The following is a 72,089-nucleotide window of genomic DNA, read 5'->3' on the forward strand; positions in this document are numbered from 1 at the left end:
TACGTTGAAGTTTGATCGCCAGTGTTGGAGGTGGGAACTAATGGGAGTTGTTTGAGTCAGGCAGTGTGGGGCGGGGGTTTGCAAATCCCTCATAAACAGATTCATGGCTTCCCTGAGGGGAAAAGGCATGAATGAGTTCTCACTCTACTATAGAGCTGATTGTTAAAAAGGGCCTGGGACCTCCCCCACCCCTGCTTCTTCTCTTGCCATGTGATTTCTGCACAAGCTGGCTCTCACTTCACTTTCCACCATGAGGGGAAGCAATCTGAGGACCTCACCAGAAGCAGATGTTGGCACTGTATTTTTTGTACAGCCTGAAGACCCATGAGCCAAATAAACCTCTTTACTTTGTAAATTCCCCAGCCTCAGGTATTCCTTTATAGCAACACAAAATGGACTTAGACAATTACAAGCTTGTTCTGGCATCAGATTTTCATCAGTGATGACCTTGACAAATTCATCAATGAATTTCTCTACTGCTTTGTGATCAGCAGATGCTTTACCACAAAAAATCTTCAAAAATTTAATACCATATCTTTTTAAAAATTTCTGCAACCAGCCTATTGAATATTCACAGCTCCCTCCAATTTTCAGTTCATTGTTGATAGATCTTTGCTTGTTTCATGATCAGCATACCATTAAGTAGCATGTGTTCACTGCAATGCTGACAGATCCACTCTTTCAATACATAATCGAGATCTTCATTTTTAGCTTTATGCTTTTCTATTTTTCATAACTTCTATTTACTACTTTAAGCATAGAACTTCAATAATTTATCCTTCTGTTTCTTCAGGTCATATATGGTGGCCATTCCAACACAATACTCTTCTATAAGACGTTTCACACTTACACTGCTGTCCAGTTTCTCCAATAGCTTGACTTACTTTCTTTCTTTCTTTTTTTTTTTTTTTGAAGCAGAGTCTCCCTCTGTCGCTCAGACTGGAGTGTGCAGTGGTGCGATCTCTGTTCACTGCAACCTTCACCTCCCAGGTTCAAGCAATCCTCCCCTCTCAGCCTCCCAAGTAGCTAGGATTACATGTGTGCACCACCATGCCTGGACACTTTTTTTTTTTTTTTTTTGGATTTTTAGTAGAAACATCATTTCACCATGTTGGCCAGGCTGGTCTTGAACTCCTAACTTCAAGTGATCTGCCCACCTCAGCCTCCCAAAGTGCTAGGATTATAAGTGTGAGCTACTGTGCCTGGCCTGCAACCTCCTTCCCCCAGGCTCAAGCCATCCTCCCACCTCAGCTTCCTACCACCATGTCTTATTAATTTTTGTAATTTTTTTTTTTTTTATGGAGTCTTGCTCTGTCATCCAGGCTGGAGTACAGTGGTGTGATCTTGGCTCACTGCAACCTCCACCTCCCAGGTTCAAGTGATTCTCCTACCTCAGCCTCCCGAGTAGCTGGGACTACATCACATACACAGTTAATTTGATGGACTAACTAGGGGAAAAGTTAGTCCATTTCAAGTTAACTTTGTGTGTGATGTAAGATAAGGGTCCAATTTCATTATTTTGCATTAGAAAATTCAGTTTTCCCATGGCCATTTATTGAAGAGATAATCCATTCCCTATTATGTATTCTTAGTGCCCTTATCAAAGATTCGTTGACTATATATGCATGGAGTTTTTCCTGGGCTCTCTATTGGTCTATGTGTCTGTTTTTATGCCATTGCCATACTGTTTTGATTACTATAGCTTCGTAATATTATTTAAAATCAAGAAATGTGTGCCTCTACCTTTGTTCTTCTTATTCAAAATTGCTTTGGCCATTCAGGGTCTTTTGTGGTTCCACATAAATACTCAGACAGTTTTTTTCTATTTCTGTGAAAAACATCATTGGAATTTTCATTGGGATTGCATTGAATCTATAGAGTACTTTGGGTAGTATGGCTATCTTAACAATATGAATTCTTCCAGTTCATGAACACAGAATATCTTTCCGTTTTATTTGTGTCTTCTTTCATTTCTGTCATCAGTGTTATAATTTTCTGTGTACAAATCTTACACCTCCTTGGTTTAAGTATTTTATTCTTTCTCATGCTATTGTAAATGGGATTGTTTTCTTCTTTTTCAGATAGTTTGTTATTAGTGTATAGAAATGCAACTGATTTTTGTATGATGATTTTGTATCCTGGAACTTTACTGAATTTTAAAATTATTTCCAACAGTTTTTTTTGGAGGAGTTTTATGGTATCCTACATATAAGATCAGGTCATCCACAAACGGAGACAATTTCACTTCTTCCTTTCCTATTTGGATGGCTGTTACTCCTTTTTCTTGCTTAATTGCTCTGGCTAGGACTTCCAGTACTATGTTAGATAGAAGTAATGACAGTGGGCATGCTTGTCTTGTTCTTGATATTAGAAAGGAAGCTATCAGTTTTCCAACAGTGAATATGATGTTACCTGTGTGTTTGTAATATATGACCTTTATTACATTGACATACATTCCTTCTATACCTAATTTGTAGAGAACTTTTATCATAAAAGGATGTTAAATGCTTTTTCTGCATCGATTGAAATGATCAATGATTTTTACCTTAACCCTGTTAATGTGGTTTATTACATTTATTGATTTGTGTATGTTGAACCATCCATGCATAACAAGGATAAATTCCACTTGATCATAGTGTATGCTCCTTTTAATGTGCTGTTGAATTCAGCCAGTTAATATATTTTTTTTAATTTAAATTTTTTTGAGACAGAGTTTCACTCCGTCACCCAGGCTGGAGTGCCACTGTGCAATCTCAGCTCACTGCAACCTCCACCTCCCAGGTTTAAGCGATTCTTGTGTCTCAGCCTCCTAAGTAGCTGGGACTACAGGCATGTATCACCACGCCCAGCCAATTTTTGTTTTGTTTTGTTTTGTTTTGCTTCTTGAAACAGAGTCTTGCTCTGCCATCCAGGCTGAAATGTAGTGATGCAATCTCGGCTCACTGCAGCCTCTGCCTCCTGGGCTCAAGCTATTCTCATGCCTCAGCCTCCCAAGTAGCTGGGATTACAGGTGTGCACAATCACACCCAGCTAACTTTTGTATTTTTAGTAGAGACATAGTTTTATCATATTGGCCAGGCTAGTCTCGAACTCCTGACTTCAGGTGATCCACCCGCCTCGGCCTCCCAAAGTGCTGGGATTACAGGTGGGAGTCACCGTGCCTGGCCCAATGTTTGTATTTTCAGTAAAGACAGGGTTTCACCATGTTGGCCAGGCTGGTCTAAACTCCTGGCCTCAAGTGATCTGCCCACCTTGGCATCCCCAAGTGAGCCACTGTGCCTGGCCTCAGCCTGCAAAAATTTGATTGAGAATTTTTCCATCTATGTTCAGTATTAGCCTGTAAGTTTCTTTTCTTTTAGTGTTCTTATCTAACTTTGATGCAAAGTTAATACCAGCCTTGTAAAATGAGTTTGTAAATGTTCCTCCCTCTTAATTTTTTTTTTAGAAAAGTTTTAGAAGAATTGGTGTTTATTCTTTTCTGTTTGGTAGAATCCACCTAATCTTTTGTATTTTTGTGGTATCAGTTGTAACTATTCCTTTGTCATTTCTGATTGTAATTTTTTGGGTCATCTTTCTTTTTTCTTGGTTAGTTTACTAAAGCTTTGTCAATTTTGTTTATCTTTTTAAAAAACCAACTCTTAGTTTCTTTGATCTTTTAAATTGTCTTTCTGTTCTCTATTTCATTTACTTCCGCTCTAATTTTTGTTATTTTTCTCCCTTCTGCTAACTTTGGGCTTAGTTTGTCCTTTTTTTCTTTGAGACAGAGTCTCACTCTATTGCCCAGTCTAGAGTGAAGTGGCACAATCTCAGCTCACTGCAGCCTCTGCCTTCTGGCTTCAAGGAATTCTCCTGCCTCAGCCTCCTGAGCGTGCCTGTCACCAGGCCTGGCTGATTTTTGTATTTTTAGTAGGGATGGGGTTTCACCATGTTGGCCAGGCTGGTCTCGAACTCCTGACCTCAAGTGATCTGCCTGCCTCGACCTCCCAAACTGCTGAGGTTATAGGCATGAGCCACTGCACCTGGCTCTGATATCTTTCTTTTTAAAATTTAGGTATTTATCTCTATAAATTCCTCTGTTAGAACTGCTTTTGTTGCATCCCGTATGTTTGGTATGTTATGTTTCTATTTCTGTTTGTTTGAAGATAGTTTTTTATTTCTTCTTTGACCCACTGGTTGTTCAAGAGCATGTTGTTTAATTTTTATTAATACTATTTGTGAATTTTCCAATTTTCCCTTTGTTATTAATTTATAGTTTTATATTATTGATTTCAGGAAAGATACTTGATATGATTTCAGTCTTCTTTAATTTGTTAAGACTTGTGCTATGGCTTAATATATGATCTATCCTAGAGAATGTTCCATTGCTCTTGAGAAGAATGTGAATTCTGCTGCTGTTGAGTGAAATGTTCCATATGTGTATGTTAGGCCCATTTGGTTTATAGTATTATTCAAGTCTACTGTTTCCTTATTGATTTTTTGTCTGAATGATCTATCCATTGTTGAAAGTGGCATATGGCCAGGCATGGTGGCTCATGCCTATAATCCCAGCACTTTGGGAGGCCGAGGCAAGCAGATGACCTGAGGTCAGGAATTTGAGACCAGCCTGGCCAACATGGTAAAACCCTGTCTCTACTAAAAATACCAAAATTAGCTGGGCATGGTGGCACAATTCTGTAATCCCAGCTACTCAGGAGGCTGAGGCATGAGAATCACTTGAATTCAGGAGGCCGAGTTTGTAGTGAGCTGAGATCGCGCCACTGCACTCCAGCCTGGGTGACAGAGCAAGACTCTGTCTCGAAATTTAAAAAAAAAAAAAAAAAGCGGCATATTGAATTCTCCTATTATTGTATTGCTATTTTTCTCTTTAGTCTTGTTAATATTTCCTCTATATGTTTAGTTTCTCTGACATTGGGTGCATATATATTTATAACTTTTATATTCTCTTGATGAATTGACTCCTTTATCATAGTATAATGACCTTCTTGGTTTCTTGTGACAGATTTTGACTGAAAGTCTACTTTGGCTGATATAAATATAGCCACTTCTGCTCTCCTGTGGTTACTATTTGCAAAGAATATATGTTCCCATCCATTCACTTTTAGCCTATGTAGGCTAAAGTGAGTCTACTGTAGTCAGTATATTATTCGATCTTGTTTTATTTTTTAATTTTCTTAATTTTTTATTTTTTGAGATGGAGTTTGCTCTTGTTGCTCAGGCTGGAGTACAATGGCGCGATCTCAGCTCACTGCAACCTCCGCCTCCCAGGTTCAATCCATTCTCCTGCCTCAGTCTCCTGAGTAGCTGGGATTACAGGCATGTGCCACCACACCCAACTAACTTTGTACTTTTAGTAGAGATGGGGTTTCTCCATGTTGGTCAGGCTGGTCTCGAACTCCTGACTTCAGGTTATCCGCCCGCCTTGGCCTACCAAAGTGCTAGGATTATAGCCGTGAGCCATTGCGCCTGGCCTTGTTTTATTTTTAAAATCTATTCAACCACTCTGTGTCTTTTGATTGCAGAATTTAAACCATTTATATTAAAAGTAATTCTTGATAGGTAAAGACTTACTATTGCCATTTGTTAATTGTTTTCTGACAGCTTTGTAATTCCTTTGTTTCTTTCTTTCTCTCTTATTGTCTTTCTTTGTGATTTAATTTTTGGTAGTGCTATGTTTTGATTTTGTACCCTTTTATCCATTATGTATCTGCTAGATTTTTTTCTTTTTGGTTGCCATGAGGATTACATAAAATATTTTATAGTTATAATGGTCTATTTTAACCTGATAACAAATTAACTTCAATTGCATACAAATACTTTACATTTTTACTTCTCTTCCACCTTGCATTTTATGCTGCTGATGTCACATTTAACATCATTTTATTGTGTCTATTAACAAATTATTGTAACTATAGTTATTTTAAATATTTTTGTCTTTTTTTTTTTTTCTTCTGAGTCAGATTTTCACTCTTGTTGCCCAGGCTGGAGTGCAGTGGTGCGATCTTGGCTCACTACAACCTCTGCCTCCCGAGTTCAAGTGATTCTTGGGCCTCAGCTTCCTGAGTAGCTGGGATTACAGGCATGTGCTGCCATGCCTGACTAATTTTTTGTATTTTTAGTAGAGATGGGGTTTCACCATGTTGGCCAGGCTAGTCTTGAACTCCTGACCTCAGGTGATCTGCCTGCCTTGGCCTCCCAAAGTGCTGAGATTACAGGCATGAGCCACTGTGCCTGGCTATATTTTTGTCTTTTAACGTTTATACTAGAAGTGAAAATGATTTACCTACTGCTATTATAGTATTAGAGTATTCTGAACTTGACTATGTATTTACCTTTACCAGTGACTTTTGTGCTTTCATATATCTTTATGTTGCTACTTAGCATCCTTTTGTTTCAACTTGCAGAACTCCCTTTAGCATTTTTTGTTAAAGGATGGCTTTTCTGGGATTAGTATTTTGGTTGGCAGGGTCTTTTTTTCATTTTATTTCGTTTTTGTTTTTTTAAGCACTTTGAATATATCTGCTGAGAAATCTAGGATAGCCTAATTGAGGTCCCTTGTATGTGAAGAGTTTCTCTTGCTGCTTTCAAAATTTTCTCTGTGTTTGATTTTTGATGATTTGACCATGTGTCTTGGACTAGTCTTCTTTGGATTGATCTTGCTTGGGAATTTTGAGCTTTCACAAGTCTTGATATCCACTTCCCTCCCAAGATTTGGGAACTTTTCAGCCACTATTGTCTTAAATAAGATTTCTACTCCTTTATCTTTTTCTCTTCTTCTGGGACTTGCATAATGCACACATTTATTCAATGGTGTCCCATGTGTCTTATATTCTTTTGTCACTTTTTAAATTCTTTTTTCCTTTTTATTCCTCTAATTGGCTCTGGTCCGAAGTGTCTCTTCAAGGGTCTACAGTTGGATCCTCAGACAGAGAGCCTGTTACCAGGTGAATGGATACGTGTGGCTCCCTTCAGCTCTCTGGTAGGACTCCTACTAGGTCACTGGGATGGGTCCCTGGACAGGCGGTGATGGCTCCAAATGTTAGCTGAGAGGGGCTGGAACTCAGTCACATGGCTGTTTCAGGATCCACAGCTATGACTGAGGTCTAATCTATCTAGGGACTTGACAAGAGAAAGTCTTTATCTGCTTTTACTGGCAGAAGTGACTGTACCTTCAAATGCGCAGATACAAATGCAAGGCTACATGAATCATGAAGAAACAGGCAAAATGACACCATCAAAGGAAACTAATAAAGATCCAATAACTAATCCCCAAAGCAGGCTGGAGCTGGGTCACAGGGCTGCTTCAGGACCTGCAGTTGAATTGAAGTCAGTGGGACTGCCTCCAGGGGGACTGCCCTGGAAAGACAGCTCCTGAACCATGGCTGAGAGGGACTGAAGCTGGGTCATGGACTGCTTTAGGGTTCATAGTCAGGACCCAGGTCAGCCAGCCTGTTATCTGAAGCATGGGCAGGGGTGTCTCCTCCTAAGTCCCTTGATGGATGGTGCTCGTGGGGAGGACCTAGGCCAAATAGGGCTGTATCTCAGTCCATTGGCAGATGGGGCTATTTCTGGGTTTATAACCAGGATCATGGTCAGTGAATCTTCCACCTGGACATGGGCCTGCCTTCTTAAAATGGCTTACCAAGGTCTTGGGCTCCACCTGAGCAACCTCCTACGTAGATCCCAAAGCTCTCACAAAGACACTTTTGTCTGTGGACGGCTGCCAAATTATTGTTGCTATGGGGGGATATGAGCAGGGACCTCCTATTCAACCATTTTGCTGGCATCATTCTACAAATTGATTATTTTTTTGAGACTGAGTCTCCCACTGTCGCCCAGGCTGGAGTGCAACGGCACGATCTCGGCTCACTGCAACATCTGCCTCCCAGGTCCAAGTGATTTTGCTGACTGAGCCTCCCGAGTAGCTGGGACTACAGGCATGCACCACCACGCCTGGCAAATTTTTTGTATTTTTAGTAAGACAGGGTTTCACTATGTTGGCCAGGCTGGTCTCAAACTCCTGACCTTGTGATCCACCTGCCTTGGCCTCCCAAAGTGCTGAGATTACAGGCATGAGCCACTTCACCTGGCCAAACTGATTTTTAGATTTAAAAAATATAAATGAGGCTGGGCACGGTGGCTCATGTTTGTAATCCCAGCACTTTGGGAGGCCGAGGTGGGCAGATCACCTGAGGTCAGGAGTTCAAGACCAGCCTGGCCAACATGGTGAAACCCCATCTCTACTAAACATACAAAAATTAGCCTGGTGTGGTGGCAAACGCCTGTAATCCCAGGTACTCAGGAGGCTGAGGCAAGAGAATCGCTTGAACCCAGGAGGCAGAGGTTGCAGTGAGCTGAGATTGTGCCATTGCATTCCAACCTGGGGGACAAGGGCAAGACTTCATCTCAAAAAAACAAAAAACAAAAAAATATATACGTATATGAAAACCAAAACAATTGTATTAAAAGCATTTATTATTATAACTAATTTACTAATGATTCCTAGCTCTAAAAAATGTTTTTCTTTACACTATTCTGAAAACATCATAATATTCCTAGAAGGCAAGTAATATTTTATGCCTGTTTTACAAATTTAAAATGAATTTCCTCAAGGTCATACAATTAGTAAATGTTAGAATGGATTCTAGAGTTCAGACTTTCATGCCGCAGATCCCATGTTCTCGGGTAAATTCATACTTCTTACGGCCCCTATACACAGAATCATCTATCTTCTCCCAAAATTTACCTATTCAGCTATACCTTCAGAGGCACTACTCAATTTTAACAATGTAACAGTTATTTATTACAACCACTGGAGTGAGAACTACAACAATATAACAGTCCCTACACATATGGGAATCTACGTAAATTTTTTTGAGTGAGGTTGTATTACTTAAAAGGCCATATAGAAATGACCTTAACGTGCTATTTAGTATGATGCTTTTTAAATGGTACCCTATTCCAAATGTTTTCTGCTAAAATGTTTTCCCTAGAATGAAAACTGAAAACAAGAGGGCACTAACATCTATCAGTGTTATGTTCTGGGATAATGTCAAAATAGCCATTGTGCTCGTTGGCACTTTTTACAAAAGTGAGAGTTAGAAAATGTACCTTGAGCTTGTTAGATGTGAGGGAGTAAATGAGATATTCCATTTTTCTAAGAGCCTAATCCCCACTAGGTATTTCTCACCCTGACTTCCTTTATAATTTTTCTGCTCACTTCTGTGACCATTTTAACTCAAACCCAGAATTTATGTTTCAATACAGAATCAAAACATACAAATAAACTAAATACAACGGTGCACTACAACTAAAATATACAGTTATAATAAAATATCCTCATAAAAATATTGGCTTCGAGTTGTTAGAATTAACTTTGTGGTTTTCAACAAAAACACACTTTTTCTATTTGTTAGACAAATCCTGAAAGTATCTGAGTCTTTGAAATAGCAGTACTAAAACAAAGTAAGAATGACCTCTTGTTCCTGTTATTCAACACCACCAACACTACAACCAAAAAAAAAAAGAAAGAAAAAAAGAAAAAGAAAAGAAAGAGAGAGAGAATAAGAAAAAAGAAAATTTCTTAGCTGAGAACCAAAATATTTGCCTCAAGAAGACTGCAGTATTTTCACAGAACACAACACAAAGCAGATGTTCAATACCTGTTAGTTGAATCTTCATTTGAATCCAAATCTGAATGGATGGTAGAAAATTTGTGAACTGTAGCACTCATCAATTCTGCCATTTACACAACCTCTTTTGTGACTATTTCCTCAACTGATAAGACTTCATTGATTTAGGTATTAAACTCAATAGAACATTGTTTTTTAATTAAGCACTCAATATATTCGTAGCCTCATATATGTTTTAGAAGATTTGTCTTAATTAGCTTCCCTTTAAATCTCTCTTTTCCTCTCAAACCTCAGACAAGAGTCAGAGGCAGGGTGGAAGCTTTTTCAGGTCAGGATCTATTTATAAAGGGCATGGTGTGTTTAAACTTGTGTCATTGTCACAACTTGTAGGAAAATGTTCAAATATTTAAAAAGCAAACTAGATCATTTGAAGGGCAAAGAGAAATAGCTTTGATCCATAGATTTTACCAAGAACTATTTGCATGTTGTATTTTGCAGAGCCTGCACATTTATCTGCAGATTATGAAATGTTTTGTGAACACTAAAGCAGAAAACTCCCCAGAGTAGACAATCTTCTGTCTTCCCTTGTTACAACTTCTCTAAGCTGTGATTCTTGTTTCTGTGCTCTTTAGATGTCAGCAGTGGTAAGAATAGACTCTTTACATGGAGGGAGGAGGATCTGACTGAGAACAGGAGAAGTGGCACATGCCATGCTACCCAAAGGGCAGTTTCTGTCTGTCTCCCTCCCTCCCTCCCTCCCTCCCTTCCTTCCTTCCTTCCTTCCTTCCTTCCTTCCTTCCTCCCTTCCTCCCTCCCTCCCTCCCTCTTTCTCATTCTCTCTTTCTCTCTTTCTTCTTCTTCTTCTTTTTTTTTTTTTTTTGAGATGGAGTCTCACTCTGTTGCCCAGGCTGGAGCTCAGTGGCATGATCTCGGCTCACTGCAACCTGCGCCTCCTGGGTTCAAGCACTTCTCCCACATCAGCCTCCCGAGTAGCTGGAATTACAGGCCTGCACCACCATGCCCGGCTAATTTTTCTATTTTTAGTGGAGATGGGGTTTTGCCATGTTGGCCAGGCTGGTCTTTAACTTCTGACTTTAAGTGATCTGCCCACCTTGGCCTCGCAAAGTGCTGGAATTCCTGGGATTACAGGCATGAGCCACTGCACTTGGCTGATGACTCCACTTTTTAAACCCCTTTTTTAAAAGAAAAAAAAATTGAGCTCAACTGCATGAAATCCACTTTTTAAATCTCTGTGGAAGTAAGAGTAAGAATACCTATGGGGAAAATCATGGCAGGAAAGGTTAAAACCAAAGGGGCTACTTCCCTTCATCTCTCCACCAAAAACTAAAAACTTCAACAACACTTGAATCAACGGGCTTTGAAATTGACTGATCCTCCATCAGTTCTTTGGGTGAGAAATTGGTCTGGGCCATTTCCTTAGTAGAGTAGACCTACTAAGTTATTTCAAATACAGCAACAATCCAGGACTAGCCCATGTTAGATGACTGTGGCTTTTATAAACTTATTTTGTGTGTGGTAAAATATGCATATCATAGCATTTCCTATTTTAATAATTTTTAAGCATACAAGTCAGTGGCATTAATTACATTCATAACAAGTTTATTTAACATATCTTAGTTGAGTGTATGATATAGGGCATGCATACTGTCTGATCTTAAAAACAAAGGTCCCTGGTTTCTTGAAACTTTCTTCATTCTAGCAGAGAGAGGCAGAAAACGAATAGTAAACCTAATAAATAAATAGATTAGGTGGCATGTTAGTAGGTGCCAAAGGCTATGGTTAGGTCCTGGGGCACAGCGTGCCCATTGTCTGAAGGCTTCTGCATCTTTCAAACAGGCCAGAGACCATTGCTTATCTTCTACCTCCAAAGTCCCACTTTCAAAGACTATTAGTGAACTTGGAGAGTTCACTGGTGTATTAGTAGTTCGTTTTCACGCTGCTAATAAAGACATACCCAAAACTAGGAACAAAAAGAGGTTTAACTGGACTTACAGTTCCACATGGCTGGGGAGGCCTCAGAATCAGGGCGCGGGGTGAAACGCACTTCTTCCGCCGCCGCAGCAAGTCAGAAATGAGCAAGAAGCAAAAGCGGAAGCCTCTGATAAACCCATCAGATCTCGTGAGACTTATTCACTATCAAGAGAATAGCACGGGAAAGACCAGCCCCCATGATTCAATTACCTCCCCTGGAGTCCCTCCCACAACACTGGGGGATTCTGGGAGATGCAATCGAAGTTGAGATTTGAATGGGGACACAGCCAAACCGTATCTACTGGTTACCTGACTAATTAATAAAGAAAATGTGTTCCTTTGAACTGATCTATACGATAACTAAATATACAACAAACGCTGATGGCAGTTGCGGCTGTCAGTTAAAAAGTGTAAAGGTTCTTGCTACACATAGTTTGTTTTCCCCAGACAATAGTCTTCACTTAGAGAATAAATGTCAAGACACATAATTTAAACAGAAAGCCATGCTTTTCTCCACCAATAATGTGATTTTTTAATAAAAGAAAGAATTATATAGAAATATATAGGTTTTGGCCGGGCGCGGTGGCTCAAGCCTGTAATCCCAGCACTTTGGGAGGCCGAGACGGGCGGATCACGAGGTCAGGAGATCGAGACCATCCTGGCTAACACGGTGAAACCCCGTCTCTACTAAAAAATACAAAAAACTAGCTGGGCGAGGTGGCAGGCGCCTGTAGTCCCAGCTACTCGGGAGGCTGAGGCAGGAGAATGGCGTAAACTTGGGCGGCGGAGCTTGCAGTGAGCTGAGATCGGGCCACTGCACTCCAGCTTGGGCGACAGAGCGAGACTCCGCCTCAAAAAAAAAAAAAAAAAGAAATATATACGTTTTGAAAATTCTGTCACCTCAAAACCTAAAGTAGCCAAGGACAGAAGAGATGAGGAATGCAGTGATTTATTATACTCTGCAATGACAATGGAAAAGGGATTTTGAAATGCTTTCTTTTGTCAAGTGCAATGATTCCTATAATATATTGAGCTTCTGCTTAGGCTCTTTCAGGTAGCAAGGAACACATATACTGTAACAGAAGTTTATTATAAGCACATATGTGGAAAGGAAATAATAAGCACATGATTATGAAACTAGACCACATCTTGATCATGATCAAAATTAACATTACCAATGCAGGACAGATGGACATCTGTGCCTCCAGTTGTGATACTTCAAAAAGGACACAACATCACTAATGTAGTATTCCAACCAGAAATGCATAACCTGTGAGAATATCAGGTAATATCAAGTTGAGGGATGGTCAGTAAAGTATCTGACTTGATTTCTTTAAAAATGGCAATGTTATGAAAGACATAACATTGAAAGGCTGAGCAACAGTTCCAGATTAAAGGAGACTGAAGAGTAGCATGACCAACTCTTCACCCGTTCACCTAGGACTGAGTAGTTTCCCAGGATGCAGGACTTTCAGTGCTAAAATGGAGAAGGTCTGGGCAAACAGGGTTATTCTGAATTGATGACTTGATCACCCTGCTGAGGAGACATAATCATTACATGCAATATGTAAAACATGTGATCCTGGACTGGATCATGGATTGGAGTCAAAAAAAAACCACGCTACAAGTACATTATTGGGATAATTCACAGAATTAGAATATCAACTTAATATATGGTGAAGTATACAAAAGATAAAACTTACCATTTTAACTATTTGTAGATGTACAGCTCAGTGGCATTAAATGCATTCACAATATTGTACAACCATCATCACCATCCTTCTCCAGAACGTTTTCATCTTTCCATACGTGAACTCTATACCTGTCAAATAATAACTCCCCATTTTCTCCTCCTCCCAGCTCCTGGTCACCACCATTCTACTTTCTGTCTCTAGGAGTTTGCCTATTCTAGGTATCTCATGTAGGTGAAATCATATAGTATTTGTCCTTTTATATCCAGTTTATTTCACTTAGCGTAATATTTTCAAGGTCTCTTTATGTTATAGCTTGTGCCAGAATTCCATTCCTTTTTAAGGCTGAATCATTTTCCATTGTATGTACGTATCACTTTTTTTTTTTTTGAGATGAAATCTCACTCTGTTGTCCAGGCTGGAGTGCAGTGGCATGATCATGGCTCACTGCAACCTCCACCTCCCAGGTTCAAGTGATTCTCCTGCCTCAGCCTCCCGAGTAGCTGGGATTACAGGTGCTCGCCATCACACCTGGCTCATTTTTGTATTTTTAGTAGAGATGGGGTTTCACCATGTTGGCCAGGCTGGTTTTGAACTCCTGACCTCAGGTGATCTGCCTGCCTTGGCCTCCCAAAGTGCTGGGATTACAGGCGTGAGCCACTGCGCCTGGCCACATTTTGTTCATTCAGTCATCTGTTGATGAACATTTGGGTTGTTTCTACCTTTTGGCTGTTGTGAATAGTGCTGCTATGAACATTGGTGTAGAAATGTGGGGTTTAACTTTGAAGTATTATATCAATGTAAAATTTCCTGAATTGGAGCTGTGTACCATGACTGTGTAAGAAAATATCTAAGGAAATACACACTGAAATATTAAGAGAAAAAGTGACACATGCATCCTAGTCTCAAATGCTTCAGCAAAAAAACGAGAAAGAGAAAGGAAATGTGGCAAAATGTTAAAAATTGGTGAATCTGGGTAAAGGGTATGAGTACTTTGCAATATTCTTGCAACTTTGCAACTTTTCTGTAAGTTAATTTTTGTTTAAGTACAAGAGAAAGGAAGGAAGCAAGGGAGAAATTCAATTTATGATATACGGGCCTTGTGGAGAAAGAAGAATCTATGAAAAGCTGGTCCTCACAGAGGATGCAATGTCATCAGGGGAATGATGCAATGTCATCGGGAAAGATAACGTAGTATTCATCACAGCTTACTTGGGCATCTTGTCCCTATGAACAGAAGTTGGCGACTATACCTATTTCTAGTGCTCTGCTCTTTCAGTTTCCCAACTACTCTCTGCTTCTGCCGCTACCAACTATTCTCCATCCTGTCCTCTCTTCCTCTTGTCTTCAGCTTGCTCATAGCTTCTATTTTCTTACGGCTTCTACTGCCTCTTCTCTGTGCATGTGTTGACTGCTGCTGCCATCTTCCTCCAATCCGGGCAGTTGTTGTGGTATACAGCGTGACAACCTTTGCATAGGAGGGCTGTAACCATGTAACATAAGTGTCTTGCTTGGCCAGTCTAGTCCAACTAAAAGACCATGGTTGGAGCACTAGGTGTGGTTTAGTGAGTTGGTGGTGAGAAAAAGCAAAACTCCAAATCTCCCCTGAGGCATTGTGACCCATGTTTGATTAACCTTGGAAATGTAAGGAGAAAAATAGAAACTGTGTATATGAAAGTTCAGTAGAATTGGAGGAGATAAGATTTCACTGTAGTTTTGGAGAACATTTTAAGGTTGAGTATTGGAAAAATTTGTCTCTCTCTCCCTCCCTCACTTCATTCCTTCCTTTTTCCCCTTATTTCCTTCCACAAAAGTTCATTATGTGCAAGGCATTATCATAGAGGCCATGGGGAATCTAAATTGTGTAAGATGTGGTCCCAGCTACAAGAAGCTTATAATCTAGGGTAGTGTATTTTAAACTACAGGCTGCAACCCATTAGTGATTAGTAGATTGTGAAATCAAATCGGTGCGTCTGACCAGCGTTTAAAAACACTGAAATTCATTAGAAAGCTCTTACAGTCCATCACACTTCGTCATGGTAAATATTGTTGAATGAATGTTTTTATAGGTGTGTATATGTGTACACAGGATTGTGATATAAAATGTATTTCTGCTGTGGGTTATAGAAAAAATAGTCTGAAAGCCATTGATCCAGTAGAACTTAAGCCTATAGCTTCAGTTATCATCCCAGTGCTGATTTCTATCTCCAGCCTAGAACTTCTTCCTGCTCCACACACGGCTTTTCAACTCCCAGCTGGACATCTCAAACTAAACATATCCCAAATTGCCCATATCATCTTCCTCCCTAAAATGTTTCCGTTCCCTACATTGAATGTTGGTTAACAACATCCACATCCATCTGGTCATTCAGGACAGAAGCCTGAGAGGTATCTAAAGTGTCTTCTTGTGCGCCTTCTCCACTCATTCTTCACATTCAATTGGCCAATCTGCCTCTCCTCTCTATCCTTATTAGCACGCTTTGGTTTAGGACCTGTATAATTTATCTCCTAGTTTCCAGCCATAGCTTATTTACTGGTCTCCTTTTCTTCAGTCTTGTTTCCTAACTCCTGTCCAACAAGTCTGTGTCCTACACTTATTCCCAAGTAATCTTTTAAAAATGCTGAGGTGAGTCCGGTGCACTGGCTCACACCTATAATCCCAGCACTTTGGGAGGTTGAGGCAGGAGGATCACTTGAGCCCAGGAGTTTGAGGCCAGCCTGGGCAACATAGTGAGACCCTGTCTCTACAAATAATATTATTTTAAAATACTAGCCAGGCATGGTGGTGGTTATGTGCCTGTGGTACCAGCTATGCATAAGGCTAAGGCAAAAGGATCACCTAAGCCCAGGAGGGCTGTGTTTGTGGCACAGTACTCCAGCCTAGGCAACAGAGTGAGGCCCTGTCTCAATCTAAAAAAAAAAAAAAAAAAAAAATGCTAACATGACATTTTTTTCTGGTTGAAAAGTCTTTGATGGTTCCCCACTGCTTTGAGAAAAAATGTCCAAACATGAGAGCCAACATCTTTCTTGATCTACTTTTGCTGCCTTCATCAGCCTCAGTGCCTCATCCTCTCTTAGCCTTACCCCTGATTCTAGTGGTACCAACTAGCTCAGGTGCTCTCATATTTCAGGGACTTTGACTCCTGCCTTGAATGTGCTTGCTTTGTTTCTTCACCTGTGTCTAAATCTTACCCCTCTTTCCCAGCACAGCTCTAATGTCACCTGGTCTTGGGACCCTTTCTGACTGCCCTCCAAGGTTCTCCTTGCATCCTAAGCACTCTGCTGTTCTAGCTAACGGCGTGGTCACTGTTGTTTGGGTTGTCTTGATTATGACCTAGTTGCTAGCAAGGGCTCTGTTTTGGTCATCTTTATAAAACAAGCAACTAGCCCAGTCCTTGACACACTAGGCACTGACCAAACATCTGTTGAAAAAATGAATGAAGATGAAATCTCTCAACAGTTCACTCCTTGATTATAATGATAGTACCAAAAAAATGTTAAATAATTCTTGACAATACTGTTGTTTTCAAAAGTCTTTAGAACTAGAGAGTGACTGCTTGGCTAGATGTGCTTTGTCTCTTTCTGTTTCTATCAGTCCTTTTTCCACCATCCCCTTCTCTGTCTAGTTCCTATGAGACTAAGAGAACATTGCCATCTGCTTATAGGAAACATCCAGGAATTCTCCCACCAACAGATTCCTGTTAAAAAACACACACACAACCAGAAAAGACAAGAAAAGAAGACAAGAATGCAATGTGCATTGTGTTTATTTTATCTTAAACCCACTTTGTTGTTCTTATTGTCTATCTGTATTGTGTTCTAGGCCTTAGGGAGGGATGTCAGGTCCTTTCGTTGCTTGCTTTGGATGTAAACATGTCCGGAAGCAGCGGGCCTGGTCCAGAGTGACTTTGAAGGAATCTTTCAGTCCTGACCCCATAATGCAGGGTCCCAAAGTCACCATATGAATTCATTTGCCCCCACAGAACTATCTCAGTTTCCTCTTTATTCTAGGCACTGGGGATATAGTGACAAAGAAAATGTGGCCCCTGTCTGGAGAAGAAAGGGATCATTTGTTTTTTTCCTTTGTATATTCTTCGTTGTCCTGGACTTTTGTTTTCTCAGTGTTTTTTTCTTGACATAAGTGAGAGGTAGCCATTTCTAAGTAATACAGCATTTTTTTTTCTTTTTCTTTTTTTTTTTTTTTACAAAGGGTTCCACCTCTATGTGACCAGGCAGAGCTAGTGTGTGTGTGTGTGTGAGAGAGAGAGAGAGAGACCCAGTCTCACTCTGTCACCCAGGCTGAAGTGCAGTGGCATAATCTTGGTTCACTGCAACCTCCATCTCCCGGGCTCAAGCGATTCTTGTGCCTCAGCCTCCCTAGTAGCTGGGACTACAGGCGTGCGCCACCATGCCTGGCTAATTTTTTGAATTTTTAGTAGAGATGGGTTTTCACTATGTTGGCCAGGCTGGTCTCGAACTCCTGACTTCAAGTGATCTGCCTGGCTTAGCCTCCCAAAGTGTTGGGATTACAGGCATGAGCCACTGCGCCCGCCCAACAGAGCTATTCTTATTGCAAAAGTTTGGAGTCCAGAAATGAGAGCCCCAAGGCTCACTATATTACTTATCCAAAATAAACAGATGTGGAGGGAAAATGTTCTCTGGAGTTTTTTCATATGTAACATGGGTGTGATGTTATCTCCTTCACATATGAAGACTCACTGAGCACCCAGCAGAGAGGTGGGTGGGTACCCAGGGATGTAACATCCGCTAGATGTAAGCCTTCTTCCTAGTGCATCAGAAAATAGGGGGGACTGAGGCCAGCGTAGAGGAAGGTAGCACAAGCTCAGTGTTCCCATCACCCATGGTGATGCTGTGGTGTATGACACAGTAGGAGGCACAATGGAGGCATTTTCTTTTTTCAAATGCAATAACTGGCCTAGTTACAAGCTTGGGAATAAAGTCAATGCTGAAGCACTCTTTAAAATGTTGCTTTGGTGATACATAATGAGGTGCCTTTCTCTTCTTTGAGGAGAGGTGGAAGCCAGGGTTTAACCATCCAATTAGTCACTTGATCTTAATAGAAAAAAAATGAGTGGGTCCTTTGGGATTTGCTGTGCTTATCTAGGTCATTTCCAGCTTCTAGTCACAGTAAATCAATTCTACATAGCTGGAACATTAGCAACATCTGGATTTCTCAAAAGGTCATGTGTGTGCATCATTAGAGCAAGACTGCAAAGTATCACTTTGAATCATAATGAATATTCCACTTCCAAAAGCAAGGATGATTTTAAGGCAGCTGCAGTAGAACTAAGGAGGCGATTTACTTGAAATTCAATTGTGATCACTTTTTGGTGATTAAAAACCTAACATTTTCCCAACAATATCTCCAATGTGCTTTCAGAAAGCCCCCCAGTGCCATGCCTTCATACAAGAACCAATACTTAACTGGATTCTATAGCAGCAAACAATTATTTCTAACCAGTGCGTATGTGAGGTCCTCCTGACTGGGCCCATTCTCAGATTCAGCTGTGAACTCTAAGCTTATGAGACATATTCCAAGAGCAAAGGGGCTTCTCCTTGGGATTTCTACTTACACTGTGGGGAAATCTAATTGTAGCACCCTTTATCTGTTCCCAAGATACTTTCCCTGAGTATTGTGCCGGCAGCAGAACACTCCTTTATTCCCAGCTTCAGTCACGACATGACACCACACTCATCCCTGACACCTTGACACCCCACTGGAAAATGTCACGTCCCCATCAAATAACTCCTCTATGTGACACATTCAACATTTGCTCGGATCTGACCCTTTTTAACCTATTCAACCTCAGTTCCTTTATGCATCTGTCATTCCTCTGCCTCTATTAGATCAGTTTATTTTTATTGCCACACGAATCTTGGGGTTTCCCCCACCTGCCTTATGCTAGGCCCTTTCTTCCTTTTTTTTTTTGCCTGCGCAAATATTTCCAGCCCTTCCAAAGCCCCAAATAGAATCTTTGTTTTGTTTTTGCTTTTTGTTGTTGTTGTTTTGTTTTGTTTTTAGTGTACCAATACTCATTATTCTTCTGATTCCCAAAACCCCTTTGTTATTAATAGTTGATACCCATTCCTCATTTGTTGTTTCATTCTTGCAACAAATATTTGCTAAGAACCCACTATTAGTGATATAGTTTGGATATTTGTCCCTGACTCACTCTCATGTTGGATTGTAATCCCCAGTGCTGGAGGTGGGACCTGGTGGGACGTGTTTGGGTCATGTGGGCAGATCCCTTATGGACTGGTGCTGTCCTCATGATAGTGAGTGAGTTCTTATGAGATCTGGTAATTTAAAAGTGTGTGGCAACTGCCCTACTCTCTCTCTTGCACCTGGTCCCACCATGTGAGACACCTGCTTACCCTTCACCTTCTGCCACGATTGTGAGCTTCCTGAGGCCTCCCTGGAAATCAAGCAGATGCCAGCACCATACTTCCTGTAAAGGCTGCAGAACCACAAGCCAATTAAACCTTTTTTCTTCTAAATTACCTAGTCTCATGTATTTCTTTATAGCAACACAAAAACAACCTAATACAGTTAGTGACCATTCTAGAACTCAGGATGCTATGGTGAGTAAGACAGTCTTTGCCCTCTTAGAGATTTTATTCTAGTATGACAGACAGATAATCAGGCAGTAAATAAATAAGTAGTATAACAGACTGAGACAAATGTCGTGAGAAAAAACTAAAAGGCAGGGTAAGGGCTAGTGTGTGACCACAGGAATAAGGCCATTTTCCATATGGTGATAGGGAAAGGCCTCTTTGAGGAGGAGACACTTGTGTTTGAGAAGACACTTGTGTTTGAGAAGAGACTTAAATTGTGAGAAGAAATCAACCATAAGCTGGCCGAGTGCAGCAGCTCACACCTGTAATCCCTGCACTTTGGGAGGCCAAGGTGGGCAGATAACCTGAGGTCAGGAGTTCAAGACCAGCCTGGCCAACATGGTAAAACCCCATCTCTCCTAAAAATACAAAAATTAACTAGGCATGGTGGCAGGCGCCTGTAATCCCAGCTACTCGGGAGTCTGAGGCAGGAGAATGGCTTGAACCTGGGAGGCGGAGGTTGCAGTAAGCTGAGATTGTGCCATTGCAGTCCAACCTGGGCAACAGAGCAAGACTCTGTCTCAAAAAGAAAAAAAAAAAAAAAAAAAAAAAGACAAGACAAGAAATCAACCATAAGCTAACCCAAGAGAAGAAAGGGAAAGGGAACAGGAAGTGAAGTCCCTGAGGCAGGAGTGTTCTAGAAAGATGAGGGGTGTTCTAGGAGAACAACAAGAAGGCTAACATGGGCAGAGTATAGTACGAGATGAAGATGCACGGGAGGCAGAGGTGAGAACCTGCAGGGCTTTGAGGGAGAGAAGAATCAAGTGCAACTCCTTAGGGTGGGTGCGGTGGCTCATGCCTGTAATCCCAGAACTTTGGGAGGCCAAGACAGGTGGATCACTTGAGGCCAGGAGTTCAAGACCAGCCTGGCCATCATGGCAAAACCCTGTCTCTGCTAAAAATACAAAAATTAGCTGGGCAAGGTGGCACATGCCTGTAATCCAGCTACTTGGGAGATGGAGGCAGGCGAATTGCTTGAACCCAGGAGGCAGAGGTTGCAGTGAGCCAAGATTGTGCCACTACACTCCTGCCTGGGCAACAAAATGAGACACTGTCTCAAAAACAAAACAAAGAGCAACTTCTTAATGTTAAGTCTAAGTGCCTGGATAGATGATGTTACCACATCTTGGTAGGGAAAGCTTGGGGAAGGAAGTGAATGCAAATTTGCATGGGGTTATTGAATCTGGAAACAAGAATTCCTTTTTGGACATGTGAAGTATGAGAGCCCTTGAGACATCCAAGTGCAGCTGTTGGGTAGACAGTGGGATATGTAAGACTCTGAAGCCCAAGGAGCCATCAGGCTAGAGATACAAGCTGGGCATTCACTTAAACTTAGGGATGGGAATGTAAATTGAGAAGAGGCCAGAACACCAGAGCCCACCAACATTTAAAGGTTAGGAAGGAGGAGCTAGAAGGAAACTCCAAACATGTGGCCCTCGAGGTATCCCACATATTCAGACACATCCATGGTGGTGTGTGGCGTGCTAATAGTTTCACGTGCGCTGGACTTACCATGAAAACCAAGGCTGCAAACTTCCTGAGACCGCTCATATTTCTCCATGAGAGCAGGGCTAAAGGTCCAAAGTGTTTTATTGGTGTATAGTCTTGGCACAGTCCCTGTTGACCATGTATTTCTTAGAGCAAGAAGTGTACACTGCCAGGCTATTGAGGGAAATGTGGCTACTTCCTTTCTCAAGGACTATATCTTTGAGTTAGTTAAGAATTCTCAGACTTACTTTACTGGCAGTGAACTGGTGCACAGAGAGATTAACTGATTTATGCCCGGCCCAAACTGAGTCAACAGCCATCCCAAGGCCACACTGCAGTGTTGATTAAATTATGGACTGAGGATTGCCAGCATCTCAGCCACCTGGTGTGCTGCTTTAAAAAAAAAAAAAAAAAAAAAAAAGGCCAGGAGCGGTGGCTCACGCCTGTAATCTCAGCACTTTGGGAGGGCCGAGGCGGGCAGATCACGAGGTCAGGAGATTGAGACCATCCTGGCTAACATGGTGAAACCCTGTCTCTACTGAAAATACAAAAAAATTTGCTGGGCATGGTGGTGGGCGCCTGTAGTCCCAGCTACTCAGGAGGCTGAGGCAGGAGAATGGCATGAACCCAGGAGGTGGAGGTTGCAGTGAGCCGAGATTGCGCCACTGCACTCCAGGCTGGGAAACAGAGCGAGACTCCGTCTCAAAAAAAAAAAAAAAAAAAAAAAAAAAGCTAACATATATGGGTTATCTATTAAGTGCTTAACAAATGGCAACTCTTAATCCTCAGAACAACTCCATGCAAGAGACGTAGTATCACCAATTTACAGAGGAGGAAACATAGGTTTCGAGAGAGTTCCATAGGTAGCAAAGGGGCAGATTAGTCTAGTTCCACGCTCCCAACCACAATGCCATACAGTTTGCTGAAACAGAATCTCTGGAAACGGGACACAGGAGTGGTCTGTATTTAGAAACTTCTGGGGGCATTTTTGCGTACTGTATATGAAATCTTGAGAACCGAAGTTTCACTGAATCTCCAGTTTGTTCTTTGAAGCTCAGGAAAACCTTAATATTTGCTCTACTATTTTTTTTTAAACATCTCCAAGTATCCATGTTTAAGTAAATGTATTAGTTTCAGACTATTCTTGGTAGTATTTTGTTAAACATAGGTAACAACTTACTGCACAGTTTGTCATTTCAAGAGGTAAAGCATATGACTGCACATGAAACCGGCTGGCATTGTCTAATATGTTGACAATAATTACCTAACAATTATTGACATTGTTGCATCCTACTGTCAACAGGAATAACGTGTCTCTTTTTCCCTGTGTTTATGACTGGACACATTTGCCTACTGAGATCCATAAACAATAGTGAAATAAATCAATCCTATGGCCAGTGCAGTAGCATGCATGACTCCATGGTGGCAGTTTGCCTTGCTGGCTGAGAGGAGGTGGTACTCTGACACGTCTCGGCTCTGCACTCCTCAGCCTAGTAAAGATACGGCCTTTTGATGCATGGGATGTCCCAGAGAGCTCAGACATTATTGTCTGCCGACCTTTGTGGATGGTCTCAAGAACTTATGGGGTGGAAGGGAAATGAAGTCATATAAGTATTTAAAAAAAAGAAAGAAAATAAATAAGTCCAGTTCTCATTTGAAAAATAGACACATGTTGAATATCCAAGGCCTTTAGATCACAGGAGATAACATTAAACAAACTCCTTTCTGTTAACAAGAAATTGTGTTTTACTGTCACAGATCTCCACCCAGATTGGCCCTTGAATTTGCATTATTCACACAGTGAGACTGGTTTCACCTGTTTGCAATTGTTTAACTATTAGTCATCAGTTCAGAGGTTGCTTAAGCTGATTTCGCCAGCAGTTTATCTTATATACATTTTATTTATTTATATATTTATATATTTTTGAGACAAGAGTCTCAATCTGTCGCCCAGGCTGGAGTGCAGTGGCACCATCTCGGGTCACTGTAACCTCCAGCTCCCAGGTTCAAGCAATTCTCCTGCCTCAGCCTCCCAAGTAGCTGGGATTACAGGTGTGCACTACCATGCCAGGCTAATTTTTTTTTTTTTTTTTTTTTTGTACTTTTGTAGTAGAGACGGGGTTTCACCACATCAGCTAGTCTGGTCTCTAACTCCTGTCCTCAGGTGATCTGCCTGCCTCGGCCTCCAAAAGTGCTGGGATAACAGGCATAAGCCACTGCACCTGGCCCTTATACACTTTTAAAAATTACACATTAGAAATCAACAAAGGTGACACACCTGTTATATATTGTCAAAGGAGAAAAAAGATCTAAAAACAATTTGGAAGAGAAGTGAGGCCATTACACCAGGGAGAACTAACATCTTAGTCTTTTTTATGAAAAGAAAGAAAAATAAATATATGGGGTGGAGGATTTGTTATCAGGTTTAGAAACAAGAAAGAAAGAGAAAAGAAAGAAAGAAGGAAGGAAGGAAGGAAAGAAAGAAAGAAAGAGAGAGAGAGAGAGAGAGAGATAGATACCCAATTAAGTTTGAATTTCAGATAAACAAGGAATAATTTCTTAGTATAAGTATGTCCCTTAGTATAAGTATATCCCTGAGATATACTTATGGTGAAAAACTATTTACTATTTATCTGAAATTCAAATTTAAGTGAGTGTCCTGTATTCTCTCTGGCAACCCTACTTAAGTAGTGCCTTTTTAATCTAAGTTTGAAAAAAATCCTTTTAGAAAACAGATGTCTTCAGGAAACTGGGTCATGGATTCAACAGCATAAATACTTGCCAATTACGTTGCACAGTGTCATGGGATTATATATTTATTAAATATAAATAAACTAGCAATAGTAGTGACTGAAACTTACTTTGATTTGAAAACCCATCCATTTTATTTATCTTTTTTTTTTTTTTTTTGAGACAAAGTTTTGCTCTGTTTCCCAGGCTGGGGTGCAGTGAAGCGATCTCAGTTCACTGCAACTTCTACCTCCCTGACTCGTGCAATTCTCCTGCCTCAGCTTCCTGAGTAGCTGGGATTACAGGTGCCACCACCACACCTGCCTAATTTTTGTATTTTTAGTAGAGAGGGGGTTTCACCATGTCGGCCAGGCTGGTCTTGAACTCCTGACCTCAGGTGATCCAACACCTGAGATAAACTGACTGGGCTTCTGCTCCCTGCAACAAAAGGAGCCTGATTACTACAGCTCTGTACCTTCAGGTAAATAAAACAACTCAGATTCTCAAGTTGGAATCTTTACCATCCTGATTTGAGAAGCAATAAAGAATCAAATCACCAGACAATATGTACTCACAGTTATCAAATACTGCCTTTACAGAGCTATTAGTTGCCTTAGGGAAACAAGGCAAAAAGTCATTAAGTGGGTGAAATGTTTGCATTTCTGTTCACATCTGCTGCAAAGAGCTGACACTAGTTTAAAACCTATAGACTGGAAGCAAACTGCTTTCCAGTCTGAGTATTATGCGTTATTCAGCCATTAGCAACATTGTTTTTTCTTTTTTTTTAACTTTACAAGAGATTTAAATAAAACTTTCTTTACCCTGAGTGGATTTCACGTTTGGGTCAACACTGGCCTTTTATTACCTACATAGTCCTCAAAGAGCAGCAATTAATTTCAAGTGTCTGAGGAGGAAATGAGTTCTCACAATTATATTTTGAAAGTGTTTTTGAAATTATCCATGGTATATTAAGGGAGATTTATCTGCTGGCTAATGGAAATTTAAACCTAGCATTCAAGAGAGAGGTTAGGACTATAGGTATAGAGACTGGGAAGTCATTGGCATATAGGTGATAATTAAAGCTGGAGGTAATTAAAACAAGTGGGAAGGGGGATTGTGTACAGTGAAAAGACAAGAAGACAAAGGTTACTATCTAGGGACTTTTCCCCAAATCCACCATCATCAGATTCACTTGTGGAACCTGTTGTTCTCAGGTCCTACCTTGGACCTATTGAGCCTAGAAGGTTGAGGCAAGGGAGACCCCAGGAGTCTGCATTTTGAAAAAGCATCCTAGGTGATCCTTATGCAACCCCACAGAGCCAAGGGTATATTTGCCTCAGTCAAAAAAAAGGATATCAAAAGAAGAAACGTATGAGTTGCCTCCTGGATGGTGGCTGCTGTTGGTTAAAGCTACATCTGCACATCTATCAGTGGTTCCTGGCACACAGGACTCAAGAACTGCAATATTCATGAGGCCACTGGGACCTCCAAACATCAGAAATTAGTTAAAAATACTTAAATGGAATTGGTCACAGCCTTGGTTCCTTGTCCCTGCACTGAACTCTCCCATCACCCTACTATGAACTACCTAGAGTATACAAGGATCATTTGTGAATTGCCATAGTGGATTCTTCTGGGGATTTCTTGGTAGGGTTTTTTCCTTGACTTAGTCACAGCAGTGGGTTGAAGGTAGAGGATCCGAGGTGGTGGCCAACTCAGAGGCTATGTAAAGTAAAAGAACATGACTCAACAATGAGTGATACATTGTCACTAAGTGCCCTGTGCCCAGCTTGGCCTTTGTACCAAGGCCTCCTCTGTGCCCTCTGCCAGTAGGTTGAGGAAGCCATAATCATACAGGCCAGAACTCAAGCACTATGAGAGATTTGGGAGTACTGGCAGGCCATAGACCTCTGAACCCAAAGTTACCTTTCTAGAGGTTGGTGAGGGGGATTGCACTGGCCATTGGCCATTGGGGCTGCCTGGAAGTTCCAGAATGTGGCCCCAGATGCACTCCAGGGGGTTGGGAAGGTATGCCCGGAGGGTTTATTTGAAGAGGGCGAGCTGTGTGCCACCAGAAAGAATAACTCTTACGCCTAACAGCTGCAACTGGTCTGGCACAGACCAGGAGGCAATGAGTCAGGTCAAACCAGTTCTAATAGTGCTTGCTTCCAGTGGTGCTTGGCAGTCAATCCTATAAGATGCTTTGATCTTTTTAACTGGTGACTATCTCGTAAAGAACTATTTTTATAATATATGGTATTTTTGCTTAAGTAATTTCATCTTCAGCTCACGATGAATTTGAAGAAGTGACTTTCCACAGAACTGGATGTTGCTCAGGAGTGACAGGTTGCTAACATGTAGGAGTGGGGTGGAGTTTCTTGGCGTGGAGCATGTTTCTGTAGGGGATTGATTATGGGTAGCTGTGAAGATCCTAGAATTGCTATAAATGTATATGGGGTTATTTTGAAATAAAAATGCTTATAACTTGTTGTCAGCATTGAACAATTGGGGCTGTTAAGTGCAAGTTTACATCATTGGGATAAAATGTATATGTTCTCTCCCTTTACCCTCCCAAGGGAGCAGATGTAAATCTTACCTGAAGAGTAACTTGCACTTTCCTTCTGGAGGGCGGGGTAAGCAAGCCTTGGGCAGCTTTACTGTGAGCCTTGGTAATAGCTATTTCATATATTGTGAGGGGCAGCTGCTTCAAATGGTTTTGCCTTCAGAGAAAAGCACCGGAGAGAGACAATAAAGCATGAAGTGGGTGTGTGTGCAAGCACGCTTACGAATGTGGCACGCATAAATGTTTATGCTTATTTCTCCTTGTTATACACACTCATTGTAAATATTTCCAAGATCATAGAAATATAAACCCATCTTCTACAGACAAGCAGGATTAACAGCTTAAATATTCTTGAAATTTTAGATACACAATCACATGGATGATCAAGAAACTGCTCTCCATAAAAGGTTAGGGATCATACAAATCCCTGGGAAAACACATTTCCTGTGGGAGGGATGAGATAAATGCTTGTAATAAGATGTATTAACCATCCTCAGAGACAGATCCAAACAGGCAAAAATCAACAGCAAACTGGGACGCGACTGCTGGGGTAGCTAGACGTCACCCTTGTATGCAAGAAGCCAAGAGATTTACCGAGCTCCCAGATGCAGGCACATCCTTCCTTTCTTTAAATCCGATTTTCTTGCCATCTGTTCCTTTACTCCAGCCTTGGCTGTAAACAAAGTTTATGCACAGCGATGCGTTGTGTTGCCAGGCAGCTCTCCTCGCTCCTCTGCAGCAAAGTCAGTTCTGGAGTGAAATCTGTGGGCTTCATCATTATCCATTTTCTCTAATAATATAAATTGTGAGAGAATAGAAATTGGTCTTATAAATTGGATTTTCAACTTCATTTGGGGAACATGGTATGACACACACTGTCTGGTTTTGAAAATTCTGTAAGGAAACATCTAAATGAGTTGGGAGGATTTAAGTTGTAGAAAAGGATTTCCCTGGCCCTCAAGAACGGTAAGGACATTGTGAAGGGGGCAGTCTCAAGGGCCACAGTAAATCGGTCAAGGAGAAACTGACGCAGCTGCTGCAGTGCGAAGGAACTTGCTGCCTCCAAGGTTGCAATTTGACATGGGGCGGGGTACGCGGTGGGGTGGAGGCAGGAGGAGTGCAAGATGACTTAGAGATGTGTGTCTAGGAAGTGAGCTGGTGGCCCTGAGAATGTACTAGCAGCTGTGAGGAGGGATTAGCTGACCTTTGGCCTCAAGCTATATAATATTTATCATGCACTCTTCCTGGGAGAAGCTTAGAGCGGGACACATTTTGAATGGATTCGGTTAATCCTTTTACTGTCCTATGAGTAATCAGAGAAGTAGAGAGAAGCAAACAGAAAAAAAAATTCCACATTTAAAGGGGTCACTGCCATGGCAAAGCAGAAAATAACATTCACTCTGCTAAGCAACAACAGGAAAAGTCAACCTTGTGATCCTTGCCCACCGATTCTCAGAGTCCAGGCAGTGGCAGAAGCGGGCAGAATTCCCTCAGAGTGTGCACTCTGATCACTGCAGGTAACTGTTCATTCAGTCCCCACCATGGTTGGGGAAAGGTACTTGCCTGTTTGGGGGAACCCATGGTAACGGGACAAGCTTTTGCCATTGCAGCTGGGACTGATGACATATAGGGATGATTAAGCAAAGAGGTGAATACATTGAGCATAATGAGAGTCACATTTCTTGCTGTCAGAAGGGAATTATAAATACTGAAAGGGGAATGGCTTGAACAAGCCCTGTGCTATTAGATTGGAGGAAGAGGAACCAATGTGAACTCATAGCTTTATGTAGACATTGACGTAGATGTTGACGTAGGCACCAATGTGTGCAGATGTTTATGTGTGTGTGCATATTCCCTGATCTGTGATTTTGCTTTCCTCAATTTCAGTTACCTGAGGTCAGCCTTGGTCCAAAAACATTACAGGGACAATTCTGGAAATAAACAATTCATGAGTTTTAAATTGTGTGCCATCCTGCTCTGTCCTGCCTAGGATTTGAATCCTCCCTTTGTTCAACATACCCACGCTGTCTACGCTCTTGCCGTTATTCACTTAGTAGCTGTGTTGGTTTTCAGATCAACTGTCGGGTCTCACAGTGCTTGTGTTGAAGTAACCCTCATTTTACTTAATAATAACCCCAAAGCACAAGAGTAGCAATGCTGGCAGTTCGGATATGCCAAAGAGAAGCTATAAAGTGCTTTTAAGTGAAAAGGTGAAAGTTCTCCTTAATAAGGAAAGAGAAAATTGTATGCTGAGATTGCTGAGATCCACAGTAAGAACGAATCTTCCATCTGTGAAACTGTGAAAAAGGAAAAAGAAACTGCTAGTTTTGCTATCACACCTCAAACTGCAAAAGTTACAGCCACGTTGTTTAGTTATGATGGAGAAGGCATTACATTTGTGGATGGAGGACACGGGCAGAAGTGCGTTCTAACAGCAATCGGGTTGGGTACTATTCACGGTTTCAGGCAACTACTGGGGGTTTGGAACCCATTTCCCACAGATAAGGAGGGACTACTGTATACACACAGAGATACATATACACATATATGTATATACTTATAAAATATGTAAATAGATATATACATATATATTTCCTAGTTCTGTGTGCTGTGAGGGCTGGAGGGAAAAACACCTGGTAGCGATGAGCACCCCTAGCTTGCAGGGCTTGGCTTCTAAATATTATTCTCCATTTAAAGGAACCAGGGTTCCTTAGAGAAATGGTTGACTCTAGGGCTGACGTACATAAAATGAAAGATGAGACAGGGACATCTTGTACTATAAAGTAAGGAAATGTCCAAAGCATGGTAGGGACATATCAAAAGGTCACAAGATCTGCCTTAAAAGAGTTCCCAGTGGGCCGGGCTCGGTGCCTCACGCCTGTAATCCCAGCACTTTGGGAGGCCGAGGTAGGTGGATCACGAGGTCAGGAGTTTGAGAACAATCTGGCCAATATGGTGAAACCCCATCTCTACTAAAAAATACAAAAATTAACTGGGCGTGGTGGTGCACACCTGTAGTCCCAGCTTCTTGGGAGGCTGAGGCAGGAGAATCGCTTGAACCTGGGAGGCGGAGGTTGCAGTGAGCTGAGATCGCGCCACTGCACTCCAGCCTGGGTGACAGAGTGAGACTCTGTCTCAAAAAAAAAAAAAAAAAAAAGGAGCTCCCGATGGTCAAGTCTGGGCAATTTGAGTATCTGAACAAATGATAGTTACCTATTTTTAACTCTTTGAATAAAATAGGAATCTGTGAATCTACATTGATAAAAAAAAAAAAATGCATAAATGGAGAAGAAAGGAAAGCTCTATCTGATAATAGAAGCATTAAGGTGTCTCCTCATGAAATACTTAGGGATGACTCAGTGGAGATACCCATGAGACACTATCTTTACCAAAACCAGTGATAGGAAAATTTGGCATAATATGCCTCCTGATAGATGCACTGAGAAGAGCAAGGCATTGCTTCTGAGGTGCTCTTGCTACAAACGCATAAATCACGAGGAAACGTCAGACACACCCACCTTGCGGGGCATTCTACAAAGTACGTACTTCAAAAAAATGTCAAGGTTGTGAAAGATAAAGAAAAACTGAGCAATTGTTCCAAAGTGAAGGAGATTAAAGAGAAATTATAACTATAAAAAGCCTGTACCTGTACAAGATATTATTGCAACAACAGGGGAAATTTGAATGGGGTCTGTGAATTATGTGGTAAAGTTGGATCAATGTTAATGTTCTGGTTTGTTCATTGTCAATGTTAATTGATGGTCTGAATGTGTAAGAAAATGTCCTTGTTTACAGGAAATACACACTGAAGGATTAAAGGGTAAGTAAGGGGGCATCATGTCTGTGACTTTTTCTGTCAAGTGGTCCAGGAAAAAACAAAAACAACTTTAATGCTTGTGTGTGTTTATTAGAAAGAATAAGGCAGATGTGATTAAATGGTCACAATTGGTAATCTGGGTGAGCACTAGTGTTTGGAGTACTTGGAGCTCCAAGTACTATTTTTACAATTTTTCTATGACTTTTAAATTTTGAAAAAAAAAACTAGGCCGGGTGTGGTAGCTCACGCCTGTAATCCCAGCACTTTGGGAGGCCAGGGCGGGTGAATCACCTGAGGTCAGGAGTTCGAGACCACCCCGGCCAACAGGCTGGTTAGTGAAACCCCGTCTCTACTAAAAATACCAAAATTAGCTAGGCTTGGTGGTGGGCACCTGTAACCCCAGCTACTCAGGAGGATGAGGCAGGAGAATTGCTAGAATCTGGGAGGTGGAGTTTGCAGTAAGCTGAGACAGTGCCATTACAACTCCAGCCTGGGTGACAAGAGTGAAACTCCGTCTCAATAAATAAATAAATACATAAATAAAAAATAAGTAAAAACAGAAAAAACTATCTACTATGAATCTCTATGTACACGGACCACGGTGAATCAAACTGAGCAGTTCAATTCAAATCAAGCCCAGTGATTACGAAGTAACAGTTAAGTTTAAGGTACTATGCTGCTTTACAAGACTCAATCCCTGCCCTCAGGTTACTCACAGAGGGTAACGAGAGCACAGTGAAACAGTGCAGGGTGGGAAACGGGATGGGAGTGCTAGAGAAATAACACCAATAGTAAAACTGCTACAGACATTCAAAGGAGCCAGAAACCTTCCTAGAGGAGGTGGTGCTTGCAGAGGTCCTGGATGGGATTTGGGCAAGATTGGTGGTTCTTTTCAGCAGAGAATCACAGGATTTAGGCATTTCTGAGACTTCTGTCTCTCTTTTCTTCTCCATCAGCATGCAGGCTGGTCTGTTTCTCACCTCCACACTCTTGCTCCTACTGCTGCTTCTGCCTGGAATGTGGGCAGTTAGTGAGATTGTAGGATCCATTGCATCCGTTTTTCAAGACTTAGCTCATGCCTTTTGCTCTGGATTTTCTGATAAGCTCACTCCCCTCCAGAAACAAAAGTCCTTTTCTCCCTTGTACCTCTACTGTTTTTAGTGCATGTATCGCTCCACACGTGGCTCTTTATGGCACTGGTCAGTTCATCCGTGCATCCCTCCCAGCCTGCAGTCTCCTTGTCAGCTTTGTATGTTTCTATCTCCAGTGTCTGGCCATAGTGGAGGCTCAAAAATTGTTAAAAATAATCAAATTAACCTAAGACTTCCCCAAACCATATTTCTTTCCTTTCTTTCCATTTTTACTCCTAGGCTAACCAAAGGCTTCCTTCCTTCCCTCTTTCCCTCCTTCCTCTTTCCCTCCCTCCCTCCCTCCCTCCTTCCTTCCTCCTTCCCCCTTCCTTCCTTCCTTCTTTCCTTCCTTCCTTCCTTCCTTCCTTCCTTCCTTCCTTCCTTCCTTCTCTCCCTCTCTCCCTCCCTCCCTCTTTCTTTCTCTGTTTCTCTCTTTTTTTCTTTTCTTTCTTTCTTTCTTTTTTTTGAGATGGAGTCTTGCTCTGTTGCCCGGACTGGAGTATAGTGGCATGATTTCGGCTCACTGCAAACTCCGCCTCCCAGGTTCAAGCAATTCTCCTGCCTCAGCCTCCCAAGTAGCTGCAACTACAGGCGCCCACCACCATGCCTGGCTAATTTTTTGTATTTTTAGTCGAGATCGGTTTTTGCCATGTTGGCCAGTCTGGTCTCAAACTCCTGGCCCCAGGTGATCTGCCAGCCTCGGCCTCCCAAAGTGCTGGGATTACAGGCATAAGTCATGGCGCCCGGCCTCTAAAGGTTTTCTTTACTAAATAAAATTGAATAAAGTACATGGGCTTTTAAATTTCAAATAGTGTGAATCTAAATTTAGGGAAGAATATTTTCTTCTCTACCCTGAGACCATCAGTGAAGGTAGAGGGAAAGATGGACTAGCATGTCCAGCATGTTAGTAATACCAACAAGATCTGCCATAGCAGTGTCTTACATTCTTGGTTTATTAATGATCCAGTGACTAACCCACATAGAAATATGCTAGCTACTCTTTGGGGTTACAGTAGGGAAGACACCATAATGACCACAGCTGAGCGTAAGATTTCCCAAACAAAACTATGTTAACCACTGGTGCTCAGGAGCTTCTTACATCAAAGTAGGATATTTATATAAGGCCAACAGACCTCCTATCCACAATAATATTATTACAGTAATAATTAGCAATTGCCAACATTCCTACAAGCACCCTTCATCCAGGCACCCTAAGCACCCAACAAATGTCACAAACTCTGTGTGCATAGATGCCACCTGACCTGTCTGTGGAATGAGGCAGCATGTGGAGGCAGAAACAGCTGCTACCCCTGAGCCCTGGCTTATTACTGAGGCTCTAGTTACAAAGCCAAATGCCTCCTCTTCTTCCCTCTCCATGGTAATTGCAGTTTGAGGTTTGAAAGAACATCTTTTGTGAGTCAATTTATTTTCCACCTCTTACTATACACCATGTATGAGATTGCTGTCTGCTTAGGAGCTGTAAGCCATCAATCTGCTGAAGAATGTTGAGGGATTTCTAAGTGGAAAAGTTTCTCCTTGCTGTAGTTAACAAGTAAGTGATAAAGCTTTCCTTTGTCTTCTGTCTTCAACAAATTTTAAACATTTGTTCCTGCCGAGTGTTGCTTCACCCTTGAGAGAGCAGCCTCCTCACCCCATAGGCAAGGTGGCAGCTGTTGGAAGAGTTTTCAACACCAGATTATTTTAAGGCATTTGTAAAGTGGGTGAAAACTAACTCTAGTGAAAAAAGAAAAGCCCTTAAAATAAACTTTTAGAAATAAATCAGAATAACATTCAAGCCCTGCAGCACAGCTGGCTCCTCCAAAACCTAGAATTTTACTTGTTACGCAGAAGCATTTGCAAAATTCCATCTTGAAAACCATGTTATGGGCCATTCTTAAAAAAGTATAATACCAATCATTTTCATATGCTCTTCAGCAGAGTGACATCTGACCAATAGCAGGACGGCAAAAAGACTACTGTAATTACAGTTCCTGGTTTCAGCAGCTTCACTCTGAGATGATAAAACAAAAAAAGCTCATTGGCATACGTTGCATAATTTCTAAGTGTGTACTAGTGGTAAATACCAGCTTGATTCCATATCTTGTTGACATGGCCTTAAGGCAAATTTAAAAACAAAACAGTTTTCATTTCTACACATAATAGAGTACAGCATATTTCTCTGTCTTATACTACCATTCACTGGCACTGCATCATACGATTGAGTAAAAGTAAATGAAGATGCTTACAACTCCCACTGCTACAATGTGCAGAGTCATTCACCATCAGCCCAGCCTCATGAAGCCCATAAGAAGAGGGTAGTGCTTCTTACCCTCCATCAACAGATGAAGGCCCACAGAAGATGCATGGCAGCCAGTCCTGCAGCAGGATTCTCATGGTCCTAAATTTAGCCCATTGAGTCATGACATCTCTCCCGGTGGGGGATTATGGCTTTAAAAATGATTCTTCATGCAGCAAATCGTTATGATAAACAATCTAATAATTCATGATGAAGGAACTAGAAATTCAGGCTAGCAACAAGTGTGTGACAGCTTGAATTTTCACCAGCTGTATTCCTTGGCCTCTGGCCAGGATAGCATCTGACCTTTAAGCTAACCAAGCACGTGGGTATTGCTTATCAGCACTCAGAACCAAAAAACTGCTGTGGTACTTTAGAGATACAGAATTTCATTAGAGAGGGAAAAGGGTGAAGAAAACATTTTGAAATGGACTTATTTCTTCTTAGATATGGCTCTGAGGGTGAAAAGCATCAATACTATTAATGTTGATTAATAGTATTTGTTGAGTACTTAATTATGAGTCTATCCCTGTATATAGATTCTGTGGAGAGTCAGAAAGGGTTAAGATATAGTTTTTAAGCTCAAAGATGTTCTACGTAGTTGTGGAGAATATGAACACAGAAGATGCAGTCTGAACAGCTGGCAAACTGTGGTCTATGGGTCAAATCCAGCTGGCCACCTGTTTTTGTTGCAGATCATGGGCTAAGAATAGTTTATTTTTAAATGATTGGAAAAGATCAAAAGAAGAACACATTTTATGACATGAAAATTACATGAAATTCAAATTTCAATGTCCACAAATAAGATTTTATTGGCACATAGCCACATTCACTGGTTTAGTGGTTGTCTATGGCTGCTTTCATGCTACAGTGGGCACAAGAGTGGAGTAACTGTGACAGAGACCATATGGGCCACAAAATCTAAAATATTTACAACCTAGTCCTTGACAGCAAAAGTTTGCTGACCCTTGAGTTAGGTAATACTCTAATGGTGCTAAGGGGGGTGATTTGGAGCCAGCTGAAGAACCAGAGAACTTCCACAAAGGAAGAAATGACTTTGAGTGAGAATAAAACTTCAAGGTTGAAGTACCTTGGAGCTTAAAGGATAAAGACATTGAGTATCATGGTGAGGAGGGAAGGGCAGCCAGATGTGGCCTGGCAGCTTGACTCCACTGCTGAGTGCAATGTGACCTCAGAAAGTTCTTTGACTTTTCTATATCTCAGCTTCCTCAGCTGTTGAGTGAAAATAATAATATCTACCTCCCAGGGCTGTTGTAAAACTCACAGCCAGATTTCATATGCAAAGCAGTTAGCACATTGCCTGGTATGGAGCTAGTGTGTCATAAATATTAGCTGTCAATAATAGTGACTGCAATTCATTCTCACACTTAGTATCTATTAATAAAAACAAGTCTACATTTCACATAAACAGTAAGCCTCTTAGGGGTTATTAGTGAATAAACTTTTAAAATATTTCTCATAAGATGAATTTGAGCCATTGAATTTTATGAAGTTATTTAAAATGGTGTCATAAAAGAAGAATAGCACAGGAAAATATTCCCAGGGTATTCTGTGAAAAGAAAAACAAAACCATGTTATGAATAATCCCCTCAATTTAAGATATTATAGTTAGAGTGAGAACAACAACAACAAAAGCATACCCCCTTCCTGATAGGCATTGTTTTACAGCACACTAAAGCACACTGTCTTCTTGTGGTCACTTCAGTTTTATAAGCCCAGAAATACTATCTTGCCAGTGTATCCAGATTTGAAACCCTCTATGAGAATCTGGTGAAAGCTATTGCCCCCTCTCCTTGATAAATGCACATTGCAAGGGCACACTCACACTTTTGCACGTAATCTTAGGGCTTAATGGATCCCTTGAAGCCTGCCCTTGGTTTACAGGTTAAGAACTCCTCCTCCAGTTGCTCATTCTTACAAAACCCACACGATATTGATATACGAACCAGAATGCCAAATTACTAATTTATGAAGAAGAAATAATGTCAAATGGACTAAAATCCTGGCATTGGCCGATCAGCTCATTATCTTGCTATGCAAAAGCTACACAGATCGCCAAAGCACAATTAAAAGTAAGGATGGAATCACAGAGAAGGGAATTCAAGAATGGTCTTAATGGCTCTTGTCGCCAAGCTATGATAGTCCGATGCATCTGTCTCCGCTGTCGAGGTAACTCTTGCCAAGGATGCTGGAACAGCCAGTCCAGGCTCTTTCCTGTGAACAATCCTTGATGTTTGTACTCTGTGCTTGCAGATGCAGTGAAGGCTAACTCCTTCTGTTATCACTCTTGCCAAAGAAAGTTACAATGGAAAGAGTAGAACCCCGGGTTTAGACATGCTAATTTCCTCATGCTATACCTAGGCTCTTCCATTAGGAAATGTCAGCCACATACACATTCCAGTTTAAGGCGGGTTAGTTGTGTTGATCTTTCATAATTTCCTTCTCAGAAGGGATCTTTATCTTCAACTTTAGGAGGCACCTTAGTGTCCCCCACCTCTTCACTTTCTCTAGTCCATCCTGACTGCCGTGCCTATGCCCTATTAACCTCAACAGAAAAGGCATCAGGTTGAAGAGGCCAAAGAAGAGACACAGAGCCTGAAATGAGATATGTGGAGGTTTTACTAGGGGGTGACATACAAGGGAGAGAGTCCAGTGGTGGACAAGATAACCTCAGGGCCCAGTGGGGGCAGACTAGGCAGAAGAACCAAAACCGCTTGCAAAAGGCATGCAATTTGGGTAGTGTTTTCACTCAGCACCCTTTCCCTAACAACCTGCACCTGGCACACCCTTTCCCTAACAACCTCCACCTGGCAACCTTCATCAACCCAAACTTGGGGCCTCCATCTCCTGTACAGCCTGTTTCATGGGACGGAACGATGGTTGGGACAAGGGCAGGCAGGGCTCAGATGCTCCTCATAGACAACAAATGAATCCTCGAGTTGGCCACACCTGGATTCTCTAGCTCAGAACACAAATTCGATGCATCCGCCATACAGGGTCATTCTAAGGGTGTGCTTAAGTTATTGCTGTCAGGTGTCTTTACCCTACATGGACCAACAAGGAAGAAAAGAAAAGAATCCCTAGTGTTTCCTTCCTTCTCCCCTTCTTTCTATCCTTGAGGTATTTAAAAAACCTTTTATTTTGCAATAGTATAAGACATAAGTTTTTGTTTTGTTTTGTTTTGTTTTTTGTTTGTTTTTTTGAGATGGAGTTTCGCTCTTGTCGCCCAGGCTGGAATGCAGTGGCGCAATCTTGGCTCACTGCAACCTCTGCCTCCTGGGGTTCAAGCGATTCTCCTGCCTCAGCCTCCCGTGTAGCTGGGATTACAGGTGCCTGCCTCCATGCCTGGCTAATTTTTGTATTTTTAGTAGAGACAGGGTTTCACCATTTTGGCCAGGCTGGTCTCAAATTCCTGATCTCAGGTGATCCACCCTCCTTGGCCTCCCAAAGTACTGGGATTACAGGCATGAGCCACAGCCCCCAACCAAGACATAAATTTTAGCCAGATGCAGTGGCTCACGCCTGTAATCCCAGCACTTTGGGAGGCCGAGATGGGTGAATCACGAGGTCAGGAGATAGAGACCATCCTGGCTAACACAGTGAAACCCTGTCTCTACTAAAAATACAAAAAATTAGCTGGGCATGGTGGCGAGCACCTGTAGTACCAGCTACTCGGGAGGCTGAGGCAGGAGAATGGCGTGAACCCGGGAGGTGGAGCTTGCAGTGAACTGAGATTGCACCACTGCACTCCAGCCTGGGAGACTGAGCGAGATTCCGTCTCAAAAAAAAGAAAAAAAAAGGACATAAATTTTAAACGTAGTAGTTTTCTTCCTTTCTCTCTTTCAAATGACTTTTATTTTAAAGAAGTTCAAGATTTACAAGAAGTCTTAAAAATAGTATAGAAGGTTCTCATGTATACTTCACCCAGCTTCCCCCAGTGAAAATAATTCACATAACATAGTACAGGTTCAAAACCACATTACAATGGTATGATATTCACTCAGGTACAGATGATACAGATTTTACTAGTTTTCACATTCACCGTGTGTGTGTGTTGGAGGGGGCATTCTACGATATTTTAGCACATGTGTAGAATGAGAAACCAACTCCACAATCAAGACATGAAACTTCCTCATGTTATTCCTGAATAACCAGTGATTTTCTTTATATACTCTATTCTCAGTGTTATAATAGAAATCTTAGTTCAGCCAACTTATACAAATAAACTCACGGACAATAGTTGTGACGTCATCAACCTCCTTCTCTGGTAAACATATTTAATATGACCAAGGCCTCAATAGCAATTTTTAGACTCTAATTATCTTGGGCTTTATTTCTGAATCGCAATATTTTTTGTCACTTGGCAAAAAATTTTAAATGTATATTCTTGCTATTCTGTAAAAACAGTCTAGAAAAGGTTAGGATTTCTTTCGAAAAGATTTTTGAAAAGGTTAGGATTTCTGACCACAGTTTCTTTAACTATAGTGGCATAATAAAAAAAAAATTCTAAGGTAAATTTTGTGTGACGTGTTGGTGTATATCTTCTTTAACCTTACACTTGTTTGGCTTTTTCCCTAAACTTGTTTCCTCTGGCCTCCAAGGTTTTCTATATACATGTCCTTTGTGCTAACTTTTACCTTAATGAGTTTCATGTGGACACATTTGGGACCAATGTACTCTTATGGAAAATACCACCTGAGGTTGCACTTTTGCGAAATCTATTTTTGAGGAGTTCAGTTTCCTGGCAAATCTTCTGAGCTGTATACTGTTGTTTGCCTCAGAGTTTACATAAATACCTTTGCATGACTATTCCCTGAGATAGTTAAAAATCATACTGATGAGCTAAGTATTTTAAATAAATAGATAATGACACATGTGTATATTGAGTGTACACATCATAAATGACTACTGAAGGTAACTGTAGAGAACAAAAGTGACATTCAACCCAGGAAAACATAGCTGAAACATTCTCAGTGACCTCATTGAATCTTAGAGTAAAAAAACTGGAAGTGGATCAAAGATTAGAGGATACTTGTCTTATGTCTTAGGGAGGAGAAGTAACCCAATTGCTGGTGGGAATGTAAAATGATAAAGCCACTTTGGAAAGCAGTTTGGCAGTTTACAGTTGAAAGTTAAATATGAAATGGCCTGGCAATTCCACTCCCAAATTTTGTAAGAGAAATGAAAACATATGACCACAAAAAGACTAACATGAGAATGTTCGTAGCAGTGTTATTAATAATCACCAAAAGCCTAAATGTCCATCAGCTGGTAAATCGTACATAAAATGTGCTATACTCACATGATGGAATGCTACTCAGAAATGGAAAAGGAATAAACTACTGGCACACGCTATGTTATGGATGAACCTCAAAAACATTACACTCAGTAAAATAAGTTAGACACAAGAGACCACATATTGTATGATTCCATTTGCATGAAATATCTGGAAAAGGCACATTTATAAGACAGACAGTGATAGTGATTGCCTGGGGCTAGGGATGGGAATAGGGATGAGGGCATATGGGATCTTACAGGGAAGATGAAAATGTTCTAAGACTGGTTTAAAGAGATGGCTGTGCCATTTGGTAAAGTAAAAATAAGTGAATTGTACAATCGAAATGGAAAATATACTTTGATAATGCTGTTTTTAAAAAGAAAGTGATGCATATCTTTCTGGAATCAGCAAGCTCTCTAAGGGCCCTTAGAAACCCTGCACATGATAAGGGATTTTTCAGATCTCAACAAATCACTCTCTGGGTGTCAGCTATCTTCACAGTCTTTCTCTCTTTAGAAGGTGTTCTTCCCTTCTAGTTTCTGGCTTGGGGCTGGAAAAGGTTTATAGTTCTGGCTAGTACTTGAGAGAAAGGACCAGCACTTTTGTTTCCTATTCCACCTTCTGCGTCTTGGAATGGGAAGGGCCAATTCTGCAGGCTCCTGATGGAAAATCTTCCTGGTAGCAAGACAAGCTTATTTTTAAGTCCGTTGTGGGGTAAACCCAGCCTGAGGAATGGGAAAGCGCTGAGTGGAGGCCTGAGGAGTGAGTGCTCTGGAGACCTAAGGGAAGGAAGGGGCTGGTTTGGGGCCTACAAGTTTCCCTTTGGGAGGAGCCCAGGGGGTGCGGTGGGCACCCAGACCTAGGGAGAAATCTCACACTGTGATGAGAATCTGCCCATCTTACCCAGGGACTTTTGTTACTGTCAATGGTCCTGTCTCATCCAGGACATGCTTAAGACAACAAGGCCAGAGGAAGCGAGGTTGATGAGCAGGGGACAAGCGTAGCAGTGTAGACCAGGAGAGGAGCCCAGAAAGCAGAGATCCAGTCACAATGCCCAGCAGTGTCCAGAAGAGGATAACTGGACTAGGAATGTATACTGTGCGCACATGGGACTGTTTATATATTCATATATATCACTTTTAAGCTCTGTGTTCTTGAGCAAATTACTTACCTTCTCTGTATCAGTTATCTATGACTATGTCTATTTCAAAGTATACATAGGTTACATTATTAGTATCCTAAAACTTAGTGACTTATAACAATAGTTCTGTAGTTGCTGACTATGGTTCTTCCACTGTCCTTTTCTAAGTGGCTGCACACTCAGGAAAAGGGGAGGAGCTGAGATGTTGAGCCAGCTGGGCTTCTGTCACCATGTGCTTCTTTTTAGTCACCAGTTTGATCTGGGGTTCTTTTCTTTTCTTTTCTTTTTTTGTTTTCTGCAACAGAGTCTCGCTCTTTTGCCCAGGTGGGAGTGCAGTAGTGAGATCTCGGCTCACTGCAACCTCCACCTCCTGGGTTCAAGCGATTCCCCTGCCTCAGCCTCCTGAGTAGCTGGGATTATAGGCACCCACCACCAGGCCTGGCTAATTTTTTGTAATTTTAGTAGAGATGGGGTTTCACCATGTTGGCCAGGCTGGTCTTGAATTCCTGTCCTCAAGTGATCTGCCCACCTCAGCCTCCCAAAGTGCTGGGATTACAGGCGTGAGCCACCATGCCTGGCCCTGGTCCAGGATTCTTAAATGGTGTCTAGCTTCCAAAAGGAAGAATTGATCAAACCACCGCTTAAGTCATGTTTGCTGATGTGCCATTGGCCAAAGCAAATCACCTGGGTAACCCAGGAATCAATGTAGGAGGGGGCTGCATGAGGATGTGAATTCTAGGAGGCCTGATTCATTTGGGGACTATCAGCATAATAGTCCATCACACTTCCCAAGCCTCAGCTTCTTCATCTGTAAAATGGGGATATAATACTAGTTTATTAGGCTTCTTATGGAGAATAAATGAGGTAATGTAAGTAAAGCATCTATCACAATGTCTGGCCTTTAGTATTGATGACTGCCTTTTCATTATCATTAACATTGGTATTATGTGACTACTATATTTTCTCCTCAGTGTTTATCAGAGGCAGATGTGAGAGTGAAAACTGGAGGGCCTGATCTAATCTAGGAAGTCTGGAAAAACTTTTCGAGAAAATGGTATTTGAACTGAGATCTGATAGATACATTAAAAGTTTCAGCAGTTTGGGAGGCAGAGGCGGGCAGATCGCGAGGTCAGGAGAACGAGACCATCCTGGCTAACATGGTGAAACCTCATCTCTAGTAAAAATACAAGAAAATTAACCAGGCATGGTGGCGGGCGCCTGCGGTCCCACCTACTTGGGAGACTGAGGCAGGAGAATGGCATGAACCCATGAGGCGGAGCTTGCAGTGAGCCGAGATTGTGCCACTGCACTGCAGCCTGGGTGACAGAGCAAGACTCCATCTCAAAAAAAAAAAAAGTTTCCTAGGCTAAAGGGATCAGTGGGGAAGAGCATTCTAGGTAAGGGAAAAGTGTAAGCAAAGGCCCTGCGGTTGGGGTAGTATGTGGCAACTGCCAGTCATGAAAACAGATGATTATATTAAATACAATGCTAGCACTGCAAATCTAGAGCTATTCCCGGGGCATTATGAGCAGGCCCACATTTAACATCTGCAGGGCCCAGGGCAAGAGTATAAAGAGAGGCCCATGGACTATATGTCTAAGTATTTAAAAGTTATAAGCCAAGCTAATGAACTATCAATGAACTATGTCCTCTCCTCCCACCTTGTCAGATAATCAGATATATCCCTAGCTCAGCCCCTTGGGGCTTTCCCACCTCTAGCTCCATCCTGTTCCACAGAGTCAAGTGCATGTGGACTCCTGGGACCGCAGATCCAAGCTCTCTGGCAGCAAATGGTTTTTGCCTGGTCCCTCTTCATTCCCCCCAGAGCGTGTTCACCAGCAGCGTGGTCCACTTTCAGGATGGACCTACAGAAGAGGGCTCTGGGCTTTTTAAGGAGGGTATTCTGGGATGTTGGGTACCTAGAATATCGTCCGAAAGAGAAGGCCTCTGGGCGGGCACTGTTTGTCCTGTAAGGAGGGGTCAGTCAAAAAGAGGGTCAGAGGGAGGCCCCCTAAAATCACAGGACCCAAAGCAGAACAATACTGTTTATTGGTTATGGGAACCCAGGGAAAATAATCGAGGCCAGTGAAGGGAAGGCAGGGCGAAGAAAGGATTCCTGGAGGTAGAAATGTTTGAACCCAATATATTCCTGCAGAGGAAGCATCTGTTGCAAAACTGAAGTACATGACATAATAAATCTAATGTTCCTCGAAATCAAATATGAAATATTACAACCAGGTAGCAGCTGTTTTAGCTTTGGTTAAGAAGGTATTTCTCTTTTAACCACTTCGTTTGGCAAGATTACCATGTTCTGATAGACTGCGGTTTCTGTTGAGATGTCGCTCTACCAGGCTCAAATATGGCTTGGTAGAGAGCAGTTAGAGGTCCATGTACTCATTTCTAAGTTATCAGGAGGATAAGAAAAAAAATTGTGTTTTTTTTTTTTTTTTGAGACAAGGTCTCACTCTGTCACGCAGGCCAGAGTGCAGAGGCACGATCACGGCTCACTTCAGCTTCCATCTCCTGGGGTCAAGTGAGCCTCCCACCTCAGCCTCCCGAGTAGCTGGGACTACAGGTGAGTGTCACCATGCCCAGGTAATTTTTAAATTTTTTGTAGAGATGGAGTCTCCCTATGTTGCACAGGCTGGTCTCCAATTCCTGGGCTCAAGCAATCCTCCCACCTCAGCCTCCCTAGTCTGCACCACCACGCCTGGCTACTTTTATATATTTATTTATTTTAGTAGAGACAAGGTCTCACTAGATTGCTCAGGATGTGAAAGATATTCTTAACTCAAGCGCTACACTATGAAAACTTTTTTTTGAGATGGAGTCTCGCTCTGTTGCCCAGGTTGGAGTGCAGTGGTGTGATCTTTGCTTACTGCAACTTCCACCTCCCGGGCTCAAGTGATTCTCCTGCCTCAGCCTCCCGAATAGCTGGGATTACAGGTGCCTGCCACCATGCCTGGCTAATTTTTGTATTTTTAGTAGAGACAGGATTTCACCATGTTGGCGAGGCTGGTCTCAAACTCCTGATCTCAAATGATCCGCCCGCCTTGACCTCCCAAAGTGTTGTTATTACAGGTGTGAGCCACCGTGCCCGGCTGAAAACTTTTTAATGGCTCACATGATTAGGTCTAATGCAGTCCTTGGTGTGGAATACCCATTGGCTAAAGGTGGGGTGGGAGAGAAGATGGTTGAGATAATATAGATTGGAATGCAGAAATGGCAGCATTGGCACCCTTGTTTTCCTTCAAATTCTGACTGCTGTCAGTGAGGCAGTCATTCCATTGTCCCTCCTTTCCTCCCTTATGTCAGGATAGCGGTCCTTTATATTTCAGGACTACAATACTTGACAGACGGAAGGATTTGTTCTGGTATGTATTTATTTATTTTACTGTGAAAATGCTAATCGTGCATTTGTTCGTGGAAGTCCAAGGGAAGGGAGGGAAATGTAAGCTATGGTGGAAAGATTAAATGCACTAAAGAAAGCCAGGAAACCTTGTATTTTTAAATATATCTATCTTGGTCATTTGGCCCAGGGGGAAATAGCAATGTCAGGAATGAACTACTAATTACCAGCAACATCCCAGAAGAGAGACTGAGAGAGTCCTTGCTGGGAGGGGCGTGGGGCAAAGGCATGTGACCCTTGAGCTGAGAAGTCTCCTCCGCAGCTTAGTCCAAGAGCTCTCGCAAGAAAAGGGCAGCTTCCCAGGGAATTTCCTCCTAATTCTTCTTGCCCCATCCAAGTCCCATCAAGAAGGGGACGATATAAAGATAGATGAGGCCAAACATCTGGAATGGAGAAGGAAAGAGAAAAAAAAAAAAACAAAAAACCCAGAGCTTGGCAGTTTGGAAGACTGGGGGACTGTGGGTGGGGAGGCGAAGTAGAGGGGAAAGTCATACATAGATATTCAATTTGGGGAGAATTTCATGGTATCATTACTGTATTATCCATAGTGAATTTTACTGAGTGCTTACTATGTTTCCAGCGGTGTGAAAGCTTACAAGTCTCGGCTCTATGGGGAATATACACAACACCCTATGAAGAAAGTGCTATTATTAGCCCATTTTACTGGTGAAAACAAACAGGCTTAAAGAGGGTGGGTTCAGGGTAGTAGGGAAGATGATGGGGTTCATTCTAGGACATGGTGACTTTCAAGGGACATCAGTTCTAAGAGGGAATCCTGGCTGGGTGCAATGACTCATGCCTGTAATCTCAACACTTTAGGAGGCTGAGGTGGGAGGAATGCTCAAGGCCAGGAGTTCAAGACCATCCTTGGCAACATAGCCAGACCCTCATCTCTATGAAAATTTTCTTAACTTCATGTCTAAAACACCAAAAGCAACGGCAGCAAAAGCCAAAATTGACAAATGGGATCTAATTAAACTAAAGAGCTTCTGCACAGCAAAAGAAACTACCATCAGAGTGAACAGGCAACCTACAGAATGGGAGAAAATTTTTGCAATCTACTCATCTGACAAAGGGCTAATATCCAGAACCTACAAAGAACTCAAACAAATTTACAAGAAAAAAACAAACAGCCCCATCAAAAAGTGGGCAAAGGATATGAACAGACATTTCTCAAAAGAAGATATTCATACAGCCAACAGACACATGAAAAAATGCTCATCATCACTGGCCATCAGAGAAATGCAAATCAAAACCACAATGAGATACCATCTCACACCAGTTAGAATGGCGATCATTAAAAAGTCAGGAAACAACAGGTGCTGGAGAGGATGTGGAGAAATAGGAATGCTTTTACGCTGTTGGTGGGATTGTAAACTAGTTCAACCATTATGGAAAACAGTATGGCGATTCCTCAAGGATCTAGAACTAGAAGTACCATATGACCCAGCCATCCCATTACTGGGTATATACCCAAAGGATTATAAATCATGCTGCTATAAAAACACATGCACACGTATGTTTATTGCGGTACTATTCACAATAGCAAGACTTGGAATCAACCCAAATGTCCATCAGTGACAGACTGGATTAAGAAAATGTGGCACATATACACCATGGAATATTATGCAGCCATAAAAAAGGATGAGTTTGTGTCCTTTGTAGGGACATGGATGCAGCTGGAAACCATCATTTTTAGCAAACTATCACAAGAACAGAAAACCAAACACCGCATGTTCTCACTCATAGGTGGGAACTGAACAATGAGATCACTTGGACTCAGGAAGGGGAACATCACACACCGGGGCCTATCATGGGGAGTGGGGAGAGGGGAGGGGGGAGGGATTGCATTGGGAGTTATACCTGATGTAAATGACGAGTTGATGGGTGCTGACGAGTTGATGGGTGCAGCACAGCAACATGGCACAACTATACATATGTAACAAACCTGCACGTTATGCACATGTACCCTAGAACTTAAAGTATAAAAAAAAAAAAAAAAAATCACTAGGTTACAGTGGCTTGTGCCTGTAGTTCCAGCTTCTCAGGAGGCTGAGGTGGGAGGATCTCTTGAGCCTAGGAGTTTGAGGCTGCAGCGAGCTATGACTGCGCCACTGCACTCCAGCCTGGGCGACTGAGTGTGACCCTGCCTCTCAATAAATAAATAAATAAGTACACAAACAAACAAACATAAAAGTAGATCTCCAGGATAGTAAAAAAATTAGAAATTGAAGTTGGAGGATGATGCGGGAGGGGTTACAGTCAGGGAAAGGAAGGACATAGTGCATATAGATTTGCACTAAATAGCCTTTTGCATTTCTCGAGTTTTGAATCATATAGGTGTATTGTTTAAGAAATTAAAATGTACAAATAAAAAAATCGGAAATTAAAGTTAAGGAATGTTCAGGACTAAAAAAGTAGGTTTGGGAGTCAGGTGGTGTTGAAGATGAGGGAGTAGGTGTGATGGGAACCTCTAAGAACCAGGACACAGTGGCAATCCAGTCACCAAGATGGGAGAGATTTTGTTTGTTTTTGTTTTTAATCAGCCAATCAGAAGCAAGCTTAATACTCTGTTGGGCCACAGCTTAGACTCTTAACAGACAAGAGTTGGCTGAGTTTGTAGAATGATTTAGAAGGTACTGGGAGAGACTCTCGCCACCCGAGTAATCCAGGAAACATTTATCCTGCAGAGAAGTCTGAGGTAAACCTTTCTATAGCTAGTAATAGAAACATGCCAGAGTGATTCACAGCCTTATTCCTCCTAGAAGCAACTGGCTCAAGCATTTTAGTGAGAAGCCAAGGCAGATAAGCCACTGCATGGAACTTAATTATGCATCACTCGGTTTCTTTAATGTTTCCTTAGCTAAGTAGGGTTATTAAATGTTCTACGTTTAATCTGTACCTATTGCAAGCAGAGGTTGAGTCTGAATGCCCAGGAGAACTGTTCCTCCGAAGTCCCAGCACTCCTGGTTTCCTGGCCAGCCCTTTGTCAGCACCAAATAAATGATGAATGACTTGGGGGAAGGCTGTCCTTTTTGGGAATCGGTTGTCTTCAGCAGGAGAGACAAATGAGAACCACAGAACATTAAGGCTAAAGGGACCTTAGTAATCAACTAGGGCAGCGGTTCTCACACTTGAGCATACATCAGGATCTTTTGAAGGGCTTGTTAAAACATGGGCTCTATTCCCAGTATCTGATTCAGGTCTGGGGTGGGACATGTGCATTTGCATTTCTAACAACTTCCCAGATGATGCTGTTTTAGAAGCACCACACTTTGAAGACCACTGAGCCAATGCAAATGAAAAACTGAGGCCCAGAGAGTTTAAATCACTTGTCCTAGATGCCCCAGCTAGTAATGCTGGAACTAGAATTTCAATTTCCCTCCCTTTCCCTCATCCTTAAATACTTTAATGTGTATTTCCTAAAAGCAAGAACACTTTCTTTCATAACCATAGTACAGTTATAATATCAGGAAATTAACATTAAAACAACACTATTAACTAATCTACAGACCTTATTCAAATTTTGTCAATTATCCCACTAATGTCCTTTATCTGGCCCAAGATCCAATTCAGATTCAAACAGATGTAGTTGTCATGTCTCTTCAGTTTCCTTTCATCTGGAATAACTCCTCTGTCTTTCTTTGTCTTTTAGGACCTTGACACTTTGGAAGAGTATTGGTCAGTCATTTTGAAGAACAGCCCTAGATTTGGGTTTGTTGGAGTTTTCTTGTGGTTAAATTCAAGTTCTGTGTCTTTAGCACAGACACAGCACAGTACAGCCATGGTGTAGTGTCCTTCTCAGGGCATGATATCAGGAGGCACATGAGGTTGCTAGAATCCGACTGTAAGGAAAAGTTTTCCCTTTGCCCCCATTCATTCATTCATTCATTCATATTAGCATGGGCTCCTGGGTTTTATTTTCTTTTATTTCATTTTTTTGGACACAGAGTCTCGCTCTGTTTCTCAGGCTGGAGTGCAGTGGTGCAATCTTGATTCACTGCAACCTCTGCCTCCTGGGTTCAAGCAATTCTCATACCTCAGCCTCCTGAGTAGCTGGCACTACAGGCGCACACCACCATGCCCAGTTAATTTTTTGTATTTTAGTAGAGACAGGGCTTCACCATGTTGCTCAGGCTGGTCTTGAACTCCTGAGCTCAGGCAATCGGCCTGCCTTAGCCTCCCAAAGTGCTAGGATTACAAGCGTGAGCTTCTGCGCCCAGCCCTGGATTCTTTTTGTAAAAAATTCTAGAATTCATCTCTTGCTACCCAAGTCAGTTCTTTTCCCACTATATGACCCTGCTGCTAATACCATTATTTCAGAGATGATTTATTAGTTTATCACATTCAAAATTGACATATTTCAAAACATGTTGTACATGATATCATGTGTATATTTATACAGGTTTCATTTGTTGATTAAAATAATTAGTTTTAAAAATGGATTAAATACTATAACAGAACTATCTAATAGAAATATCATGCAAGTTGTAAATTAGAGCCACATGTATAGTCTTCTTTTTTTTTTTTTGAAACGGAGTTTTGCTCTTGTTGCCCAGGTTGGAGTGCAGTGGCACGATCTTGGCTCACTGCAACCTCCGTCTCCCAGGTTCAAGCAATTCTCCTGTCTCAGTCTCCAGAGCAGCTGGGACTACAGGCATGCACCACCGGGCCCAGCAAATTTTTGTATTTCTGGTAGAGATGGGGTTTCACCATATGGTCCAGGCTGGTCTCAAACTCTGGGGCTCAAGTGATCCACCCGCCTTGGCCTCCCAAAGTGCTGGGATTAGAGGTGTGAGCCACCACACCCGTCCCACATGTATAGTCTTACATTTCTTCAGCCCATAAACTTTATGGTGGTTCTCCACTTGCCAGTGCAGGTTCCAAGCTATAGCCAAGGAATCCCAGAAGTCTTAAGGGGTACTAGAACAATTGCTCTGGGTGACATTTTCTGGGGTTATAATAACAATCTGAAAATCTGCCTTAAAGCCATCGTGTTCATCATCTTCATTCTCTTTAGGCCTGTGTGTGCTGAGTCTAACCACGCTCATGCTGTGGTGCTTAAGCTAAGGGAGGACCCCACCTCAAGGTCAGATCATGGGAGAAGGGGCCAGCAGAGCTGGCCATGACCAAACCTAGATTTCTATGAAGGGGGGGGGGGAAGAGCTGCCTTAGTTGACAAACTCTCTCTGTGATTGTCCTCTCCCTCCATTGTCCCTGGGATACAGGAAGAGGGACACTTGACTTGCATTGGTGTTTGGTTGTATGAGTCCAAAGGAGAATACCAGCTCACAAGTAAATATTTGCCATTTTTGGCTACTAATTACATTATATGATGAGAAAAGCCCAAACATTTACCACATTCTTGATTTCATTATCATGCCATTGTGCAAGAAAAATAAATCAGCTATTTAGCAGGAGCAAGATGTGACTTAAAAAAAAAGAAAACCCAAACACAGTTTGCTTTTTAGAAACATACATTGTTGACTCAGAATCATAAAGAAATTAAAATGTCATTGGGTTCCATACACCTCTTTGTCCTCTAAGATGCATTCTGAGGGAACTTCCTTTCAGGATTTAGCCACTTATGACCAATATTAGAATTAATTGCGAATAAGACACCAAATCAAGCAGTTTGAAATACCTAATGAAGTGGTTCTTACATTAGTATGATACTGTCCCACGATGGGGTATTTGACAGAAGTTTTTTTTTTTTTTCCTGGTTGTCACAATCAGTAAGGTGGGATGCTATGGGCATTTAATGGACAGGGGCCACTATGTGAAATGTCCTGCCAGGGATGGGACAGTTCCATAGAGCATGACTTGCTGTGCCTAAAAGGCCAACAACGTCCTGTGGAGATATAACCAAAGGGTTCCCCAAGAATTTAGAATTGGACTAAGATTCCAACCCAGTATAACTGCTCTCTTGAACTGGAGAGCTGTGTCTCCAGGAGATGTTAGGAACTATTGGCCGTGGCCATTATTTAGTTTGGGGGTTGGAAAGAGAACCAATCTGCAGTGAGAGATGACTGATACAGATAAGTAAAAAGAGATAGGGAAAAGTGACCAAATGAGACTGTTGCCCACATTCTCATTCAAGTCCCTGGTTCTTCTTGCAGATTCAGGAGAATCTGCAATCCTGCTGTTGGTTTCTGTGACACCTTGTTGCTTGCAAACAAGAGTTCTTACTTTGGAGAGACTCACTTCTGCACTGCCATCTTCTGCCACATGGACTGAGCAACAGAAAGAGCCAGTCTGCAGAGGGAAAAAGAAAAGCCAAGAGAAGAAGAGAGGCAGCACTGGGTGCTGCCTACAAGCCTTAAGGTCTGGTCAGTTTCTGAGGCCCAGCCATCTCTGGACCAATCAAACTTGGCCTGAGAGGTCAGTCCTAAGAAGCAGGTCTTTCCAGAAACTGCACTGTGATTTGATGGGGAGGTGGGCGGGGGGCAGTTCCAGAAGAGGAGGAGATGCTGGGCAACAAATTTCAGAATAATTCTCTGCATCTCCAGTTAGGAATTTGGCCCAGACTGAGATGGGAGTTTGGCCCAGACTAATCCCTGGAAGGGATTACTGTGAGATCACTCACTGAGGTCAGGGGATGAAGCCATTTTAGCATAGACCTGACTGCCAGGGGGTTGCATCTGTGAATTAGAGGTCAGTTAAGGAAATATCTGTGAGCTGAAAGTAAGAAAGTCACTTTCTTTAAAAGGAAAACAAAAAATCAAACCCTTCACATTCAAGAGAAAACATGACTTGGTATATTAGCCTTGCTTTCCTCATTAGCTTTTATCCGCTTGAGCAGTGTACTCCAGTTTGTGTTGAAGATAGTAGGTTTCATTTCCATTACTATTGTAACTTGATGAGATAAAGCCGAAAGCGGTTTAGTGGTGTGTTTCTGTGGGCTAGTGCTTAATTGCACGGTTATAGCTTCTTTAACTACAAAGGAAGATTAGAGAGGGAAAAAACAGTTCCAAGAAATTTTGGTTTTGCTAGTCAGCAAATCATTTAACAATGACGAGGACATGGCTTCAGAATAGGTGGTTTCCATTTTTACCTGCCATTTACAGGCAGTGAGCCCGGACAGGTGAAGGAAGTGTGGTGGATGACATCATGTTCTGCTCATAGACACTGGCATGGCTTGGGCTGTAGTAGCCGAGTTTTTCCTTGCAAGGCCTCTGTCCCACTCTTGCTTTACTTGGATTTCAAAGAGGATGCTGGGCTTTCGACAGTTAATGACTAGCACTTTTATCACTGATGGTGCCCTAGGTACTTCTCCACCCATCATTCCCTTAACAGAGTCCTCTCATCTCTACATCTTCAGAATTTTCTGACTTAAAACATGAATTATTTAAAAATTTTATCTCAATTTCAGGAATGAAAATATTTCTTAAAGCAAAAATTAGGCTGGGCGCAGTGGCTCATGCCTGTAAATCCCAGCACTTTGGGAGGCTGAGGTGGGTGGATCACCTGAGGTCAGGAGTTCAAGACCAGCCTGACCAATATGGTGAAACTTCGTCTCTACTAAAAATACAAAAATTGGCCAGGCATGGTGGCAGGCGCCTGTAGTCTCAGCTTGGGAGGCTGAGGTAGGAGAATCGCTTGAACCTGGGAGGCAGAGGTTGCAGCGAGCCGAGATCGTGCCACTGCACTCCAGCCTGGGGACAGAGCGAGACTCTGTCTCAAAAAAAAAGCAAAACTCAAGTCTTGTGAAATACTCATCTGATTAAACCCCTACAGCTTGCTAAAGGCAGCTGTTTCCCATGTTAAGATGTCTCCGGCCGGGTGCTGTGGCTCAAGCCTGTAATCCCAGCACTTTGGGAGGCCGAGACGGGCGGATCATGAGGTCAGGAGATCGAGACCATCCTGGCTAACACGGTGAAACCCCGTCTCTACTAAAAAAAATACAAAAAAACCAAAAAACCAAAAAAACTAGCTGGGCGAGGTGGCGGGCGCCTGTAGTCCCAGCTACTCGGGAGGCTGAGGCAGGAGAATGGCGTAAACCCGGGAGGCAGAACTTGCAGTGAGCTGAGATCCGGCCACTGCACTCCAGCCTGGGCAACAGAGCGAGACTCTGTCTCAAAAAAAAAAAAAAAAAAAACATGTCTCCAACAACAGAATGTCATCAACTCAGTCGTCCTTCTTCTTTCTTTTTTCCTTTCAGTCGTCCTCGTTCTTTTTTTTTTCAAGACAGAGTCTGATTCGTCGTCCAGGTTGGAGTGCAGTGGTGCAATCTCAGCTCATTGCAACCTCTACTTCCCAGATTCAGGTGATTCTCATGCCTCAGCCTCCCAAGTAACTGGGATTACAGGCATGCACCACCACACCCAGGTAATTTGTGTGTGTGTGTGTATTTTTAGTAGAGACAGGGTTTTGCCAAGTTGGCCAGGCTGGTCTTGAACTCCTGTCCTCAAGTGATCTGCTTACCTCAGCCTCTCAAAGTGCTAGGATTACAGGTGTGAGCCACCATGCCCAGCCATCCTTGTTATTCAACCCTACCACACTTTAAAATCTCTGACAGGGAGTAAGTAGTTACCTGATACATGGTAGGCAATCAGTAACTATTAGTTTAATTGAATTGAAGCAAAGCCTGAGCTCTAATCCTATCTGTGTCATTAGCTACGAGAGTGAGCTGGGCCTTGCCTTTTGCAATTGTTATAGGAGAAGACTGAAGGACTATCTTATCTCTAAGGTCTCTTGTAAATCTAAAATCTATGGGGAGTAAAGTGTTTTGTAGTGCAGTTAGTTTTCAGAGCCATTTCTCAAGGTCTATGTCTAACTTTTGAGAATTTGTTGCACTGCCGACCCCATACCAGCCCCTGGTTCACTCATTGCATGCAACAGCAGTCTTCCCTCTGACCCTTGTATAGACCAAGTTCTCCTGCCTCTCTGAGCAAGAGAATTTCCTCTTGCTGTTTCCCCTGTCTGGGCTGCTGTCCTCTTTGCACTTTACAAAGTTGGTTGCTTTTCATTACTGGGGCCGTAGCTGAAATGTCAGCTCTTTAGAAGCCTTATCTAGAGTAAGCATCTCTCCCAGCCTGACACTCCCCGTGACCTCATCCTATTTATTTTTCTATAGTGCTTAATATATAGCTATATATATATATATATATATATATAGCTATATAGCTTATAATATATAGCTATCTTCTATGTTTGCTGGCTCATTATTACCCTCCGCCGATAGACTACAAGTTCCACAAAAGCAGGGAATTGTCCATATTCTTTTTCACCACATCTTCAGAATCAGACTTTGGGAAGCCACAGAATACCTTTTCTGAAATAGAAAAGTCTGCTTCTTCCTCTGAGAACACCCAGCCCCTTGCTGGACATTGGTTTGGTGAGCCAGACATGGCCTGGATTTCAACCACTCCTTGCCCCCTGACCAGGTACCCTTGTTCAGTGAACAACCTATACAACTGTATACACTCTCCCTGCCCAACACTACACACGGTGCCTGGCAGAATATAGAAACATAATATTAGTTGGATGAATAAATCAACTTTATTGAGGTATAATTTATACCTCAATATTTATACCTCAATATTATATTATACCTTGAGGTATAATATAATACCTACAATGAAATGCACCATTTTAACTGTTCGGTTTAATAAATTTTGACAAATGCACACCACACCCAGGTAACCACCACCATAATCAAGATATAGAAATTCCATTAACACCAAAACCTCCCCTGTGCCCTTTTGCAGTTGTCTTTCCTCCCACACTCCTGCTCCCTGGCTTCAAGCAATCATGGAATCATTTAATTCTAGTTATATCTCACCTCTTCCCAAAAGAATTTTAAAATGGCCTTAAAATGGAATAAATATATCAAAATCAATAAAAAAGACGGAAAATTAGGAGAGAGCAAGATGAAGAGGAGAAAGGCAGACATCCCAACCCATAGGGTCGATAGAGCTTCTGTGACTGAGCTTGAAGGTTGGGGCTTGGCTGCAGCCTCCTTAAAACCAACATAAAGAGGGAAAAGTGGTACTTAAATGACCAACTGAGAGGAGGAAGCATTTCATTTCTCAGGGGAGATGAAGTTTCCCTAGTACAAAGATCTGAGCTATTCCTCACATAGATGATCAGATAGAAGTTTCTGGAAGATGCCTTGCACTGTGTCCTGGATGACCGTTTCATAGCAAATGCAGCAGGAATATTCATTTGTCTGTTTTGTCTGCACAATCGTCTATAAACATTTCTATAGCAAATATTAAAGTTTCTGCCCTAAAAAAGATTATCTCAACTGGGCTTTTCAAAGAAGTGGGAGAGTAAACAATTCAAAGTGATCTTCTCTAGCAAGGGTCGGGAACTTGGGAATTACTCCCTTATGGGCAGAGGCATTTGCTTTGAAACCCAGGTGAGCATGTGGGAGGTTAATGTTCAGTTATGAAACTTAAAAGGGCCTGGACAGGATCCCTGTCTAGATCAAAGGCCTCCCCATCCTGCCTGGAGGCTGGCTGTCAGGGTGGGGGAGGTGTCTGAGGAAAAGCCAGGATTATCTTTAGGATCCAGTTTTGGAGCTGGGCCAACATGAGCCACGGCTCCGTTGAGATGCCAGATTTCCACATAGTAGAACATTAAAAGTAACACTTTTAATATGAAAGTGGGCAAGTGTTGACAGCTTCCCACTTCAGCCATAGAAATTTCTTTGTAATGTCCTTGGAGGACTTAGTTCTCTCTTTTTTTTTTTTTTTTTTTTTTTTGAGACCAAGTCTAGCTCTTTTGCCCAGGCTGGAGTGCAGTGGTGCAATCTTGGCTCACTGCAACCTCTGCCTCCTGAGTTCAAGCGATTTTCCTGCCTCAGTCTCCCAAGTAGCTGGTATTACAGGTGCCCGCCCACCACCACGCCCAGCTATTTTTTGTATTTTTAGTAGAGATGGGATTTCACTGTGTTGGTCAGGCTGGTCTTGAACTCCTGACCTCGTGATCTGCCCACCTCAGCCAAAGTGCTGGGATTACAAGCATGAGCCACCAGGCCCGGCCGGAAGACTAAGTTCTAAGCTGTGTCTCCCTTGCCCATTGATGGGTTAGAGAGGTCCTGGAACTAATGGCCCCTTCCCTATTGGATTCTGAGTCCATGGAGAAATAAGACAAAATGGTAAGGCAGATGGGAACAAAATACATCTGATGTTGGGAAATGTGGCTTGTGTCTGTGGGCAAGTGAGTTTCCTGGGTCTGAGGCCCAGAATTAACCTTTCCTACCTTGTCATTGGCAATGCCCGGGCAGCACAGGCTTCTGTAAGAAGTAGGACAAGAATGAACTGAGAACATGTGGTCCCTGGTGGAAACATGCTCCCAAAGGGGTGAGGAGAGAACGAGAGAGAGAGAGAGAGAGAGAGAGAGAAGTGAGGGCTGGGCAACCCTGTCATTTCACCTTCCAAACCCCCTAAACCTTCCAGCCAGGGGAGGCATTTCCCTTCCCCTGGACTACCAGAACAATTTATTCCCTGTGTGTCTAGTGGGATGAAATCGACACAAAAGCACCATTAGAGGGATTGAAGGCATGTCATTAACATGTTTGATAATGTTGGCAGCAGCCTACCGTAAACAGTAATTTTTGTGTAACATTTTTGGTTGTTGAAGTTAAACTCTTCTTTCTGAAAATGGATAAATGCCAACACTATTCTCTTCTGTCTGCTTTTTGATAATAAAACTATACCTGCTATTAATTATGGCAGGGGGTGGGTCTATGCTATTTAAAAGTGGTATAAGCCATTAACATCTACATCAAAAGAAACAAGGGGCTGGGCATGGTGGCTCACAGCTGTAATCCCAGCACTTTGGGAGGCCAAGGCGGGAGGATCATTTGAGCCCAGGAATTTGAGACCAGCCTGGGCAACAAAGTGAGACCCCATCTCTATAAAAAATACAAAAAGTTAGTCGGGCATGGTGGGATGTGCTTGTAGTCCCAGCTACTCAGAAGGCTGACCTAGGATTGCTTGAGCTGTGGGAAGTTAAAGCTGCAGCGAGCTGTGATGGTGACACTGCACTCCAGCCTAAGCATCAGAGAAAGACCCTGTCTCAAAAACAAGGAAAAGAGTGGATGGCCCAAAAGCACCCTTATTTTACATTGCCTAACACTCATCTGGTCCTTCAAAGTCCTTCTTCCACACCCTGATTCAGCGGTTGGTATTATAAACAAGATTTTGCAAGAGCCTTAAAAACAGTGATCTCGATATGCTCCTGTTGCTTGGTCTGCAGTTGGGAGACCGAGGTCAATGGTATGCTGGCAAACGCGTAAAAATTAGCTAGCTCTCTGAAATAAAGTCCTGATTTACAGCCTTTTCTTTCCTTTCTTTTTTTTTTTTTTTTTTTTTTTTTTTGAGACAGTGTCTCACTCCGTCACCCAGGCTGGAGTGCAGTAATGCGATCTCAGCTCACTGCAACCTCTGCCTCCCAGGTTCAAGCAGTTCTCCTGCCTCAGCCTCCCGAGTAGCTGGGACTACAGGTACCCACCACCACGCCGGCTAAATTTTGTATTTTTAGTAGACACATGGTTTCTCCATGTTGGCCATGGTTAGTCTCGAACTCCTAACCTCAAGTGATCCGCCCGCCTCAGCCTCCCAAAGTGCTGAATTACAGACGTGAGCCACCGCGCCCAGCTGATTTACAGTCTTTTCAATTTCCAATTTCTGTGGGGCAAACACTCTCTCCATGGCTGATTTCATGCTACCAATGTGATGTTACTAAATGCAGAGTTGGGTAGAAAAACACAAGAGCACACTATTTTATGCTGTTTCTGCCATACAGATACAATAGGCCTAAATAATCTCAAGATAATAGGTATTAGATATTAATAAAATATTAGTAAATAAAATATTGATAAAATAGAAAGTTACACATTTTATGCATTTATTACATTTGTTTTTAATATAATTTAGTTGTAAGCATATTTAATTTCATTGTGAATAATGATTATTTTTTAACAACCAGTTTGCAAAATTCCCAAAAATTTAAAGATCAGTTCTCATGAGCTAGTTAAGTGGTTCCAGCACTTCGCTGGTTCTGGTCAACCTAATGAAGAGTCAAAGAAAGATCAATTTCTCCATGAGGGTAAAAAGCACCAATTGGTGGTCAATACTGCAAAGTCAACCTTGGACAGAGCCCCAAACCTACCATTTTTTAGGAACAGAGGTTAATGTTTTTGATGGTCTACCCAGCAAACTTAAGAGGTCTACAATTTTGAGAAAGCAGAGAATTTTCCCTTTGAAAAAAGGAGATAAATTGTACTTTGAGTCAATCTAGAGCAAGCTTGTCCAACCCGTGGTGCCTGCAATGGCTTTGGATGTGGCCCAACATGAGTTCCTAAACTTTCTTACAACATTATGAGATTTTTTGTGATTTATTTTTATATTTATTTATTTATTTATTTTTACCTCATCAGCTATCGTTAGTGTTACTGTATTTCATGTGTGGCCCCAGACAATGCTCCTTCCTATGTGGCCCAGGGAAGCCAAATGATTGAACACCCCTGAGAGGGAGGAGCAATTTGACAAGGATTAGAGCCCATCGGTTAGAACACATTGACAATTTAGGCCAGGCATGGTGGCTTACGCCTGTAACCACAGCACTTTGGGAGGCTGAGGTGGGTGGATCACTTGAAGCCAAGAATTCAACACCAGCCTAGCCAACATGGTGAAACCCCATCTCTCCAAAAAAACAAAAACTAGCTGGGCTTGGTGGAATGCACCTGTAACGCCAGCTACTAGGGAGGCTGAGGCAGGAGAATCGCTTGAACCTGTGAGGCAGAGGCTGCAGTGAGCTGAGATTGGGGCACTGCACTCCAGCCTGAGTAACAGAGTGAGTGAGACTCCGTCTCAAAAGCAAAACAAAAACAGAAAGAACACACTGACAATTTTGATGACACACATTTTAACATTTTGATGTCAAATGTGGGTCGTGAGCTTTCTGCATGTGTGCAGCATTTCATCAGGAGTGTCGTGGCTGCAGGGGCCATCGAGGACCCGCTGTGATGCTGAGGGGTGAGGCAATGAGGGCCCATGCAGGGAGGCGGGTGGGTGACTGGGAAGGAAAGGCCAAGGCAGTGACGCAACAGACCCTCTACTAGGCAGAGCATCAGTCACCTCCTTACACACACAAATCTGGAAATCTGTTCATGAATTTGAAAGGAGACTTCCCCCCCCCAAAGATATTCAGCAAATGGAGATGATGGTACCAGAACAACAAATATGCATTTCTTTCTTCTTTTAAAAAAGAAACACAATGATGTTGCCTCTGACATGTCTCTGTGTAGAGTGAGGAGAGGAGTGTGTCTGAAGTCACACACCTCTGAGCAGTTTTTCTCCCTTGGACAAATCACTAAACTTCTCCAGCCCAACTCCTCCTCTGGTATGAGTGACTATCCAATGTGTGTGAAAGGCCAATGCGTGTGTCCAATGTGTGTGAGTGTTCAATGTGTACGAAAGTACCTCACAAACACTAATGCACTAGCCACCCTTTAAAACTAATATGCTGCCTTTGCAAGTAAATTTCCCTGTCTTTTTAAACATCCTTGTTGCCAGCGTCTACTGGACTGTGAAACAGGAAATTGCCTCGTGCCCCGACTCTGTTCGTTCACTACCACCCCCGTGGAGAATGACCATTTCTCTGAGAGGCCGTTTCCTCATCTCCAAAAGGGAAGCCTGGACAGTTAGTTGCCATTAACATTAGAAACCTCCTTCACGCCTCTCTTTTTGCTCTCTTACTGACAGCTTTATCTGTGCTTTGACCTAAAAGCTAACTGATTTTTTTATGCATCTGTGAGGTATCATGTCTTATCAGAGGGCATCTTCAGAGAAGTGACATTTCCATGTGTTTTCACACCTTGGTGGGTGGGTGAACAAGGGATAGTTCTGTTTTCCCCTTCAGGTTTCTGAACCAAATCCATGAAAACAAACAAAAAAAGATCACAAATCAGAGCGAGTTGTAAATCACTGAATGTCCTGAAAAGTGACCTGTGGTTCTTCGTCACTTAGTCTGTTTACTAAGTTCAAGGTCTGATGTGGTCTGGATGTTTGTCCCCTCCAGATCTCATGCTGAAATGTGACCTCCAGTGTTGGAGGTGGGGCCCAGTGGGAGGTGTTGGATCATGTGGGTGGATCCCTAGTGAATGGCTTGGTGCCCTCCCCATGGTAATGAGTGAGTTCCTGCTCTGTTAGCTCACTTTAGAGCTGGTTGTTGGTAGAGGAGCCTGGCGCCTCCTCCTCTCTCTCTCGCCATGTGATACACTGTCTCTCCCTTTACCTTCTGCCATGACTGTAAGCTTCCTGAGGCCTCCCCACAAGCCAAACAGATACTGCTGCCATGCTTTTACAGCCTGCAGAACTGTGAGCCAAATAAACCTCTTTTCTTTATAAATTACCCAGCCTCAGGTATTCCTTTATAGCAATGCAAACGAACCAATACAAGATCATTTTGGGTGTAGCAGAACATCACGCTGTTTTTTCAGTCCTAGGACAGCAAGTGAGTGCAAAGCATATGTTCTAGTTAGGTTTTACACCCCTAGGGCTCCAACATGAATTCAATATGTATGTTCTGATTCATTCACATTCTACTCATTAAATAACCATTTGATATCTAAGAAGTCTTCAAGTTTTAATGAAAAATCTCTTCAAAGTGTTCTTTTCTTTGAATCCAGCAGTCATATTTTCCATCATTAAGAATAAGAATTAATAATGGTCCATAGAGTTTGTGTATATTTGAAACATTGCCAGCCAGAATCCCGTGTTTCTCAACTTCAGGGTTCCTTCAAAACATCTAATCACATAATCATAATTTTAAAAAATATTTATATATGGTGTCTGTGTGTGTCAACCATGGGCATGTGCCAGGAATTGTGCTAGGCACTTTGCATTGTCACTAACATTTATAACAATGGTCGAAGGAAGGTATTACTTCTTTCATTAACAGGCAAGGAAGCCGAGGCTCAGAAGGTTTTATGACTTGCCCAAGGCCAGAGCTGACAAGTCAAAAAACAATTCTATTGAACTCTCTCTATTTGAATTCCCTTAGTTAATTTTCTTTAATTTAGAAAATATTTATCAAGTGCTTCTAAGTGCCGGGTGCTATCCCAAGCCTGAGGAGAAAATCTTGAGGGGCTCCCAGTGAAAATTCTCTCATTTTTATCCTTCAACATGTGATTGGAGATGGCAGGTAAAAAGGAGTTTCTGAGGTTGTATCAATTAGGGTGTATTTGATTGCAAGTAACAGGAAACCCAACTCAAACTGCCTCTAGTTATCTGCTAATATCCATTTTCTTCTTCTACTAGGAGCACAATCTCCAAGGTTTAGCCAGTCATGTGGCCTCCCAGAATAAAGACATCTCTCAGCCTCATCTGAAGCTAGGTGTGGCCGTGTAATTACGTCCTAGCATACAAGCAGAAATGCTATATGTCTCTTCTGGGAAGGATCATTTCCTTTTCTCCTTCTTGCTGACTGGATTTGGGTGTGAAGGCTGGAGTTGGAGAAGCCATCTTGGACGGGGGGAATACATTGTGTTAATTTATCTGACAGAGCTACCAGACAGAAGGTATGCTCCCCCTGGACATTTTTTTTTGGCCTGGGAAATAAATAAAACCTAAACTTGTTGAAGCCACTCTTGTTTGGGGTTTCTGGTTACTTGCAACTGAACCTGATCCTAACTCATACACTGCTCACATAGCTGGAAGTGCAGAGGTAGGGTGGGCTCAGTGTTGGTTTGACTTGGCAGCTCGGTCTTTGTTCTGCTTTTGGTGTCAGTCTCATTTTAATACTGCCTTTCTCTCATGGGGCAAGATGGCTGCTAACAAAAAGATAGTTAGTACATGCTTCCTTATCAATTTTCAGTAGAGATGAGTTTAGCAACGTAGAATCAGGCTGGTCTCAGAAGCTCCTGGGCATCAAGAAATCCGCTGAAGCTCAGCTTCCCCAGAAGCCCTCTGGACATTACTTGCATGTTTCATCGGCACCCAGCTGGATAATCTTTCAGGTCAAATGTAGCCAGGGGATTGCCATGACTGATTGGTTTAGTTCTGACAGAACCAATCACCGTGGCAAGGGAATCGGACTTACATTAATTGACTTGGACTAATCAGGGTCCACCCCTGGAGGTGGAATAGTCTGTCTGTCTTCCTTCTGTGGGTGCTAAGAGGATTCAATGACATACATTGTCCCTCTATTTCAGGAACTAGAGACTGGGGGGCTAGGAAGAGTCATTTTACTGGTGAGTCCCCAGACTGGTGCCATGCAGTCCCCAGATAAATGAACCCCTTGGAAATGAGCAGAATCGTCAGTACTACCTTCTCCCAGGCTAGTGTGTCTTAGGGAGGGCTGCTACCTGAGAATTTCTCCTCCAGCCCCCACCCACCTCTGCTCCAAGGCTGCTTGAGGTGTCTATAATTTCTGGAAGCTTTATTCTCCAGGGTCAAGACATCTTCTTGCCAGAAAGTCCCCAATAACCTGGGAGGAGCAACATATTAAACCCAGCAGAGGCCAGGCGCAGTGGCTCACGCCTGTAATCCCAGCACTTTGGGAGACCGAGGCGGGCGGATCACGAGGTCAGGAGATCGAGACCACCCTGACCAACATGGTGAAACCCCATCTCCACTAAAAATACAAAAATTAGCCGGCGTGGTGGCGGGCACCTGTAGTCCCAGCTACTCGGGAGGCTGAGGCAGGAGAACGGGGTGAACCTGGGACGCGGAGCTTGCAGTGAGCCAAGATCGCGCCACTACACTCCAACCTGGGCGACAGAGCGAGACTCCATCTCAAATAAAAATAAAAATAAACCCAGCAGAAATGTATTGATTAGTAAAATTAGAAAATTAGGAAAATTGGAAAAATTATAAAATTAAAAACCCCTCTTACTCATCCCCGCCATTTCCTCTACCATTACAAACAATGGGCCAGTGGGCAGTCGGGGTGTTGTCATAGAAAAGAACAAGTTCCCTGTTCAGGCTGATCAGAAAGGGCAGGATGGGATATCACGGGGGGGGACCTAAGTCCCTGCTGAGGATAGAAGGCAGGGATAATAGGCATGATCACAAAGTGGAGATCATGGAGACATTAAAGTCAAATTCAGTGATTTAATAATTTAGCCCTGGGCTAGCCCCACGTAATCTATGCTGAGTGACAACATTGCTATCATTTGATTCCATGGCTATTGATAGACAACAGCTCTATTACTTTCCTTCTTGGATACACCAGTGGTTTCCAGCATCTTTGAAACTTTGTTTCTTACTCATCCATCTGGCCTGTGGCATGCCCACATGGCTGAGTACACAGCCTTGTTAAAATGATAAGACTCCATCAATCTCCCCAAAATGGAAAAAACAAAACCAAACCAAACAAAAAAACAGAAGAAGAACATTCATTCAGCACAGAAATCATGTCAGAGGAGTGAGGCCAGAAACACTGGCCCAAAATAGGATTAGAGGGAGCTAAGTTGCAGTGGAAAGCAAAAGGTCTTTCTTATTTTCAACCAATTCTAGAAGCAACTTTTACAATGAACATCTTTTTCTGTAGTAAATGTCTGTGGGCACTATTTTTCAGTACGCCATCCATTCATTAGCTTATTTAAGCTGATCACTTATATCAATGAGATATGTTGGATATTTAATCTCAAACTGTCAGGATCCAATTTATTCTTCTGAAGGGCCATTTCTGAAGTTCTTTTGAAGTGTCTTATTTCACCTTTACCCCAGTATTTCTCCAAGTGTCATCCCTGGACTATTCATATACAAATCACATAACAGGAGAAAGAATAATCGTGGTGGTGGTGGTGAGTATTAAAAATGCAGCTGAGGTGGGCAGATCACTTGAGGTCAGGAGTTTGAGACCAGCCTGGCCAACATGGCAAAACCCTGTATCTACTAAAAACAAAAATTAGCCAGGTGTGGTGGTGCGCACCTGTAATCCCAGCTACTCAGGAGACTGAGGCACGAGAATTGCTTGAACCTGGGAGGCAGAGGTTGCAGTGGGCTGAGATCGTGCCCCTGCATGACAGCCTAGGTGACAGAGTGAGACTCTGTCCCAAACAAAATAAAAACCAGATGTCTGGGCTCTACCTGGAACCTACTAAATTAGACTCTGTGGAAGTAGAGCCTGGAAGTGAACATTGAAAACCAGCAAGTCATGTGATTTTAATGTACTTCAAAGTTTAAGCACATTGACTCCTGTACAGTGCCAATAATAGTAATACCTTAGAGCTTATAGGGCTCCATGCTTTACAAAGACTTTTGTGTAACATCTCATTTGAGCCTCACCATAACCCTCAGGGAAGAATATCAGAACAGGTAGTATCATTTCCATTTATGAAGACCACAGCTGTGTGCTATCCAGTAACTTTTGTGAGGTCACACACAATAAAATGGGGTAGGCTGGACTGCATCTCAGGTCTTGTAGCATCAACGTTGGTGCTCCTGCCATTACCCTGGATGATACTGACATTCCAATTTACTAAATAAGAAATCCAAATTCAGGTCGTGCATGGTGGCTCACGCCTGTAATCCCAGCAGTTTGGGAGGCCAAGGGGCGGGTGGATCACTTGAGGCCAGGAGTTGGAGACCAGCCTGGCCAACATGGTGAAACCCTGTCTCTACTAAAAATACAAAACTTGGCTGGATGTGGTGGTGTGCACCTCTAGTCCCAGCTACTCAGGAGGTTGAGGCAGGAGAATCCCTTGAACCTGGGAGGTGGAGGCTGCAGTGAGCTGCTGAGATCACACTACTGCACTCCAGCCTGGGCAACAGAGCGAGACTCCGTCTCAAAAAAAAAAAACAAAAAACAAAAACAAACAAAAAAAAAACAAAGAAAAGAAAATCCAAATTCAGGCCACTGTCTTAAGGGAAAGACAACAGACATAGAGCACCCACAGGAAGGAGCACATTTTGTGACAAGAGAAAACACGATAAAAACTTGGAAGACATCAATAACCAGCATACTTACTGCCATTAGTGGCCTAATAATAATGCTGAATTTGTTCAAACTACAATTATAATCAATTACATATTTACTATATATTTAGATTTAGAATGGTTGACTCAATGAACTTGAGCAGGAATGATCAAGTTTTTACCATAGTGAACCATGTGATCAGAAATTCAATTAAGTGAATGCCACCTTAGTTTACTTTTAAGAATGACAGTGTTGGACGGGTACGGTGGCTGTACGCCGGTAATCCCAACACTTTGGGAGGCTGAGGTGGGCGGATCACCTGAAGTCAGGAGTTCAAGAGCAGCCCAGCCAACTTGGTGAAACCCTGTCTCTACTAAAAATACAAAAAAATTAAAAAATAAATAAAAAATAAAAAATTAGCTGGGCATGGTAGCAGGCGCCTGTAATCTCAGCTACTTGGGAGGCTGAGGCAGGAGAATGGCTTGAACCTGGAGGGAGAAGTTGCAGTAAGCCAAGGTCATGCCACTTGCACTCCAGCCTGGGTGACAGAGCAAGACTCATCTCAAAAATAAACAAACAAACAAAAAACCAAACAAAAAAAAAAGAATGACAGTGTTGAATGAGAATCCATGTAACTCAAACCTGAGTCAAGGACATAGGAGGAATTGATACCTACTGTCCTTTTGTCAGAAATCCATAATGTCCTAGTTTCATTTTGAATTTTAGTGGAAATAAATCTGAGGAACTCAAAATTATCTCATGAATTATGATTCAGTTCAGTTAGAATTATTAGCTAATCCAAGCCTGTTAAAGAGACACACACTGGTGATTAGTTTTGCAAACACAGTGTCAGGCAAATGAATAGTCCCTGAGGAACCCCTAGTTATAAGATACACCTGTTTTTCTCCTCCAACTCTCAGTGGCCACACTGTGGAGGCAGATGGGTCCCATTTAGCCTTGGACCCTTCTTTGCCAGCCATTGGATTTATATCATAATGCTGTGGAGACCCAGGTGATGTGTTGGGCCCCGTCTGGAACTGCTAGTTAGGCCTTGCCTCATAGCTAGAGATTGCAAGGACAGCCATCTTGTGGCCTAATCGAACATGAATGGCCAGTTCAGAAACATCAGAGAGGCCCGACCCCTCTCTGGCATGGCTTCAGGAAGCCATCTCTGGTTAAGACACTGCATAAACTGAATAAGTCCTTTGTTAACTCAGACTCCGCATAAATTTTTATGTCACATTTGGTGAAAAATGCAGATTACACTACTGGGCTTATACCACTGTAATGAAGACATCTGGCTAATGGGCCCTTCGGGATTTATTATAGTCAGTCCTGAGTTAGAATGAATCCAAGCTGTTTGGGCGCAACCTGGCTACAATACGTAATTAGATTTTAGATAAATACAGAAATTATATTTCTGTAAGTGCTGGTTAGCCTGTGTGTTTTTCCATGACCTCATTTGTCTAATTTCCTCTGTTTTTATTTTTATTATTTTGATACCCAGATATTTATCTTTCTCTACCACTGAGATAAAGAATAGGTTGGTTTTCAAAATAGTTTGTGGTTAATCATTTTTTGGTCATCTGGATTTGCTGAAATGTATGATGTGCGTAATCGGTATAGTGTTTCACGGCACTTGAGGTGCAATAAATATTACTTTGTTTTTCTGGCTCATCAAATTCATCTCCAGTATTCTCTGAGCCCAGGAGCAGTCATCTGGGGAGGGGTCCTCCCTATCACCCCTCTCTTTAGTTGTCCCAGGCTTCCAGGGCTTACTCAGTCTAGGAGGATGGGAAGAAAAGACTCTGTCATTAATCCATTTGGTCACTGCAGAAGATGCTCTCACCCAAGCCTGCATGGGCCTCTGATGGCTGGGAGCCCTGCAGCTATACTTGCTCCTCACTAGACCAGACAGCTGCTCCTGAGCCGAGGAGTTGGAGGTCCAGCTTCAACAACATCCACACAGCCATCCGCCATTCAAGGTCCAATCAGCTCCTGGGCACTGTCTCTAACCAATTCTAAATGCCTCATGGCCCTGGTCCTACCTCCACCCTCAGCCTTCTCCTGCCTGGAACCAGTGCTCCCAAGACTTGGTCCTTAAGCACCAAACGTGTCTCTTGGGAGCGGGGGGCATAAAAACACTGAAGCTGGCTGCCTTCTCCGAGGTTAGGGGAGAATTCCCTTCAGTTCAATCCACAGCAACAACAATAAAACCTCCACAAAACCAAAAACCACACAAAAAAGGACACAACACTAGATAATTTCTCAACAATCCACTCTAAGTAGGATATATATGGCTATAATTCTTCCTGAGTTTTCTCTACAATTTTACTTAACTAATGTTTCTTTTTTCCATTTTTGTTTTGTTTTGTTTGTTTTTTGAGACGAAGTCTTGCTCTTGCGGCCCAGGCTGGAGTGCAATGGCGTGATCTCGGCTCACTGCAACCACTGCCTCCCGGGTTCATGCCACTTTCCTGAGTAGCTGGGAATACAGGTGCCCGCCACCATGCCTGGCTAATTTTTGTACTTTTTTTTTTTTTTTTGTAATTTTGTACCTTTAGTAGGGGTTTCACCATGTTGGCCAGACTGATCTCCAACTCCTGACCTCAGGTGATCCGCCCACTCGGCCTTCCAAAGTGCTGGGATTACAGGCATGAGCCACCGCACCTGGCCTCTTTTTTCCATTGTTATACTGCTTATGTTCCTCCCGCCCCTCTCCCTATATATTTTCAACTGAAGCAGTTGAATCTATTTCTGGAATACTCATTTTATTCAATTAGTGATTTTTTTTCTTCTCCCTGTTTTGAAGTTGATACCATACAATTTTCATGAAGATTTAGTTGTTATAGGTTTCAATAATAGGGCCTACCAAAACTGAAAAAAAAAAAAAAGATTTTGTTATTCTTTACGGCTCTTTTGGACTAATTTCACTTTATTTGTCAAGTTGTATAAATGATCTTCGGGAACTTTAATTGCATTAAATTCACATACTCATTTAAGATATGTTATCTTTACTGTATCCTTTTCTCAACCAGAAGCAGAGTAAATGACTGCCATTTTTTAATGTCTCCCTTTGTGTTTCCTATTATGGTGTTTTACATTTCTCAGAATAAGATAGTTTCTTCATTCCAAGTTGAGTCAATACTGAAGAATGTATGTTGTTTTATTACTGTTATAGAATGGAATCTTTTTGTGTGTGTATCACCAGTACAAAGAATAACACCAAATTTTGTGGAGTTAGCCTGTACTCCAGAGTTCCTCATCACCTCTCGCCTCTTGGGCTTCATAAATACATAATAATATCATCTCTCAACACTACTTTCTTCCTTTCCTGTGTAGCTCCCTCCATTTGCCCTTCTCCGACATTGCCGTCAGCATTGCAGTACTGTGCTGGGTGTAATGATGGCAGAGGCAGACCGGCTTTGTTTCTACTTTGAAGGGATTCTCTATTTTATATAATACTGGTTTTTAGCTTTAGTTTCTTTATGAAAGAAACTTTAACAGAGAAACTCTCCTTGTTCAAATATTTAGTTTTCAAAAAGAATAGTTGTTGAATTGGTTTGAATAATTTTTTGGTAGCTGTTGTGATAAATGAAGTTATTTTACAAATTTATCATATTAGCATGATAATTTAAAACCTATCACTTGAATAGATATGCGGACAATACGGTAATATCTGGACTTGACTCACAACTCAAAGCAAAACAAAACAAAACAAAACAAAACAAAACAAAACAAAGAAGCCAGCAAGTAAACAAACCAATTAGTAGCTCAGAAAAGCCCATGCTTCTTTATGAAAGCAGCACAGTTTATTTAGGAGTGTTTCTTTCCTTTAGGAGGCCCACCACTGGCAGTCTTTGAAATGTGCTCAGTGGTTTACCCAGATCACTTTTTTTTTGTTTTGTTTTGTTTTTTGAGACAGTGTTTCACTCTGCCGCCCAGGCTGGAGTGCAGTAGCGGGATCTCAGCTCACTGCAACCTCCAACTTCAGCCTCCCAGGTTCAAGCAATTCTCCTGCCTCAGCCTCCCGAGGAGCTGGAATTACAGGCATGCACCACCACACCCAGCTAATTTTTGTGTTTTTAGTGGGCACAGGGTTTCACCACGTTGGCCAGGCTGGTCTCAAACTCCTGACCTCAAGTGATCCGCCCACTTCAGCCTCCCAAAGTGCTAGGATTACAAGTATGAGCCACTGCACCTGGCCCAGACTACTTCTTACCCCTGTCTCCTGGACAATGTGAAGCCGCCTTTGCAAAATTATGACTAAGACAGTGGAAGGGATCTAACCTAACCGACTCCATCTTGCTTCTAACCTCCAACCTGTCTTTGTTCATTCCTGGGCGTAGGCTGAACTAACTTTGGGAGAAAGTTGGCAGTTTATAATTTAACAAAGACGGTAACAGCCCTTTCCCAAAGCAGATCTCCTTCTTGCCTGGGGACTAGATTAACATTAGCCACAAGATTAGAAGTAATGGTTTAGGAGTCATGTAGCTGGAGGCTACAAGACTCTGACCCTCCCTAAACTGCTCCTAAGATCAGTGCTTGAGATATTTTGCAGACCTAGCTTTGATGGATCAACTGGCACCACCCGGATCGATAAACTGGCTCATCTAATCTTGTGGCCCCCACCCAGGAACTGACTCAGTGCAAGAAGACAGCTTCCACTCCCTGTGATTTCATCCCTGACCAGTCAGCACTCCTGGCTCACTGGCTCCCCTACCTACCAAGTTATCCTTAAAAGCTTTACTCCCCAAATGCTCGGGAGACTGATTTGAGTAATAATAAAACTCTGGTCTCCTGCACAGCCGGCTCTGCGTGAGTTACTCTTTCTCTATTACAATTCCTGTCTTGATGAATGAGCTCTGTCTAGGCAGCAGGCAAGGTGAACCCCTTGGGCGGTTGCAAGTGTATGTGCATCGGAACAAATACCAGAGGAAAAACATCAAATTGTTTTTGGGTAATTCCTATTTTTAGCTGGGTAATTCTCATTTTTACCATTATACTCTTCTTTTTTTTTTCTTTTAGACAGGGTCTCACTCTGTTGCCAAGGCTGAGTGCAATGGTGCAATCATGGCTCACGGCAGCCTCAACCTCCCAGCTCAAGCAATCCTCTGACCTCAGCCTCCTGAGTATCTGGGATCACAGGTGTGCACCACCACGCCCAGATACTTTTTATATTTTGTGTAGAGACAAGGGTCTCACTATGTTGCCCCGGCTGGTCTCAAACTCTTAGACTCAAGCGATCCTCCTGCCTCAGCCTCCCAAAGTGCTGAGATTATAGGCATGAGCCACCATGCCTTGCCTATTATACACTTCTATGTCTTCTAAATAGTCTACCATAAAATTGTATTAATTTTAAGTGAGAGCAATAAATGTTTTTTAATTATAAAAAGTATATATTCTCGTGGTCAAATAGCCAAATAGTATTCTTCCAGAATTTTTCTATGCACATAGAAGTATAATTTCACTTTTTAAAAAAAACACACAAATAAAGGCAGGCTGCACATATTGTTCTCCACCTTGTTTTTTCACTTGCAATGTCTTGATCATATCTTCATATTAAAACCTCTGTATCTACTTCATTCTTTATAGCAGTTGCAGGGGATTCCATTGAATGGTTGTATCATGACTGACTTAGCAAATCCATTTTTCAGATGTATTTAAGATGCTTTGAGGTGTTTTGCTATTATAAATACACTATGTATCCTTATACATTGCACATACATTCTATTATATATGAACAATACCTAGCAATGAAATTACTAGGTGAAAGGGCATGTATATTTACAACTTTGGTAGGTATTGCCAAACTGCCTTCACCTTCACTAACTATGGGTTAAATTTTTTTTTAACCTTTGCCAGTTGAATATATGTAAAAATAAGGGATTCTTTTATAAAATACTTATAAAGAAAAATGTTCCATCATTGAGCAATACAAAGTATATATTTCAACAGTCCAAAATACATCAGATAATTATACAATTCTTTTAGCCAAGATTGTGAAACTCAGGGTTGTAATATTTTCTGAGTATCCATTTATGAAAAACTACTGTTTATTGTTAATTGTTAGTGTGTATCTAGTAATGAAAGCCCAGCCCTATTTATAGTAGAACATGAGAGTTATCTTATGACCTAAAATTGCTATAATTCATGGTACGAGGCAGTCACTAAAATTTTCATCCCTGTGATTGAATAACCCAAAAGAATGCGCCATGGTTGCAAAGCATAGTTGAAAAGAAGGAAGATTTTCAGAGGGGGCCATTCTCAGGGCTGGGGCTGAAGCCTGACCACCGTCCACAGGACAGATGAGCACAGAATACACTTTTTAAGATTAGCACCACAATGCTTATGTAGTCTGATAGTCAGTCTTTTCTCCACCACTCAGTACCATATCATGAGCATTTTTCTATGTCATTAGTCAATAGTAAAAATATTTTTTCGCCGGGCAGAGTGGCTCATGCCTGTAATCCCTGCACTTTGAGAGGCCAAGGCGGGAGGATCACCTGAGGTCAGGAGTTTGAGATCAGCCTGGGTAACAAGGTGAAACCCCGTCACTACTAAAAATACAAAATTAGCCGGGTGTGGTGTCACATGCCTATAATCCCAGCTACTCGGGAGGCCGAGGCAGGAGAATCGCTTGAACCTGGGAGGCGGAGGATGCGGTGAGCCGAGATCACATCATTGCACTCCAGCCTGGGCAACAAGGGTAAATCTCCATCTCACCAAAATAAATAAATAACAATAAAATGTCCGGCATTATTCAATCTTTCTCTATATTATAATTCAAGGCAGTTTTAGCTTGATCTTTCCATTGTTGGGTAGCCCAGTGCCCTGGAATAAGAATAGACTTCAGAATTAGACTTCAGAATCTATGTTCAAGTCATGCTTCTGCCAGTTAGTTATGTGATCTTAGGCAAGTTGCATAACCAGACTGAACCACATTTTCGTCTTCAGTAATCTGGGTAAAATAAAAGCCAGCTCTCCCCCACACTACGATACTGTGAAGATTGGAGGAAGTATCACAGGCAAAGTGCTTTTTTTTTTTTTTTTTTTTCTGAGACAGAGTCTTTCTCTGTCACCCAGGCTGGAGTTCAGTGGCATGATCTTTGCTCACTGCAGCCTCTGCCTCCTAGATTCAAGCAGTTCTCACATCTCAGCCTCCTGAGAAGCTGGGACTACAGGTGTACACCACCACATCCAGCTAATTTTTTGTATTTTCATAGAGATAGGGTTTCACCATGTTGGCCAAGCTGGTCTCAAACTCCTAACCTCAGGTAATCTACCCACCTCGGCCTCCCAAAGTGCTGAACTTACAGGCGTGAAAGCACAGTTCCCGGCCGCAAAGTGCTTTTTGCATTGCTAAGTAGTAAGAAGTGACTCATTGCTTTAACTTAGACCGAAGGGCCTCTCCCTGGGTCTGCTGACTCCCCCTTCTCCTTACTTGAGTGATTGAGGTCCTCTAAGAGGAACCCCCTCTTGAGCAGTGAAGACCAGACTTTTAATCTGTCACTTAAAGACTGTCACAGTCTGAACCAAACTTAGGCCCGTCTGCTGATCCCGGTATCTTGCCACCATTTTGGTCCATTTCTTGCACTTTCACATACAAGCATAATTTTCGGTACCTTGCTGATATTGCCATTTGCCCTTTATTTTCCCTTATGCCTGGCCCAACCTTGCTGATATTGCCATTTGCCCTTTATTTTCCCTTATGCCTGGCCCAGTGCCAACTTCCCTGTGAGGACTTCCCTGACACGGAAGACTACTATGGTTTCCTCCTCTGGGCTCACACAGCCCTTGGTCTCTATTGCTGACCTACACATGGTTATCACATATTTCAAGAATCCCTTGACTCTCGGGGCATAGTTATCACCCTTTTAGGTTGTCTGCTAATCCTATGACTCTTCTCTATTTTTTTTCAAGACTTGCCTCTTATGCAGCAACCCTATTTGGCCACAGCTGATGGACAAGGGTGAGCCCCTGGGCCAATAAGATTCTCTCTTCAGGGACTTTAGAACTGACAACCAGGATGCTGGTCAGTATCGCTGGAAGTGAGAACATGGCCTTCAGGAGTTGACTCAGCCTTTGTGAAGTGCCCATTTTTGGCCCACCCAGGTACACAGAGGTAGAGAATGTTGTCTGCCAAGGAGATCCAAAAGCAATGAACAGACACCAGAAGCCACGTAACCCAGTGAGAGAGAATGACTGAAAGAAAGCACCTTGGTACCTGAGACCTTTCTAATTCAGGGTTCGAGTGCTTGAGAGGCCCAGCTATAGTTTTGGCAGCTTTGGGCTCTGTGAACTATCCCTGTATAAATAAATGTCTCCCTTTTGCTTAAGAAAGATGGACATCATAAAATCATGTGAATGTTCAGTAATAGAGACACATC

General features: G+C 42.2%; 1 long non-coding RNA gene across 1 annotated transcript; it reads right to left on the reverse strand.

Annotated features, from left to right (window-relative positions):
• Window positions 1-26,927: 26,927 nt before the first annotated feature.
• Window positions 26,928-31,870, reverse strand: LOC103879672. The gene is made up of 2 exons (XR_640406.4): window positions 31,374-31,870; window positions 26,928-27,519 (listed from the first exon to the last, which is right to left on the reverse strand). It is a non-coding gene; the product is annotated as an uncharacterized LOC103879672 (long non-coding RNA).
• Between the last annotated feature and the right edge of the window lie 40,219 nt (window positions 31,871-72,089).

Source organism: Papio anubis, chromosome 1 (assembly GCF_008728515.1).
Source record: "Papio anubis isolate 15944 chromosome 1, Panubis1.0, whole genome shotgun sequence".
Taxonomy (NCBI): Eukaryota; Metazoa; Chordata; class Mammalia; order Primates; family Cercopithecidae; genus Papio; species Papio anubis.